The sequence below is a fragment of the Natator depressus genome, chromosome 15, assembly GCF_965152275.1.
Source record: "Natator depressus isolate rNatDep1 chromosome 15, rNatDep2.hap1, whole genome shotgun sequence".
Classification (NCBI taxonomy): Eukaryota; Metazoa; Chordata; order Testudines; family Cheloniidae; genus Natator; species Natator depressus.
The window spans coordinates 28,495,798-28,566,508 of NC_134248.1; the positions used below are offsets into that span (position 1 = coordinate 28,495,798).

The following is a 70,711-nucleotide window of genomic DNA, read 5'->3' on the forward strand; positions in this document are numbered from 1 at the left end:
CTTGTCCAGGCTGTGCTCTGTACATGCCTGTGATTATTCACGGCACTCAGATAGATACACTCTCGGTCCATCGCCGGGGTCTGGGTTTGCACTGGAAATGGATCCAAATGCACCTTCCTTGGGGGAACTGGGGGTGGAACATTCCAGCTCAGGTAGTTACCTTAACAGGTCGTCCAAGTCTTGCCTTTGGCCACTCAGTTTTGCGCTGGGGTGCAGACCTGCCTATTTCGCACCAATACGAGAAAACATATGCAAGATCCAGACCTTCCACCTTTGAAAAGCCATATTCCCTTCAGACACCCCACTTGAAAGCAGTAAGGAAGCTCAGTGCTTGTTTGACACCAGAACACAGGTGCAGTAGTCCGGAAGGAAGCACTTTCCAAAGCAATAAGGAAAGGCAGCACTAGAATTTGAACTGCTGGGACACAAATGAGCACAGATTCCACAGAGCCGGCTGGGAGGTCTATGCCAGCAGCTCTGATTTACTGTTTGTCAGGAAGTGGAAGTGCTCCATGCCAACAGATCATTGCACCCTTCACTGACCCAGTTATCCATCAGAGAGCAGCTCACTTTCAGAGCGGCAGTCCCCTGTCACTCGCGAAATATAGATCTGCTCAGCAGAGTCACGGGAAATCATTGGTGGTTTGCTGCTTGGGCCTCAGCAATTCAAAACCCAAAATGAGGTCGGTTGGTTTGCTTTAGATCATGGATTTTTCCTCCTTGCTGAAGAGGGGAGGAAAATTTTGAGTTCCTCAACCCACCCACATCCCCGGGCTGTAGAGGAAGAAGAAACAATAGGTTTCCATGCCTGTGCTGGTGTTAAAGGGAGTAAACTCGGGTTTTGATGGAAGAATTATAACCCCAAGCAGCCTGGCTGCAGTATAGGCTCAGTGTAAGGAAAAGATTGGATAGGACTTTAACCTGGGACACGAGCCTCATGTAGGGCCAAAATGTAGGGATTTTTTTTGTTCAAAAGGAGGTGGATTTACAGATTCTAATGAGTAAAATTAATCCCTGCGGGACTTCAATGATACCTAGATCTGTCAGGGGCGCTGGAAGGGGTGAGTCCGGGGGTCCATGCCCCCCTCACTTTTAAAAGAGAGAGGGCTATGCCTTCCACTTTTTATCCACCCTAAGGATGAGCAGGGGGGTGGGGTCTTGGGGGGAAGGGGCAGTGCAGGGGCAGGGGATCAGGGAGAAGGGGCAGTGTGAGGGTAGGGGCTCGAGGGCAAAGGGCAATGCAGAGTGTGGGGCCACGGTTCGGGCTCCAGGGCTCCCCCCAAAACACACACACACACACACACACACACACACACACACACTGTTAGGAAGCTTCCGCCAATCCGAGATCTGCTGTCCCTTTGCACAAGGTGCGAATTTCACTCTGGATTAAATGGTTCCTTGAATGTATCAAATACAATTAAACCACGATGTTTGTTTAATTCAATCATTCCTTCGCAGCCTTGGGAACCCAAATGCACCAGCATGGGAACCAGAAAGTGAAACTGACGGCAAAGAAAAGTATCCCTCTCCAAGGGGCAGAAAAAGACAGGAAGTAAATGAGCACGCAGCAGAAATGGTGCAAATATAAGGGAGCTCCTCTCCGATCATTTCTCATGCCAAGGAGCAGTTAGAAGCAGCAGTGAGGAAAAGACATTGCAATCAGCTGGCAAGAGTGTATGTAGCTGCTTCCCTCTTTGCTACGGTGGAATGAGAACATCTCGTGTGTGTGTGTCAGAGATGCTGCACTGCTAGACATTTAGGAAGATTCTCCTTTCGTTCCAGTGACAGGGGCCTATGAGTTTTGGAGCAGAAGGACGTGACTTCTATCTGTAGTGTCACTGCGGCATGAAGCAGAGTGACAGGAAGGAGGTTCCCAGGAGGTCACAGATTTGTTGCCATGTGAGATTTGCCTTGGCACTCTCTTTTTCAGTAAGAGAGGGGAGAATTGGAGAAGGGGTAGAAGAGGGTGATGAGCAGAAGCAAAGGGAAAGGAAGAGAAAGGATGCATCTGTGTTTGGATGCTTCCCTTCTCAGCAGAGGAGTGGGAGGGCAGGGAGAGAAATGTGGGACACGTTACGACTCTTTAGACACCGAGATTTACGGTGCCGTGCAAATGCCTTTGCTTTTTGCTCCCATATTGCACCTCAATTTAATTAAATTTAATTGAATTGATTTCTTGGAAGAAGATGCAGCCAAGCAGAGAGTTTATTTACAGGAGAGTATTTCAAACAGCTGCACTAATAAAAGCCAGCAAAAAGAACACGAACGTGATCTAGACAGCACCTGGTGCAGGGAAAGAATGGCCCGGTTTGGGTTGGAACTGACACCACTTGCTTGCCTTCCATGCCCAGGATTTACCTTCCTCTGAAACACCCCCAGTCATATCCACCAGCCATTGCTAGCACCAGCCCACACTCACTGGCATTATTGTGCACTGCTGATTTGCTGCAAGCCCAGATGCGTCTGTCTGGTGCAGAATTGAGCCCTGCCCAGCTTTAAGTGTCTGGCACGACAAGCTTTGGCCCTTGCCCAGCACTGGGGCCTGGGGAGCTACACCGCCATGGTGAAGCGAAGTGCATTTCGTGCTGGCGACAGGAGTCGCATTGAATTGGATCGTTAGGGAGCAGAGTTCTCTTTTCCCCCCGAAAAGGCACAGCATGCACGCAGTCCGCGCAAGTGTCCCCTGCTCTGCCCCCCTCTGTGCATCATCCCTGACCGGCAGGGGCTGCCCTTGAGGGAGTTCAGCCGCGGAGTCCTTGGCTTCTCTGCGGAGACGGACAGCCCGGGAAGGGCCATGCTGTGTTTGTGCAACGCAGGCCCCTGGGCTGAGATCAACAATTCCAGCACACAGCAACCAGAGGGCACAAACCCTTTGGTCCTTCCAGGCCCTTTCCTGCAGCGTGCTGAGAGTAACCCCTGGGAGTGCAGAGCTCCTTCCTCTGCCTTTGATTTCAGTTGCAGCTGAGGATATCAGCACCATGCAGGTTGAGCCCAAGCTCAGGTCCTGACCCTACTCCCCATGCAGACAAAGCAACGCTGCCATGGACATAGCAAAACTGAGCCCCACGGGGAGCACCATGCAAAAGGCCAGATCCCCAGCAGGTGTAAACCAGCGCAGCTCCTGAAAGCTCATAATCCACTGCAAAGCTTTCTTCTGCTTCTCAGATGGGCAGCTAGTGTATTCCTAGTCTAGTCTCGAAATGTCCTTCCTGCTAAACGGAACGAAGACAGTAGGCTTAAAGCAGAAAATCACCCTGTATTCCAGATGGTCTGAAAACCCCTGTCGTTTGGCAGCTAATCATGGATTTTGCTTTCACCGAACTGAGTTTCAAACGCCGAGAGGTCAGGCTCGGTTTAGAGAAAGCAGCAATGTGTTCTAGGTTTTTATCTCTGCTAGACTGACAGCAGAGATGTGCCAGGCTCAGGATTCCAAAGCATTGGATAGATGCAAGAATGTTGTGCGGTTTGTGTCAAGAATAACAGTCTTTGTGCTGAGACGTGTCTCATTTCCACCCTCTTGCCCCTCAAATCAGTGCTCCCCAGTTCTGGTTTCTTGCTATAATCAGACACAAATCAGACACGGGCAACGTTTACGTTTTTAGGCTCACTTCCATTCTGCAAAAGCAGGGCAGTACAGTCATGCAGTGGTTAGAGCAGGGTGATCAAGACGGCTGGAGTCTATCCCTGGCTCTGCCACTGGCTTTGCTGGGAGACCTTGGGCAAGTCATGGCACCACTCTATGCCTCAGTTTCCCCATCTGTAAAATAGGCAAAATCTGTACTTACCTCACTGAGAGGTTTGTGGGGTTTTGTTAATCAAGGTCTGTACAGCCCTTTAAGATCCTTGGTGAAAGATGCCAGAAAAGGACAGCTTCTTAGTATTTAGTATTTATTACAATCATGCCATTAAATATTCATGTTGCCGGAAAAAATCTGCTGGGTAACATCTAACCCCTCCCACTCCAGCAGCACTGAAGTGTCCTCTGCATTAGGTCCCCCATTGTTCAGATCTGCCCTGACACACAGCTTCAAAATATTGGTGGATTTTGTGTGTAATCAGGGCACTGGTCATTTGTGGTGGATTCCACCCTTTCGTCTTCATGGACCTGTACGTGAGGAAGGGGGACTCCAGATCTGCACTTCTCTACAGGTCCATACAAGGCCATGCCCATGTTTCTGATGGAGGAACTTCAACATGTTCAGGAGTTTGACTGGGTAAGTTTAGATACTCACAGGAGCGCTTCGGTCTGAAGACAGAGTTGGATGCCCCAGGAGCATGGGCTTCCTGGTGAGATTTGGGGTGTTTCTTGGTTCCATTGTGACAGAAATATTGTAAGAACCTCCTTTCCTGTGCTCTTTTGATATTTGCACTCCTTGATGGAGTGAGGAAGTAAAATGTCTGTGAAAATGGGAGAAACAACAAAAAGTCACTGAGCTTTTTAGACACTTGAAGAAGATTCAAGGTTTGGGTGAAGATTCTGACCGGCTGCCCCATTCTTTATACTTCCCCTCCCACCATCTTGTCCCTGGAACGGGACTTGTTTGGTCTTCTGGACACCAAAGGTAAAAGCTGCAATGTGTGACCTCCAGTGGTGCATATGCTACACGGCAAGTGTGAGCAAACTGGCACACTCAAACCCCTCTTGTGTGAAGAACTGGATTTTCACACATCAGACCTACCATTTGTACTCACAGGGAGGAAGCACAGGAAAGCTGCCTAGAAGAGATTGCACACTCAGAACCATGCCCGTGCAATTGAGGGCCCTTTGAAAACACCATGCAGAATGGAAGCCCTGAGCTCTTCTTCCCTAATGTCAAATAAACCAACATGTGACCTGGGCACTGCCACGTCTGAAGCTCATCCACATGGATTCGGATACTGGTTAGCCAGGGAGGCACCAGGGTTTGCGTATGGTGTGAGATGTTCTGCACCGGAATGACAGAGCATCCTGCAGCTTGCAAGCTTTACTGAGACTGAAAGTTGTCTGGACAGAGACAGTGGTTTTATTGTATGGCAGTACAGCACCTACCACAGCAGAGCCTGGAGCCCTGATTGGGGCCGCTACACGTTACAGCAAACAAAATAATAATAATTCCATAAAGTATCCTGTAGTTTGATTAAGACTGTGGTAAAAATGCTGGAAGCTGCGGGAACCTTACCACTCTAGGGTTCCCTGCACTTCACCATTAGGAATGTCTGCCCCTTGCCGCTGCCCATTCTGTCCCCAGTCTGCGGATAAAATATGTGGTTGCTGTCCCCGGCGCGGTTCACAAGCAGCGAATGGGAGGAGGAAGTAAATCAAAATAACGTAACCCACTTCTGAAGCCAGCTTTCTCCTTTGAGGGCAAAGACAGGCTTAGAAATACCTGGTGCACACTTGAGGGAAGCTGACCAAAGAGGAGTTCTCTGAAAGGAGCCAGTTTGCTGCTGGTGTTGTATAATCCCAGCACGCAACGCTGCACGTGCTGTCATAACGAGGCCTAAAGAGGGTTTCACGGCAGAACGCTCCTCCGACGGGCCCAGCACAAAGGGAGACAAGCACTGAGAACCAGCCGACAACGTCCTGTAGGCAAAACGCTTCCTACAAACGCCACAGACTCCCAAGTGCTGGCATTAAAGCACTTAAGAGGCACGGCAAAGATCTCCTGCACTGATTGCTCACGCCAGAGAAAAATGGGGGAAATCAACTTTTAGAAATGAGAGGCTAAGGCGAGAAGCAGATGTGCCGGCAACGCTGAGGCAAAACGAGGCTTTTAGAAACCAAACTTGAGCTTTGTGCAGATTAGACATTAAAATGAACTCAGTTTCATGCCCCATGCAAATCTTTGCCAGCTGTCAGCTCTGTAATTGCTGGAGACTAGGTGCAATAACTAAACAAGAACAGAAACGCAGCAAGTCCATTTACTAGGAGTTTATTGTTCTGGGGCGTTAGCAAGCATGCCTAGCCTCTACCATAGACATCCAATGCCAGCAAAACCCTTTTCAATACAACATCTGCAAACAAAGGAAATACGGGACTAGGCCATTATTTATTCCTGACATTCAAGGAATCCCAGTTCAGCCACAGTCACTAGGTTTCTGTATGGCCCCACCTTCCTTAATCTCCCAGCTGGCTGAGCAGGTCTCAGGGAGGTCACATTTCCCCAGAACAGAGCATGAGCTAGGTGGTCATGATGGACTCTCTTGGCCCACTAGCTGATGTTCCCAACACTACACCAACCCACTGCCTCCGTCCACAACCTGTCCGCTTCCTTTCCCATCTTCACCCCAACCTCTGGGGTGTACAACGAGGAGCGAGACACTCAGTGGCTTCATTCCCGAGTGAAACACATGGAGAAGAACACTAGACCTGACCGAGATCAAGAATCCTTCCGCTTTCCATTGCCATCGGTAACCAGGCTGCGTCAGGTGGCACGTTAGAGCTATATGAGGCCCCAATCCCTGATGTAAGCAGCGGAGCTGTGCTGAATTGTGCAACAACGTTGGCTGTTTATGAACTCGTTTGTCAAGCCTCCGGTTTACCAGAATGACTCTATAAATGTCGCACAGAGTAAAAATCTGTAACTCCTGCCTGCAATCATTTGCTCTGCACCAGGGGACTGGCACTCAACATCTTCCAACATTTCCACAGCGTTTCTTCTGGTCCTCCAAGGAAAACAAAATCCCTGTCTGAGAAAAGCATTCTCTCAATCTGCAGCACGGCTAGGGTGCTTGTCCACACAGCAAAATGCCATGTGGGCCTAACTGGTTTCAGGAACCAAGCCAGGTGCAGGGCTAAGCAGTCAGCACCGCGTAGAACATGGTGAAGATTCACGTGGTTGAGTGGATCGTTAGCCAGGAACAGTACAGAGGCAAACTGTGTTTTTAGCCGACCAGCGAGAGCGTGGGAAAAAGCGGCCGTATGGGAAGGAGCAGACAGCAGCAGCAGTCCACCTGCCACAGGCTGCAAGCCATTTCACAACTGAAGAGACTCACAGAGAGAGACACACGCAAACAGCATGGTGAGAAGATGCTCAGAACACGTTTGCTAGGAAGGAGCAGGTGATAATAATAACGCTCCATCAGAGTCGCTTCTTAGAGGTAAGACATCAAAGCAGGCGTTGGCAATCCCTTTGGCTTCCAGGCTTGACGTGTGTGTATGAGCACAGGTGCGTCCCTCTGCTCTGCTGTGTAACTGCCTATATCTCTGTGGTGTTTGCTTTAAATCCCTGGGTAAAATACCTCATTGTGGACAGAACGTGAATGTGGAGGAGGCTTGGATTTACTTTAAGTCAAAGTTGCAGAAACTTGTCTGCATCCCAAGCAAGGGGAAAAACTCATAGGGAAGTGTTGCAGGCCAAATTGGATGAATAAGTATCGCCGACAGGTTATTAAGTGAAAGCAGAAAGCCTACAAGGAAATGGAAGAAGGGCTGAATCAGCAAGGAAAGCTACCTCTTGGAGGTCAGAAAGTGTAGGGATAAAGTGAGAACTGCCAAAAGCCAAGCAGAGTTGGACCTCGCAATGGAAAGTAAATCCAACAGTAAAAGCTTCTTTAGCCATATAAATAAAAAGAAAACAAGGAGGAGGGGATGGAGATTAAACACTGAGGAGGGGATGGAGATTAAAGATAATCTAGGCAGGGCCCAACACCTAAATGAATACTTTGCCTTGGTTTTTAGTAAGAGTAATGAGGAGCTTGGGGACAGTGGGACGGTGGCTAATGGAAGTAGAAATTACCACATCCGAGGTGGAAGCCAAATTCAAACTTATTTATGTCCAGATGTGGCTGCTGAGGAAACAGTGGAAGAGCCTCCTGGGGTACCTGCTCCCATTGGCATGAGGTCAGATCTCCATTTAAATGGGACCAGCTGCTGAGGTGCTTTGCGGCTCATGGGGTCAATGTAAACAGTTTTTAAAACTGTTTAGCAGGGAAGATAAAAGCCAGGTGAATATTCCAGCTTCCCAAACCTGAGCACCTTCCAGGACCTCTTTTACCTTTTGACACTGAAATGGACAGAAGAGTAAAACTGGACTGAATGGACTGGGAGTAAAATGACAGCTGATCAGGTGTTACCCTACAAATGCAACTCGAATCATGCTTTGCCATTAGAGTGAGACTTTCATCAGAAAAGGGCCCCAATTCACTTTACTAACTCCAGCCCAGAACCTGCATTCCCAGGACTGCCACCAACTTCCTCAAGGTTTGGGGTCATGGCAGCAGGGAAGTCAGTCCCATGGAGTTTGCAGACACACAGCTGGATTCTCACCAGGTGCAAATCAGCATCGTTCCATTGACTCTGCCGACCCTCCCTGTGCTGTTGGACTACAATACATCTGGGTATAACGGGATCCTCTGGCCACAAGAGAGTCTTTTCCCAAACACCAGGGCCTATCTTCATCAATGCTTCCTGCGCCCACATCAGAGTGAGAGGCGCTTTATTCAGTTTTAAGCTCCAGAGTGTCAGTTTCACTTCACTGGGATTTTGATGTTTAAATGGCTTTTAAACACCGTGTTTATGGAAGTTTCCCATTATCAAGCAGTGCTCGTGGGGTGCGGGGGCCGGATTAACAAGAGCATTGGCAAGCAGCCCAAGGTGATCAAAAGATTGAGGAGTCAGGATTCTGAAATGTCAGAACTTTAAAAAAATTAAAAACCTCCTGAGTAAGTCCCAGTGCATCCCACTCAAACCAACAATAATCGAGGCCCCGGTGGCTGCTGATGAAAGGGACGGGGGCTGCAGAGCGACTAATAGCATATGCGGTGGGGTATGGCTCTCTGACAGCATGTGCATGATTGTGGTGGGGATATACACCCAGCGGGGTTGGGAAAGGCCTTGTTTGCACTGTGTGTCCCCCCAGATCCCAAGATTGAGAAAGAGGGGAACGAAGTGGCGAGTACTCAGATACAATCCTGATCTGCCCCAAGCATGCAGGCGTGACACAGAAAAAGTGGGCATTGCCATTCCAATGGAGCTGCGCTCCGGCTCGCCCAATATCTTGTCTTGGGCAGGAACCACCGCCAGATACTTCACAGAGAGTCAGGAGCAACCTGGCATTGGGCAGATCCACCTTAGGTCTCCGGCTAATTCCTAATAGCCAGAGATTGTCTTAAACCCTGAGGCCTGGGCTTTCATCGAGCCTCCCAAGTGGGGGTGACCATGAACCATGGTAACTCTGGATATCTGTGCTGTCCAGATGAAGGTGTGGGGCCGTGGGGAATCTTGGGCCTTAGCAACGTCCTGGAGCAAGGATGACCATGTGGCCAACGGCAGGGACTGAAATGGGGAATATCTACAACATGAGCTAAAGAAGCAGGCGTCCCAGGCACGTAATAGACTTGCACCCCTTGTGGATCAGGCCAGGCACCCAAGGGAACACACAACACAGACCAGCTGGTTACGCTGGCACCCACAGTCTAAGGGCTTGAGGCCTTGTCTACACTGGGGGTCCAAGCACCCGTGTAACTGAGCTGATGCAAACCACTCATTGCGCCAGTGTAAACTGTGACATGCACCCTGGGGTGGAGGGACACCAGTGTAAAATGGGAGCAACATGTGGGAATTCAGGCCCCGGGGGATCAGCTGATTGCAATTTGGTATGTCACTCCCCGATTCAGCCTTTCACCTCACAGCCTGGAATGCCCTGAAGGTATCTCTCTGCATATCCCCGGCTGTGCTACGGTCACCATGCTGGAACCTAGAGCCCCAGCACACTAAGAGGTGGCCCTGCCCTGGAGAGCTTAGCCAGGTTCTTTAGCATGGGCCTGTATGTTCCTCCACATTAAACATGTAATGGGTGAGAAGAGAAGCCAGGGTGTTAATAGGCATGACGGAGGAAGGCACGAGACACTGAGGTGAGTGAGGACAGGAGATAGGAAGGCAAGTGGAGTGTAGAACGCAAGGATTGTTCCCATTTATTATCTGGCTGGAGCCTACGGGGTGCTTGGTGCTGGAGTGAATTCCCGCTAGGGCTGGGCCAGACCAGTGCTGTGTTTATCTCTGGGCAGGGCAGACAGGAGCCATGAAACCAGCAGTTTCCCATTTCACCATGAAGCCTTGGGGGTCTTTGATCACAGAGCTCCCAGCCACCCGGGACGCGCCCCAGCCAGAACGGTGACCAGCAGCCGTTGCCGGAGGCTGTTTGGCAGTCTGGAAGGCTGCTCGGGGCTCAGAGTGAAATGATATGGGGCATCTGGCCTGCACCGCAGCAAGCTGCCGTTCAGTGGCCACTTTTCAGCCATCTCAGCAGAGAGGCCAAGGAGAGAATGGGCATGCGGGTGGACCAGCCCTTCACGGGGGGCCCTCCAGAGCTAGGCTGGGGAAAGCCGGCAGGGGGGGAAAGCCTGCAGTGCTACTGAGCGTGCTCACTGGAGAGAGGCCGTTGTGTCCCCGGCTGTCAATCACCAGTCCTAACTGCCTTCTAAGAGTACAGGGGTGCTGGGAGCAACACCCAAAGCCTTTGATCTCCACCATAGTTTTTCTTTAGAGAGTCCCAATGGGCTGAGCCTATGAACTCACCCGCTTGGACTGACATTGGACTGTGTGTTTGCTTATTCCCCCCCCCCCCCCTTAGAACAACAGGGAGAGAACAAGGGTGGGGGGATCTGCTTTTCTCCGCAGCATCCTTGCTCATTTCCATTTTTCACGGTTGCTATGGGGACCAAGGATCATTTCAACAGACACCATTTGTTTTTCTTTTTTTGGTGCTCCAAACGCCTTTCCGATCCAGCCGGCAGCTCTAGACCCCACCTCATTAAGTAGCTGCCTCCGTGCTGCCAGGCCTAACAGGTTCAATCATTTCAGCTCCATCCCTCCCTGTCGCTGGGCCCCCCAGCCTGCCGGAGCGGCAGTGATCTGGACCCCCGCACGCCAGGCTCTGAGTGGAAATCTACAACAACCAGAAAGTCAGAATTTCCAAATGTGGGGGGGAAAACCCTTTGAAATTGACACAAGCTTCCCAGAGGGAAAGGAGAGGGACAGTCCCTGCTGAAGCAGACAAACAGCTCCCTTTGAAACAAAGAGGGCCCCATTCTCCAGACGCCAAAACCGTCACAAATTAATAAAATACAATCCACAGTCTCTGATATTAATCAGAGCTGGGAATAATCCACCCTGAGGAGGGATCAGGGTAGGAGGCAGATTGAATCTGGATTAGAGCCGACTCCTTCAGCTCAGATGTAGAAGGAGCTCTCTGCTCCTGTCCTTGTCACCTGGAGATTGGCCAGCATGGGATGAATCTCATGGGCCCGATTCTGATCTCATGCTGGGTTAAAATTGGGAGCATCTCCCTGGAGCTCCAGGAAGCTCTACTGGTACACATGGCGTGAGAGTGAGAGCTGCTCCATGCCGTACAAATGCAGCATTTGTCCCCCTCCCTCTGGCTGAAACCATGTCCGTGTAAAGGGACTAACTTCAACCATGCAGTAAGTCGAGCCCGCTGTATTGCTGTATGAGTGGGGAAAACTGCCTGTCAAAATCTGTAAAGCCACCACCATGTTGTCCTGGGACTCTCGACTGCTGTGACGCCTGCTAAGCATTGCCAGCTCTCAATGCCTCAGCTAACGGCCAGATGAGCACGCAAACAGTGCTAGTTTTACTCCGATCTTTTCCTCCCGGCTCAATTGCTTCTTTCTTCGCCCTCTTGTCATGAGCCTAGATGGCGTGCATGCTGGGGCAGGGACCCTTTGATTGGTTTGCACTGCACCATGCACAATGAATCTCCAACCCTCAGTGAGAGCCTTTAGTTGCTACTGTAAGACCCATTGTGTAAACACCCTGGGTGCACAGCAAACCATTTGCTGGTATCCGGAGGAGACTGGTCTCTGCCAAGACAGACTGGCAAATCCATGCAGCAAGCAGTGCCAGAGTCTGAAGCTCCTTTGGGTGACAGTCTGCTAGTCTCTTTCACCAGCAGCATCCAAACCTCTTTCTGCCACAGGCTGTCTCTGATCCATGGGCTTCAGAGGGTCTGATGTGGAATCATTGTGAATGAGCATCAGCTCGCTGCATTAACAGCCAAACCCTCCTCACGCGGTCAAACTACCACAGTCAGCAATGGGGGGAAAGTGAGTAAGAGTCTGAGTCTCTATCTCTACGAACCTGCTCATCCCACAAGGTGCTGATCACCTCTTGGACTTGATTAAGTTAATAGGAGCTGTGGGTGTTCAGCTCTTCCCAGGATCAGAGCCCTTAGAAAGGAGATTGGTGAAGGCAATTTCCCTACCTTTACTGACATGCAAATCATCAGCACTAAAGGTAGCTCGCAGGATTAATATATTTCCAAATTGCCTGGCATGGAATCACATTAGTCAAGTATATGTGGCAGTCCGTCCAAAATGTCTAGTTATTATACAGTCAGCAATTCTGCACTAGTTTCAAGGACAGCCCAGAACCAAATGCTCAGGGAAAGTCACTTGGTAGTTCGTTCTGTTAAGGCCCGTTGGATGCAGAGTCCCCAGTGACCTAGTTTTCTGAGCCGCACGAAAGTGACGACGAATGCCGTCGCGAAATGCTGGGCAAAAGCATTTGTCAAACCCAAACATTTCGGGGGAGCCGTGTACCATGTCTGAGAACACCCACTTTCTGACCCTGGGAAGCTAACAGAATTGGGGCACTTCCTGAGCAAAGCAAGTTCTGAAATTTTAACATTTTTTACTTCAAAACAAATTCCTGAGGGTGAAGAGGGTCTTTCACTCAAACACAAGGTCCGGCTGTCAGGCAAAACACTGACATCTCACTGGTGCTTCTCCCCATACAAAGTTCCATCTGTCAAGGGTTTGAATCAGATTAGACTTTTCATGCCCCTTTGGGTAAGTCTACACTGCAGTGTAAACCCAAGTTGGTGGGACCCAGGGTTGTGGACTCATTGATTCTAAGCCTGAACTTGCGTGTCCACACTGCCTTGTAAGCCTGGGTTTACAATTGCAGGCTCCGGGTCTCACGGCCGTACTAATGCCTCCACACTGCACGAGGCAGACCCTGCGACCAGGGTCTGCAACCTGAGCTGTGTCGTGCCAACACTGCGGAATGCCAGGGCGGGGGCCTGAGTCACAGCAGGACTTGGGCTCTGAACCACCCCCCTACCAGGACCCTAAAACCCAGGTTCCAGATGCTTGTTGACCTGAGTCCGACTGATGTGTGGGTGGATGGAAGAGGAGCTTGGGTTCAAACCTGAGTCAGAACCTGGGGTTAGTGTGCAGTGTAGGACATACCCTTTGTGTCTTATTGCTTTTTGAGCACTTGCCAAATCAGCAGCAGCCAACCAGCAAACCGGGCTGACAGCAAGCACAAGAAATAAAGGGAGTCTCTTCCACCCCACCTGGGACTTCCTGTCCCACTCTCTCAAGCTCTGCTGAGCGGGATCTATCCTTAGATGTTCCAGTGTGGCTTGTCACTTGGGACCTGCTATATGAAACAAGCCCAGCTTCCTGATGTTAAAATTAGACGTCACTGAAGGTTCTGTACATGTGTGATGTGATTACACAGCATGCAGCTCCAGCAGGGCTTTTGAAGTTCCCTTTTTGTTCATTTATTCCCAGTGTTACAAACCAATCTGCTACAAAACCTTGCTTTGGGCATTTATTAAGAGAGCCAACAAAGACCTCTGTTTCTGTCTCATCCTCATCAGAGCTTTGTTCCCTAGCCACATATGCATGCATGTTTTTTGCTTTTGTATTTCTTTGGCATTTGTATTTGGAGCAACACACTTTGTCAAAATTGTTGCTTTCATTGCATGCAAAGCACAGCACCCCTGGTACTGGGTGTCTTTGCATTGTGTTGTAAATGTCTCCATGTACAGCCAACAAATCCGGCCTCTGCCTTTTATTTACCTTTGTCCTGTCTTGCATATCAAGGCGCTTCAAATGGTTCACTGCTTGCTAATGCTTTTATCTGGGAAGCACTGTCTTCACTAGCCTGCCAAATATTCACTGTACTTTGTGATATCTACTCCATTTCTCACAATAACTTCCTCTGACCTGGTCATCAGCTACATACCACAGATAATTTGGTCTCTCCTTAGACCATCTTCTAACTGTTCAAAATCACATGACTTAGCTTTGGTATGTAGGTCTCTAGCTGCAGTCAATGGTGTCTCTGGCAGCTGGATTCTTGCCAAGAAAAAGTGTTTTTTCCCAAGTGTTATTCTGGCATGGATCATAGTAATCTGGACAGTTTTGAATGACTTTGCCTGCAAGTTTGAAATCCCCTTCACCCTAACACTGGGCTGCATCCTAGCTCTCCAAAGCCTCCAGGCCTGATTTCACCCTCTGCAACACTGAGAAATTCAAGGGGCATCATTTCCTCTATTTTTGCAAAGATTTAATTTCCTTCAACACCACATAATAAAAGTGTGATGCCCAGGAGAGCCTGTAAGAGATGGCTGCTTTAGTTCCTGATACAGGTTATGAAAGATTAACACCATCACAAAATTGATTCTAGTGGCAAAACCGCACACGCTGCTAACAGATACAATATAACAAGAACGGCTCATCAGGAAGAGATTTCAAATATGCTCATTGCAAACAGCATCAAGGCAACTTTCAGCCAATGCTAACAGTCCCCAAGGCCATTCTGGTGCCCTTCTCAGCCTTAAACTCTGTTTTTCATGCTCACTGCATCTAAATGCAGCAACGCAGACTGAGTCCAAAGGGAAAAAAAATTGCAATATTTTCTTACAGGGAGAAGAAAAGCAGAATGAATTACTGCCATCTAGTGGCTGCAAAGGACATTTTCTCCGTTGGATAAACAGTTGAGCATGGTACTGAGACAGGGATGAAGGAACAAAATGCTCCACCATGTAAAACTCCATTGGTGCCTATGATAATAATGATCAAGCCTTTGCAATTCTGTTAATGGGACCTGGTCTTAATGCTTCTAGTCTACGCATCTGTAATTATATGACCGTCATGACGTGAGCAACAGAGTCATCATGGGAGTCAATGGTGAAACGTTCAGACCCACTTTTGGCTACTTCCTGTCCAGAGAACCTGAGTAAAGGGCACGGCAAGGAAAGTAACCTCTGGGCTACATAAATGTACAAACATACAGCCCTAGACAATGAAGTGTAATGTTATTTTTAATGAACTGGAGAGCGTGCATGGGTATATCATGGGCCTCCGAATCAGAACAGTTCAGAAGCATCTTAGGCCCTATAGTGCTAATGATGATCCTCCTTTAGTTCATGTCACAGTGGCCTGGGCTTCTGGAATTCTTTCTCTGCTACCCCTTGTGAAGCTGTGAATAATGATGGTGTGCAACCTATCAACAACTGCAGTCCTTAAGCTGCCATGGATTTGTCATTATACTTGGCATGTACACAGCACTTTATAAACACTGACTAATTAACCCTTACCACACTCTTGACGGATGGGTCGGTATTTTCATCCCTGTATTACACATATGGCAAGTGAGTCACAAAAGGAGCACTTTTCAAAGAAGTTGATATCAAAGCCAAGAATAGATCCCAAGCATTCCTGGCTACTGGTGTTGTGCCCGTACCATTAGATCAAATCTAACGGGATCACCAATGACAGATTATAAATGTGCTTCTTAGAATGTAGCATGGAACTGTCTGAATTTTAAAAAAAATACAGCATGTACTGAGGTGCAATTGTTTTCTAATCCTCAATCATTAATTCCCCAGTTAGGTTTGAGTGCAACGGCATTAAGGACAACGCATTCAGTGTTTGTATTACAGCTTCTTTGAAGAAATGTTTCACTGATCTCTCAAAGGCTATTTGATTGTTCCAAAACTTGTTCCTCCACATTTTGTCATAAAGGACATTGGCATGTTCAAAATTAATAGACTACATGGTAATTTCCTGCGGTAGGGCTTGCCTTGGGCTCAGTTTGATGCTGAGCGGTCTCCTAGCTGAGATGCTGTCAGGCTACCTTTAGGGATGCAGATCTGATTGAGCTGATCAAGCTTCTTTTGTCAATCCCAATAAGTCAAAAAGCACATGGAGAAGTCCCAGTACTGAGAATGTGGATACTGCGTTTCGTATTTCTGATCTAAAACGAATCAAAAAGAAGTGGGTAGATTTTCTATGAGCACCCACCTCTGGTATAATGTCAACACCAGAGAGCTCTGCCCTCCCTCGAATCCTTAGGAGGACAGCAGTGGCCTAGCTCTGAGCTGCAGCTGAGCAGGGTCAGCGCAGCTCTGGAGCAGTGGAAGACAGGTGAAAAATAGCCCAGAATCCAGGTCATGTGTGTAAATCATTACCTCCTGCTAAGAGTAGATTTCCCTGTTAATAATGCTTTTACTTAAGTGTTTATTGTTTGTTTGGTAACATTCAGGACACAGAAGGCAGCACTGTCTCCCCACTTCCCCCCAGCTTATCACCCAAAGAGAAAACACCCCACAATGTCCTTGAAAAAGGTTGCAAGTATCAGGGGGTAGCCGTGTTAGTCTGTATCAACAAAAACAACAAGGAGTCTGGTGGCACCTTAAAAACTAACAGATTTATTTGAGCATAAGCTTTCATGGGCAAAAACCCCACTTCTGAAGCTGCGTGGGGAAAAAGTGGTGTCTTGGACCATTACTTGGGCTCCAAGCACAATAATGGAGGAACTGGACTTATGCTTCTGGCACTGACAGAAAACTCAGATCTAAATTATCTTCCTGATTCTGCCACCGCACCCCGGGGTGACCCAGGAGTGAAGTCACACTCTGGGCCTCAGTTCCCCAGCTGTAAGAAGGGGAAACAACCCTTCCCTACCACATTGGGTTTGTTGTGAAGGCAAATGCTTTAATGTCTGTGAGGCACTGTGATGGGGGAAGGGAGTTCCAGCCATAAGGGGCAGCAAGGAAAACAGTGAATGAGACAAGTAGGGAAGTTTTTCAAATGAGACTTGCAGCCTGTGCATTGCCAGCAGTCCAAGGCTTTTCTTCTGCTTTGCTAGGATACTTCGCTCTTGTAAAGAGCATTAAAAAACACTTGAGATGCACGTAATTAACCCCATTTTACAGCTCAGGAGACTCCAACAGTTCTGTTGTGGCCCATAACCTTTCTGTGGCAGAGATGGTAACAGGGACCGAGCCTAGCACTTCCTCGTTCCCTCACCTGTGGTGTATCACACCCCTCTGCTGGAGTTTGTTTAGTGGCAGTGGGCTGTGCATTGCAGATACCAAAAAATGCTCTGAAAAAGGTCACTGCAGGACACTGCTGCGAGGCCTTTATAGATTCCAAGGCCAAAAGGGACTATTGATAAGCCAGGCCAGAGACCTGCCCCACAATGATCCCTAGAGCAGATCTTTAAAAATAAAATAAAATCCAGTCTTGATTTTAAAATTGCCAGTGATGAAAATTCCACCACAACCCTTGGTCAATTGTTCCATTAGTTAATTACCCTCCCTGCTAAAACTTCACACCTTATTCCCAGTCTGAATTTGTCTAGCTTCAGCTTGCAGCCCTGAGATCCCACTGTATTTTTCACTGCGAGAGCGGAGAACCCTTCATCAAATTTTTGTTTCCTAAGCAGCCACTCCCGTAATCAAGTCACCTCAGGCCCTTCGGCCAGCCACAGGGCCAGAGAACAGCTCAGGAGACACCCAGGGCTCTGGTAACTCCATCCCCACACAGGTCCAAGCGGCTCCAGCATGCAGCACTACACCCCCTCCCCATCAGCCCTGAGCACCCCAGGAAGGGCTTATCTGAAGCCCCAGCTCCTGGAGTCCCAGGATGAGGGAAGAACCTGGGCATCCATTTCCCTACAGATTTCTAGCCCCAGTGGATGCAGACAGCAGCTTGGAAACAGGCCCCTAAAGGCAGCGGCTGCCTGCCCAACACTGATGGGCTTCCCCCTCCGCACCCAGCCGCTGGGCGGCTAGGTGGCCCCCAGGCTTTTTAAATAGAAGCTCCCGCCCTTCACGATCGAACGGCCTTCTCATTGGCTGCTAGCGCTCAGACTGGCGTGAGCGTCCCGCCTATCGCTGCTCTCCACGAGCCTCTCCGGCGCCGGAGACGTGGAGCTGAAGGGGAAACACGGCCGGAAGAGGGGGCGGGGCGAGGGGAGACGGATAGGCCGGAAGACCAATGAGAAGGAGAGGCCGGGGGCGGACCAGCCAATGGTGGTGATCGGGGGCGGGGCAGGGCGGAGCGCGGAGACCTGTCCGGCCCGGGTGGGGACAGTAGCCGGCAGCCGGCGTCTGTGGGACGGCCGCCAGGTGAGGCCTCGGGAAGCCCTGGGGGGCTCGGGCTGAGCTCTGGGGACAGCGGGCGGGCGGGCGGGCCCCGGGGGGGCCATGAGGCCAGAGGAGCGGGGGGGTCCAGGAGGGGGCGCCCCGAGGGGGACGGGCCCCAGCAGAGGGGCGGCCCGGGGGGGGCCCAGCCAGGGGGCTCCCCGAGGGGGGGGACACGGGCCCCAGGCGGGGGGCGGCCCGAGGCCGGGGGGGCCCCAGCAGGGGGGGCGCTCCGGGGGCCCCAGCCGGGGGGCGCCCCGAGGCCAGGCACCACCCAGCTGCCTGCAGGGAGCCCTGGGGGGAGCCGGCTGCTGGGGCCAGGTGCACCGCAGAGTCGCTGGGTGCTTTGCTGCCCCAGGTCCCCCGTCAGGCCACCCCCTGGGATCTTGCAGCCCGGGGATGGGTGGCGCGCCGTAGATGGCCCATCCCCACCCTGGAGCCCTTCTCTTGATATTTGCGTTGGGGGTCTGGCTGGGGGGCCCTGCCCCCAGGAGCTCACAGTCAGAGCAGATAAGACAGACCCAGGTGGGGTGGGAAACAGCAGCACCCCAGAGGGCTAGTGACTTGCCCAGATCGCCCAGCAGGTTGGTGTTAGAGCCAGGAATAGAGCCCCGTTCTCATGAGTCCCAGACCGCGGCCTTCGCTGCTGCATCATACCGGCATGGCTACAACCCCTGTGCTAACGCAATTCCTGTTCCCAGGTCTGGCCCGGCCCATGAGAGATGCTCCTTGTGCCCACCCCTGGGGCCAGATGAATCTCTTGTCGATGGCTGTGGTGGCGGATCCCGAGCTGAAATGGATGAGTCTGTGGCTCCGTGTCAGATGGGCAGCAGTGCTAATGCTCCTGGTGGGCTCTCTGTTGGTGCTGTTGCTCCCGCTGGCTGCGGTAGAAGAGCAGTGTCAGGCAGTGCTCAAAGGACTCTCCTTCCTGAAAACTAAATTGGGAGTAGGCTATGTAGGGATTACCAGGCACACAGGGCAGACAACTGGACTCAGCGTGACTTCAAGTGGATTAGAGCTGCTGGTGCTGAAATCCAAACCCTCCCCAGGTAAGAAATGGGCTTTCTGCACTTGAGAGACTAGGGAAATGTTGTGGGAGCATGTGCTGCAGACACAGGTTACTGCGTGACTGACTGTATAACTCTCTGCATTTGTAGAGAGTCCTTATCCAAGGATCTCCAAGCACTCTATAAACGTTAATAAACCCCCACGACACCCTTGCAAGTGAGAGAAGTTGTCCCCATTTTACAGAAGAATTAAACCTAGGTCACACAAGTCAGTAGCAAAGCTGAAAATAAAAGCTAAGACTCCTGATGTGTAGTCCATAACTGGGCTACCACGCATTGATTTGAACCACAAAAGGAGTGTGTGCTGGTATTTTACTAGCCCTGTTGGTCCTTTCAGAGGTTCTTCCCACTTTTTCTCTGTTCCAGTGAAGCTTCATTAAAATTTCAGGATCTTGAACACAGTATTTTGGACTGCCATTGTAGTGCACTAGAAAGGTATTAAATATTTCAATAAAGAAACTGCAGAAATGCTTCTTCATACTGATCCCATTACCTACCTTGCATAACTGACTACGTGCATCGTATGAACCATCTGCCATTTCTGAAAACTGGACACTAGGCAAGACCAGTCATCTAATTGTAATAGCAACACCTGTGCTAGTTGTAGTTGGAGCAAGAGGCCTTCTCCACCAGCAAGCTGTGCAGGCAGGGCTGGTCCTGATCTACATACCTTTCTCTTTAGGCTAAGGTCAGGTGTACCCTTGGAAGGCTTTGCTGGTACAGCTGGAGCAGTATACTATAGTTGCAAAGCCCTCCAAGTGTGAATGGAGTTTGTCAGCAAAACTCTGTTTCTTCCAGTATTCCAGCCCACTCACCTTCCTGAGTGAAAGAAGCTATTCCTGCTACAGTGCAGTTTTGCTAGTGTAAGTGCATATACACTGTAGGGTGGACCTGGCCTGAGTTTCTGGTATTTGCAACCCACAGTAAAGTCTGGAACATGAATTCTTTATATCACTCTTGGCTTGATTAATTTCATTTTAATATGTATTAAAGGAACACTCTTAATACCCATCGCTGTGGTGTCTAAGTACTGTTGTTGTGCATTTCAGAAATCAAATTAGAAGCCAAAGCAGCTTTGAATCAAGCCCTTGAAATGAAACGGCAGGGGAAGCGTGAGAAAGCCCATAAACTCTTCATGTATGCCCTCAAAATGAATCCAGATTACGTGGATGCTCTGAATGAGTTTGGCATCTTTTCTGAAGAGGAGAAAGACATCATTCAAGCAGACTACTTGTACTCCAAAGCACTGACCATTTCTCCTTGTCATGAAAAAGCTCTGATCAATCGGGACCGAACTCTGCCCCTGGTTGAAGAGATAGACCAGAGATACTTTAGCATTATTGACAGCAAAGTTAAAAAAGTGATGTCAATCCCCAAAGGCAATTCAGCCCTGCGTCGCGTGATGGAAGAGTCTTATTACCACCATATTTATCACACCGTTGCCATTGAAGGGAATACATTAACACTCTCTGAAATACGGCACATCATTGAGACCAGATATGCTGTTCCTGGGAAAAGTCTCGTGGAGCAGAATGAAGTCATCGGTATGCATGCTGCTATGAAATACGTAAATACCACACTGGTATCCCGAATAGGCACTGTAACCATCAGCGACATTTTGGAGATACACAGGAGAGTGCTGGGCTATGTAGACCCCGTGGAAGCTGGGAGGTTTCGGACTACCCAGGTGTTTGTAGGACATCATATCCCACCCCATCCTCAAGATGTTGAGAAACAGATGCAGGAGTTTGTACAGTGGATCAACTCCGAAGATGCCATGAGCTTACACCCTGTGGAATTTGCTGCCTTAGCCCATTACAAACTGGTATATATACACCCATTTGTAGATGGCAATGGAAGGACCTCACGCCTGTTAATGAATCTCATACTAATGCAGGCAGGCTATCCACCCATCACAATCCGTAAGGAGCAAAGGGCGGAGTATTATCATGTCTTAGAAGCAGCCAATGAAGGAGATGTGAGACCTTTCATACGTTTCATTGCAAAATGTACTGAGACCACGTTAGATATGCTGCTTATTGCCACAACAGAATATTCAGTTGGTTTACCTGAGGCTGATGGCAGCACTGCTAGATACAAGCAAACTATTCCAGTCAAAACTTGAATGTTATGACGATCCAATGACAAAACGAATGTGTGGAGTAACAAAGCTACTCAACATTCCTGTTGAGAAACAACTCCACAAGAGGAGAAAATCACTCTTAGCATTTCATTTATTTAATGTTTAGTAAATTAATATACTTTTTTATATCCATTATCCTTATGCCAAGCTAAACTGTGAAGCATTAGTGTTGAATGTGCACTAGGTCCAGCTTGTGTTACTGGAGGGGAAAGGAGAGAGAAATCCAAAGTGAGGCCAATTTGGAAGTGGGATCCAAGCTGTAGTAAAACTTATTGAATTACTTCCTACAATCCTATATGGGATGGCTTCTTAAAGCCAACACCTTGTAATTGCCTTGATGCCATGTGTATCTTAATTTGTATCGTACAGGGCAGGCACAAGCACCCTTTCTAAAAGTCACAGGTGGGGGCTAATATTGTATTGCTACCATTGCCTTATTTTGCTTTCCAACAAAAACCCCTTCAGCCCGTGTTGTAGCACTTTATTTAAAAGCTCGTTAGTGGGATTATTTTACAATTGTCCAAAGGCTAGAGATCTCCTTTCCGCCCTCGCCCCATTGCTCATGTGCCATACTGCTCTTTTGGTAGCTAATCTACTTTTGTTAAAGGTAACATCTAAAATTAGGGCTTGTTTTGTTTTTTCAAACTTTGTATGTGCAGCCATACTTTGTATGGTGTCAGTTCCCACTATTTGGGTGAGTTTTATGCAGCAACTGGGGGGGGGGGGGGGGGGGGATGGGATTTAAAGTTGGTTTGAGACCACTGTCCAGGGGATTCAGGAGCAACTGAACAACCCATCTGTCCAAATTTAATTCAACTGGATTGCAAGTTGATTTCTTACATTGTGTATAAGGACCCTATACTGCCTCCTGCAGCTTAGTAAGGATAACAGCTTACCTAATTCTGTCAGCAGAAGTTGTCATGCCATAGAAAGCGCCTCTTGCAATGAACACTCCAGTTACATGTTTGAAAAGTTAGCTTCTGCAAAACCATGGGAAGTACGTGTTCCTATACATGATAGGATTCAAGATCCAACCCCACCATTTCAGTAGAGATAGCAAATTTGAATACTAGATACTCTACATCCCAGTTAATGCATTTTCAGCCTCAACTGATACAAGAGGCTACTAGCCCTGACTGATAGCTTTAACAATTTCTAGATTTCCTGACTGCTAATGTGGTTGAGCTATATATGTCATCTCAACAGTGTGGAGAGGGCCTTTCTGATGCTTTAATTTTGCAAGTACTCAGAAGCACATCAGTTTCTTGCATTCTAATACTAGAGTCCAGTTACTGTTTGTGTAAATGCTTAAGTTGGCAATATCTAATGAAACAATGTCAGTAAGCTGCCATGTGCTCTTGCTTTGATAAAAATGCATTTGAAGCTCATGACAGTAGCTCCTCAGACCCCTTCCCTGCTAGTTAGGGGATAGTATGACAAAAAACTGTAGCAAACTGAAAATATAACAGCCCAATGCATCCTAGTTGGATTACAGACAGCAGCATCCTGAATCTGAGAATGCAATAAGATCTTTCCATAGCTCATTAAACTGACCGGTATCAGCCACTCCATTTCTGAAGTCACAAGTAGCAGCTTGTAATTGTTATGCTGCCTTGTTTACTATACACAATAATTTCCCCCACCCTCTGACAAGTATTTCTCACTAGAGGCCTGGCATGAATCCCATTTAATAGCAAGTTTCATAATAAAATCAGGAGACCAATAAAGTATCAAGATATGGTATTGCCTGTTCGTATGTGCTGGCTCATGTTCATGTCATGTATCATGACTCAATGCACTAGACATCACTGCCTGGGACAGTAAACAATGGGAATTGTTTTTAAAAGCATGCTTATTTTAGTACAAGATGTGTATATGGATTCTGCACTTTAGCTATTTGTGGAAAATGTTATTTTAGTAACAGATTAATAAAGTATTTTACTATGTAAATCTTTGTTTTGGGATATCATCACTTAGCACAAGTTTAATACACTAAATTTTTATTTTACATAGTAGAGCCTGGTTCCCCGAAATTTGTGTGCTAGATGTCATTACCAGTTATTGTTACATTTTTTTTTCCCCACTCAGGCAGATGTGGATTATTGTGCTTAGTTACAGCAAGAATTCCTGACCCCACTCATTATGCCCTTGCAGCATGACTGAGCCACTGATAACTACTCTCTGGGAATAGTTTTCCAACCAGTTTTGCACCCACCTTATAGTAGCTCCATCTAGGTTGCATATCCCTAGTTTATTTATGAGGTCATGTGGGACAGTATCAAAAGCTTTACTAAAATGTACAGTAAATGAAGATCTTGTGAGAAAAGCTAGGTATCAATATCATACTGCTACCGTACGCAATTCAGACACCATATCTAAACAAAAGCGACAGTATTTTAAAAAACCTTTGAGAACTTTAGTTTAATAAAGCAATAACTCGCACTTCACATTGTGTACAAAACAAAATCCAAGCAGCAAACCATACAGAAAGCAACTGTCAAGCCATGGAATAGTCGTTTAGCAAACAAAAGGTAAAATGGTCCGCAGTAGCATATACAGCTTTTACATGAAACAAAGGTACCAGCTCTAATATTGTTTATGAAGCTTAAAAATAATAGTTTGAATGTCATTTACAAATACACAATATAAAACCAGAGCAACTCGAGCGGAACATCAATTGAATACATTTTTATAGAATTCCCTCCCCTCTCAATATTAAAATAGGCCATTGTGGTGAAGTTACTAGCATCTGTCATATGAACTTTTTAAATGGAAGGAGGTGTACGGGCCCAGGACTTCTGAAATAAGTCTGTGTGTGTGTAAGATGGGTTGTATGTTGCCACAGAGGCTGTTTACCATCACCAACCAAACCCTTGTGACCAGTGGGGCTCTAAATCACAGCATTAAGCTTTTACTCATCCATCTCATTCTTTAAAAAAGTAAAAAAGAATATTCCATAAAACTTCATCTTGTACCCAATCTGTAAAGTGAAGATTTCCCCCCCATTACCCTCAATATGAGGAATCATTTAAAGCCATTTTACCGGAACAAGAAACATACCTTTTTGCTCTCAGAGAAAAATAAACAACTGGATTTGTACAGCCCCGTTCTGGATCTCGGTGAATGCAACAGTCCAGAGAAGTATTTACACATGAGTGTGACTGGCTGTTTCTCTTGCTAGCATAAATAAGGACACAACATGGCTTCCAAAAAGGCATTTCTCATTTTACTCTTGCTCACTTTTCCAGTAGCATCCTGGCAAAATCAGCATTGGACATCTTTTTAGGCTCCTCAGTGGATGCAGATGAAGTTGCTGGTGAATTCTGGACCATCCCATTCTCGGCCTTTGTCACAAGATTGCTCTGGCGCTGTAATGCACGAGGCACCATTGAGAGCTGAGTTCTGCCCTTCCCCCGTCTAAAAAAAACAAAAGGCATGTTTGAGACTATTAAGTAGTTTTGAGGGGGTGGTTTTGGTACATTAATTTGAATCAAGAGAAAAGAAACAAAGGTTTGTTTGCCACAAGGAACACCCATTTAACTACTGTTCCTTTCTTGTTTATTAACAGGCAATGCAGTGTTTATGTTGCTTTCATTTTGTTGCCCTTTGAAAGAGTGTATTTTAGTGCTGGCAAAAGGCACCAACCCTGACAGCCCTGGAGACCGAAGTCTCCTGTTTATCCATTGAACAGATACACAGCAGCAGAACAACCCTGGTCTACTAGCGTGCCTTAAACCCGTATCTGTGGGAGTACCTTTCCAAGATGAAAGGAGAGCTCTGCCTTCCTACCCATTTCAAACCCTAGCCAATTTGCCAAGACTGCCAATAGCAGATAATTCAGGCCAGTTTTATGCTCAAATGTTCACATCAGAAATCATCATCAAAACAGCCATCAACACCATGGTACCTTTCAGTCACTGCTGCGCTGGGCTGGATTTGAACTAGCAATCTAGAAGTGGGAAGTGTCTACATCCCATTACCAACCCTGTGAATTCGCCACGCCCTAAACCGTAACAATAAGGCACTTCTATAGCACCTTTCAAACATTATCCTCACCTGTCCTTGGTGCGGTTCCTAAGTATCCCTGTGTTGCGGACCTGATGTTTTCTACACATCCCCAAGCAATACATGCCATGAATACTTACGCTCCATAAATCTGTCGTGGTACCATAGACTGCGAGGCTCTCCCTGCCTCAGGTTTGTCTGGGAATTTTCGGAGAGGTGGATTACTGATTGCCACCTTGATGACATTTTCCTTAATTGTCAGGCCATCCATTTTCAATACAGCCTGCGAGGCCTGTGCTTCATTTTCGTACTCTACATAGGCCAGGCCCTGAAGACAAATTAGGTAAGTGTCAGTGTATATTTTCTGCATGACAGCTTCTGCACAGAACTTACTCAACTGAGATGACTGAAGTGACAATGGTAGGTTATAGACATGACATATGCCTGAGATGAAGTCCCACACTTCACGGTGAAACTGCAGGTGTGCTGAAAAATTCAAAGCTTTATGGCTGTTTAGAGACCAGAGTTTGCTACCTGCTCCTCATGAGACCCCTTTTAATTGAAAATGTATTTTGTACATTAGCAAGTAGGTAAACACAGTCACTCAAGCGCTACACCACAGAATGCGGTCTTCGTGGTGAGACCTCACTGCAGCTCTCGAGTATCTGCAACCAGGCTGAGACCATAGGGTTGGAAAGAATCATCAGATTTACAGGTTAGCCCAGTGAAAGTTAGTGAGAGTCTATGCAGCATCATCTAGCAGCTACAAGGGCAAGATCCACCTGGAATCTGCTGCAATTCTTTACTAGGTTAAAACGTCCATTACCCTTTGGCATAAGCAGTTACTTTAGTTTCAAGAGCAGCCAATATATTTTAGGCAACATCATCAACACTGAATGGTAGAAGTGGTCTCTGAAGAAGGATTGGAGAAATTTGTCCCACAAACCACATGGGAATACTTTTAAGTCATCAGCAACAAAGCATTCCCCAAAGGCAATGGTTCTCTGTTCAGGTTTCACTGTACAGCAGCTGCTAACCACACTACTGATGGTCCGCGTGGGTGAGAGTTTCCCCACTCATTTCAAATTAAACATGGATAAGGAGAGGCTGCATGGAGGCACTTCCTCCCACACAACACAGGAGATTTCTAGCAGCTGTCACTGCACAGTAGGCCAGTGGTACTGGCAGCGACTTCACGAAGCGCAAAACTATGCCCTTTTAATTGTGTTACCGTTGCTCTTCGGGCCCCATAGTTTGTATGGACTTTTAAGGTTGGATAATCTCTGAAGACACATCATTCTGGACCATAAAAATATATACAGTTTTAAATGTGACCTTGTTTAAGCTATGAATGATTAAATAAATTCTATGGCTTTTAAGTAGGAATCCCAGCTCAAGCCAAGCTCTGAACATACTATTTCAGGCTAAGTGAAGCATGTGGAGAGCATCGATTACAAGACCCACAGTGGGAACCATTTTTGAAAGGTTATATTGCTTTAAAATGGATCTGCAAGCTCTTAGTACATGCAACTTACACATGATTAGCAGGACGACAGCTGTTAGAGTGACTACCACTTAATCATGTCTATTTGAGTAAAATGTGGAAGGGCAACATTTTCAGGGAACAGCAGCTGACTTAAAATCTCTCATTTAATGAATGTCCTTAATTTTATACAGGTGTAAATGTAACAAAATCTGTCATGAGATGAGGTGGCTAATTCCTTACTGCCACATCCATTGCTGGAAGACATATTGAGATCACTAGAGTCAAAGAATTAAAAAAAACTGAAGTAGTTTTAAAACTAGTTATGATCACAGCTGTATTTCCATATACTTACATCAGAAGGATACTGTCAGGTGAGATCAGTTTAAAAAATACATATTCTTCACAGACTACCAGTGCCTATTACTAAAATTGAAAGTTCTATAGAACATCTTTTTCTCCTATTTATACCCATACTTTTTGCATTTCACTTAATTTGGACAAGACAGACAGACAGACTCAGTTTCGCTTTCTGGTGCTCATGCACTAACACAATGCTGAAAAGTTTGGGTTACAGATACCGCAAAAGAAGATATAAATCTGGTTTTGGATTAAGAATAGCTTGTGAAAACATTCCAACTCCCTTGTTTGATTTTAAACACAAAATCTATCTTTTGGACCCAAAATATCCAAGAGATTCCTTTTGAAGTTTATTTTAATATTTAGATTAATGTTAACATTAGATTAACATGGGTGCTGGACACTTACCTTAGGTTTCCCAGCTCGATTAGTGACTAGCCTAATATCTTTCACATTTCCATGTGCTTTACACATTTCCTCCAGCTCTTCTTTAGTGCAGGAAAATGGCAAACCAGAAATAAATAGTTTATGCTTCTCTAGTGCAGTGCTGTACCTGAACACCTGGGGTAAAAAAGGGACATTAATTCCTGTCCAGTTGCAGACATTCAGAGAACCTATGTCCAATTTACGCCATAATTTCAGACGATTAAATATTAGTATGAGACTGGGGTTGTGTCTTATGTGATTATAACAGCACTTAACACAATAGGGCCTCTGTCCTGCTTGGAGCTCTTAGGCACTACAACAATACCACTAACAGGTACGCACTTCTAAGAATTCAGTCTGAGCTCTAAGCAAGCAAAGGTTTCACCCCAATGAGTCTCTACAATAGTATAGGTCTGCTCCAAGTTCACGAATAGCTTCCCTGTGTCTTCATGCTGTATTTTGAGTGTTAAAATAATACATGATATCTAGCTAGCGTAGCAAGTTGCGTGCGCGCACACACCCCCTCTGCATCTAACACAGAAACATTAGCAAGACTAAGGATAGTGACTATACTTCCACGGCTGTCAACTGAAGTGCTGATGTGCTTCACAAACACTGCACTTTGGGATTATGAGTGGATAAAAGTTCACTATATACACAATACCTGCAAATGGTTACTTCTGCCGTATTTGGCGCAAACCTTTCCCTGTATTACTAGTTATGTACCTAGCACTAGTTGCAGCCTCTTGAAAAGCATATTACAGATTATTTGAAAAATATACAGCTGGGAGCTTTTTGAGAAGTACAGTTACTACACTGAGTACACAAATGATGGAGGGTTTATTCAAATGTAGACAGTCAGAGATACACTGATCACTGCAGAAGTCAGCTCTAGCGTGTGGCTCAGCTACCTGAAAAGATGCAAAAATTCTGAAGGGCTTCAAACGCTTTGGAGGCTCAACCAGTCAAGTGCCTTTCACTTTATCTAGCACCATCCAAAGAGATCACAGTGTGGGTTTCTCAATCAACAAGGCAGCACAATTACCCTCCCTTATTTATGGCTAAATTGCAAAGGGCAGGCGGGGGAGGGGGAAGAGGAGTGATTTTTTTCCTGTAGTAACAGGAGAGTACAGAAAAGGTTGAGAACCACTGCACTAAGGTACCAACCAAGCTATTTATTGATAATCTATTGTGTCAAAAAATGTCACCGACATGCACCAAGCGTATCTAGTGCAGATATTTCTCAACGTAAATTCTGGACTGCTAGTATGAAGAGGTTAGCGCAGGGCCGATCACTTGGAAGATTACTGGAGACTAGACATGCTGCTAGTTTTCCTATACAATCTCATCAATAAGGTTATTTATTGAATGATTAAGAAGTATTGTACCTTAAAATCTGGATTCTTGTTCTTGTCAACACAGGGAGAAACAAACATTGGCCTCCCCTCCACAATCCTGCGATCCAATCCCAGGGCCTGTAGAGCTGATTTTTCATCTATAAATTCTACATAGCAGTAGCCCCGGAAAGTCCCCCTGTTAGAAAATATGGGACGGATTTCCACCACTTCCCCACAGCTCTCAAAGAGCTCTTTCAGTTTCACTTCAGGGTCTGCCATGCTATAAGAAAGATTGCTGACAAAAACGGTGACATTATCTTTAGCACTGTCATGGAGAACTCTGGGAGCTTCTTTTCGGCTTGCAGGTGCCTTTTCCTTTTGTTTAGAGGAAACAGCTGGTCTCGCAGGTGTACTTCTCCCAAACAGGCCAGTTTCTATCTCCATATCTTCCACCTCTTCTTCAGCATGCGTACTGTCACCATCACCCTTGTGTCTCTTGCTGGGCTGCTCTGCTGTTTAGTGAAACAAAAGCTTTAAATGACCTAGATGTTCTAGCAAACAGCAGGGTTTTATTTACATATATATTAAGGGAAAGGCTGCCTTCCTCTAACAGCCTGATCTAGGGAAGTGCTCAGCACCTGGAACTGCAGGTGCAAAATAAGATCCTAACACAAAGAAGAGCAATTCTTTTCGAGTTGGAGAGATAAGGACTGCATGCCTAGGACAGTGAAGGCTTTAAAGGGAAACAAGGTTAGCAGGCAAATTTTTCCACTTCCTATCTCATCGCACACATTGTAACTATATGCGTGATCATGTGTTTTTCCCCTCCCCACAAACAAGTGGGTAATAGCATTCTTTCCAAAAATGAGCAGTCTTCTCAAACCAGCCTGAGTAAGGCTGTGTGCATGTTCCTCCCTCTGGGGGACATTCCACGAGAAACCTTTGTTTCAACCTTCTGAGATGCTGTTATAAATACAGGAAAATGCAAATTGTTTGAATAGCTTGGAGGACATACATAGAGTCAGGGGGAAAATAGGGAGATTTCAGCTAATTGGGGTTTAGATAATACGTAAGAATGGGTCAGACCAAAGGTCCATCCAGCCCAGTATCCTGTCTACCAACAGTGGCCAATGCCAAGTTTCCCAGAGGGAGTGAACCTAACGGGTAATGATCAAGTGATCTCTCTCCTGCCATCCATCTCCACCCCTGACAAACAGAGGCTAGGGACACCATTCCTTTCCCATCCTGGCTAACAGCCATTAATAGACTTAACCTCCAGGAATTTATCCAGTTCTCTTTTAAACCCTGTTATCGTCCTAGCCTTCACAACCTCCTCAGGCAAGGAGTTCCACACGTTGACTGTGCGCTGTGTGAAGAACTTCCTTTTATTTGTTTTAAACCTGTTACCCATTAATTTCATTTGGTGGCCCCAGTTCTTATATTATGGGAACAAGTAAATAACTTTTCCTTATTCACTTTCTCCACACCACTCATGATTTTATAGACCTCTATCATATCCCCCCCTTAGTCTCCTCTTTTCCAAGCTGAAAAGTCCTAGCCTCTTTAATCTCTCCTCATATGGAGAGATTCCAAACCCCTAATCATTTTAGTTACCCTTTTCTGAACCGTTCCAAACCCCTAATCATTTTAGTTGACCTTTTCTGAACCTTTTCTAATGCCAGTATATCTTTTTTTGAGATGAGGGGACCACATCCACACACAGTATTCAAGATGTGGGCGTACCATGGATTTATATAAGGGCAATAAGATATTCTCCATCTTATTCTCTATCCCTTATTTAACGATTCCTAACATCCCGTTTGCTTTTTTGACTGTCACTTCACACTGCATGGATGTCTTCAGAGAACTATCCACAATGACTCCAAGATCTTTCTCCTGATTAACTGTAGCTAAATTTGCCCCCATCACACGGTATGTATAGTTGGGGTTATTTTTTCCAATGTGCATTACTTTACATTTATCCACATTAAATTTCATTTGCCATTTTGTTGCCCAACCACTTAATTTTGTGAGATTTTTTTTGAAGTTCTTCACAGTCTGCTTTGGTCTTAACTATCTTTAGCAGTTTCATATCATCTGGAAACTTTGCAACCTCATTCAATTTGTGTTTACATGCAATGAAATAATTGTGTAAGCCAGGAGACGTATCTAATGAGCATTCTTTTAAACTTATTTCGATTATTAAGGTAATTTAAGTGTTCACTATTTCATTTTATGATCACTGATGACCAAAAAATGCAACAGAGGCAGTTTTGTGATTGACAGGTGGAGATAAGTTAAGATCCCTTTGGAACACACAGCTACAAGGAGACCCCAACAAGACTTCCTTGACCTGTGCTGACTGCAGAAAGGCAACTAAAAGTCCTGCTGTCTTAAGTGGTGAAAAATGTTAAGCTACAGTTTATACCTTCCTCCTCTTGCCCCCACTCTCCATCGTCATCATCTTCTACTTTGCGTTTGTCTCCAGGTTTCATTTTTTTAGCCTTTTTGGAAGCTTTTTTCTCAGCCCGAGCCTGCTTTCGTTGTTCAGCTTTTTCTTCTTCCTGCTTCACAAGAGCAGCTTCCTTCTCAGCAGCCTGGAAACATTGAGGAGTTTTGTCAGTCACTGCAAACTGAAGCAGATTTTTTCTGAGGCACTTCTTTTTAGAAGTATGTTGCTTGTATCTATAGCAATGAGATATAGATTCGTCCCCTAAGCTTTATACACACAGCCCAAGCGGGAGGATCACTTAACACACAGATTTTAGTTGGTCATTTCTATAGTTTTAATTGTCATGTTAATTCTACCTCTTCATAAGGATCAACTAGCCGTCCGCTACAGAAGAAACTCGTTATATCAATACACTAGGAAGTTAGCAATTTTTAGGATAGGTCTACACTAGCAAGTTTCTGCACAACAAGTTATACCACTTTTATTAAAGCACTGGAATTAAACCGCTGCTGCGTGTCCACACTGTGCTCGTGACAGTGGAGTGCATCCACATTAGCAGCTCTTGCAATGGCAGAGAGCAGTGCACTGTGGTAGGTATCCCCCTGTGCAACTGGCCGCAGGGTGCTTTGGGAAGGGTTTGCAATGCCTTATAGGGCAGGCACAGCATCACATGATGATCACAGATTTCCCAATCCCATTGCTCCATGGGCATTCTACTACATTGACAACTGCTTTTCAACTGAAGGGGGAGGGCAGAGTGGAGGGGGGGGGGGGGAGAGACAGTGTGTTTTGGGGGACAGAGACTGTGTCAGCATGCTGTCTTGTAAGTTCAGTCAGTGGCGGGAAGCAACCAGTCCTGAGGGAGCGGGAAACCCCGACATCAACCCCCGCCCCGTCTCCCTCTCCAGCTCTCTGCACAGCAATCTGTCTCTCTCTCTCTCATACACACATCTGCCTCTGTGTTCAACAGCAGGAGCATTCCACATTAAAGGTTTGCTTTGTGTCCCAGAGCAGATCAGCACAGCATGCAAGGGCTGTCAGAAACAGTGCTTTGAAAGGGGAGAGGAGCATGTCTCCAGGGCAGCTGAATTCAAAACAATGATCACAGCGGACATGTGAGGGATTATGGGACACTTCCGGAGGCCAGTTGATTGCTTTCTGTGCTGTAATGTGTTTACACTGCCAATACAGCGCTGGAGCCTCTGCGCTTTAAGGCTTACGACTCTCATCGAAGTGGTTTTTTGTAATACTGCAACTGAGGAGTTTCTGCGCACTAGTGGCTTGGCAGTGTGTACACCTCAGGAGTAACACCGCAGAAAGCTGCTTTTCTGAGCAGTAACTTGCCAGTGTAGACAAGGCCTTAGTCTTGAAGATATTTCAAGATCATCTGTGGGGCCTGACAGAAGAAGCTTAAGTCAAAACACTCCTGTAAAGATGACCTTGGAATAACAGTTTCCTACTGACTTCTCGGATAGTTCATATAAAGAAATTCTGACCTTTACTCTTTGTTCATTAACTCGAGCTAGTCTATTTTCCGTTTTTTGAACAGCTGCATCCCAGTCTTCTAAAGTGCCTATAGGATACAAAAAATGATTTTTACTCTTCCCATAATTTGGGGGGAAAAAAACACATTTACTAAAGAAAAAGAAACTTTTAGAAATATCCCTCAATATTACCTATCATTAGACACAATGCAAAAACAAAGTCCTAATCTACCTAGTGGTCTTTAAAAGGATTAGAATAAAATCAAATTCAATGGAAGCCTTTTATAGAGTGTGATGCAAAGTGCACTGAAGTCAACTGAAAGAATCCCATCGACTTTACTGGGTTCTGGATCAGAACCCAGTAAAGAATTTTTCCTGCCCAGAATTTCCCTGAAAGTAGAGGTTTCTTGAGAAAATGCACTGTGTACCAGAACAATTCAGGACTACCATTCTACTTCACCAGAAGCACAGCCTCACTAGCTTAGAGTTCACAACACAGGAGTTCCGCTGGGCAATAACTTTGGACTTAATAAACCAAGAAAGTGACACGATAGTGGGCTACAGAAGTTACCTTCTATCCTCTCAAGAGATAGCAGCACCTCACAGACATGCTCTGGGTAGTCACTTGTACACTGCACAGCTCGATGCAAGGCCTTCCTACAGTGCTGGGTATCTCCATGGGCCCTGAATTGGGGAAATGTGACAATAAGGAGCAATTATATTTGCTGCTTTCACTCCCAGATAACATGCATAACCCATTATTATAAAACTTAGCGATTCTACAGCAGCTTTCCCTAGAAGATCTCAAAAGCACTTAAACATTAAACAAACATGACCCAGTGAACCACATTGGACCCATCTTGCAAATGGAGAAACTGAGGCAGAAATTAAATCATTGCTTCATTAAGTCAAGTCCTTACCGTTCCAAGTTATAGTATTCTAACCACATATTGGCATATTTGGCATTCCCTTTAGTCATAATGCTGTCCCAGAGCTCTCTGGCCTTCTGCATATTGTTACACAGGCGAGCCTAAAAAGGCAACATTAAAAAAATTCAATATAGGTAAGAATCATCCACACACAGAGGAAACCAGAAAGGCACATTCATCACACTTTGCAAACCTTTTAAGTGACATGCAAGAAATGTCAGAATAAACTATTGCTATTGAAAGCTAACTTCTCCACAGTTAGAGCTCTTCTCATCCCAATGTTGACCTCTGGTTGCCAGACATATTTCAGTTTATACATTACATAAGATCTTATTTAAATATTTCTGAATGTCTTTAATTTCAGATATTATTTGTGACTGAACACCTTTACAAATAATGAGACATTAAAACATCTTTCTTCATATTTATAGATACAACAGATGCCCTATTTAAATAGGAAAGTTTTACAGCCAGTACTACTGAAATGATCTTCATTAGCACCTTTAATCTGAGGAAACCAAAGCATGTTGTGATTATAATATCTGTGCAAGTTAGGCATATATCCCCTCTTATACGTGTAAAAAAATGAAAGAGAGGTGACTTATCCAATATTGAACAAGGTTGTGGCAAAGCAAGGAACAGATACCATGAGTCTTGTTTCTAATCTGAATCAGACTGCTGCCTACTCAAGGGTCTTTGAACTCATGCCTTCAGGTACACCACGAGTGGTTGATCAGTTTGGAGTGGTTGTGGTGGAACAGGGAGAAAGCCTCAGCTATACAGAACACTGACACAAGGGCCCAAGTGGTTCAGAGGAAGGAGTATGTACACCTCTATAAACACAATTTAAATACAACTGACTGATGAAAATATTACCTCAATCCTTGCCCAGTTCTGCATTATAGTGCAGGATGGATCCCCACTTTCACTAAAACCTTCATATTGAAAAAAAAAAAAAAGCAGAGTTGTTTGACACATGTTTAAAAGCAGTGATTCACAAGCAAAGTATTTGTAACACTACAGTAAAAGACTTGCATTACAGATTTACTACATTTGTGGTCCAAGCTTAGAACATTATCAGAAAATGAATATACCTCAGCCTCAACGTAACACACACAGAATAGAAAAGAAGCCATTTTGGAGTGAAAAGAATGAGAATATTTCAAAGCTCTGACTTACGTTCTTCCACTTCTTGTTTTAAATATTCCACTGCACGTGCAAATGCAGACCTCAGCTCTTCTAGTTCTTTACTTGAGTCTTTAGAAAAAGAGAGAAATATATCTGCACCTTAAAATAATGATTTCCGTTTCCTTTAGCCTACTATGGTTTCTTCACGAATGTCCAGCGTAAAGAAGAAATCCACTTTCACCAATCAAAATTTTTTTTTTTTTTTTCAAAAAGCATTTTTCACTTCAGGAGAAGTCATTGCATATGGAGTTTAAAAGGACAAATAGAGCCACATGAGATCAAAAATAGAGAAAGAATTTTGGGACAATCTATTCTCCATCTGAGAACTGATTTAGTGAACTGTACAAGTTGTGTTTTAACAAATACCAAATGACTATTTCCGCCACAATTAACAACATCTTAAACACAATTATTAGAGGCTCTTTAAGAAGAGTATATTGCCATTTCTAAAGGCAAGACAGAGCAGAGAATTTAAACTAAGGAGAGGTTTTAGAGTAGCAGCCGTGTTAGTCTGTATTCGCAAAAAGGAGTACTTGTGGCACCTTAGAGACTAACAAATTTATTTGAGCGTAAGCTTTCGTGAGCTACAGCTCACTTCATCGGATGCATTCAGTGGAAAATACAGTGGGGAGATTTATATACATAGAGAACATGAAACAATGGGTGTTACCATACACGCTGTAAGGAGAGTGATCACTTAAGGTGAGCTATTACCAGCAGGAGAGCAGGGGGAATTTGCAAACTGGATACAATTAACTTAGGCTTGAATAAAGACTGAGCGGATGGGTCATTACACAAAGTAAAACTATTTCCCATGTTTATTCCCCCCCCCACCCCCTCAGACGTTCTTGTCAACTGCTGGAAATGGCCCACCTTGATTATCACTACAAAAGGTTTCTCTTCCCGCTCCCCCCCCCCCCCCCCTTGCTGGTAATAGCTCACCTTACCTGATCACTCTCGCTATAGTGTGTATGGTAACACCCATGTTTCATGTTCTCTATGTATATAAATCTCCCCACTGTATTTTCCACTGAATGCATCCGATGAAGTGAGCTGTAGCTCATGAAAGCTTATGCTCAAATAAATTTGTTAGTCTCTAAACTAAGGAGAGTTATTCTCATAAGTTTATATATAGTTACCTTGTGTAAAATCCACCCTTCTTCTTAGATAATCAAGATATGCCTGCCAGATCTCTACATAATCCGTAGCCTGAATAAAACCAGCATTCAAAGCCTTTTCAAAGTTTTCTAGGGAGAAAAATAAAACCAAACATGTATTTGCTTTTGTTCCCTTTGCCAATAATTGGAGTTAGTAGATTGGGGGATGGGAGGGAGCTATTTCTGTGGTTTTATGAATCAAAAGTGACACTTCAAAAAACTGAATGATGCAGTGAAACCTGTATATAATATATTCTGATTTGGCAAATTAGTATGAAAATTGCAAATTTGTTTCAACTCAGTAATGTGCAATTATGGTTATAATGAAACCTCTGCTTAAACGTGGAATTGTTGCAGGAAAAAGACTTTACTGTAAAATGGTTCCACTGTGTTTCCATTAATCCAACCTAGTTTTAGTGATATTTCAGAATGGGTTCCGATTCCTTGTTCAATACTATGCACATCATCATTCGTCTACAAGAAAACATCCTGGTCCAAACACTTTGGAAGCTAGCTCTGTACAGGGTAAATAACTAATGACAGCAGTATTTCGTTACCAGAAACAATCTGATGATCAACTCTGTGCCTCTCCATTGCTAAAAGATACCGATTCCACAGCCCGACAGTCCAGGGACAATTCCTAACAGCTCGATCATGTGCTGAGAGCACCAATTCTTTCACTTTCAACTGCCGGTCCTAAAATAACCACACGATTAATTAAAGGATGCAAAACAGCCCACTGCTCCTCTCATTAGACAGGCCCCCAACACAGACATATACATTACAAAAAAAAAAAAAAAAAAAAAAAAGGTTTTGATTTCAGATAAATTTTGAGAATTGTAGTTTCAAGTTGACCACCTCAGAAGGGAGAGGAGATGTTACACCCTGTTACAGTGTAGCATATTAGTCCCACTTTCAATGGGCACAAACCACAACCAATTAACCCATTCTGCTATGCTACCAGATGTACTGAGACAGATGTAATAAAAGCACTGAATGAATCCCCAATAACCTCCTAGTCGCTTAGAGCGCAAGAAAGAAAAGATCATTTAGCATCACAGCATAAGACACCCCCTTTAAGGGACCTAGGTATAGCACCTGCGCCTAACTCAATACTTTCCAGGAGGTAAGATAGGAGACTAGGAAGCAGCTCAGTATGGGTATGTCCTCACTGCAGAGTTAACCTGGGCTCTTACTTGGGTGTTGGCTCTAACCGCCTTCCCATCCACACACAAAACACATTGGGATCGACCAGAGGGCAGGACCCAATTTACCTGTTCTGATCAATGTCAAAGTGTGTCTGTGTTTGAACAATAAATGCATCCCTGAGAAAAAGGAGAGAGATGCTGGTGAAAACTTAATTGACACAGTTTAGGATGACTAAATAGCAAGTGTGAAAAATCAGGACCGGGGCGGGGGGGAGAATAGGCACCTATGTAAGACAAAGTCCCAAATATCAGGACTGTCCCTATAAAATCAGGACATCTAGTCACCTGTCGCAGCTGTCTGATTAGTTGGCCTGACGGCTTACATGAAAGTGGGGAAACTGAGGCAGAATCCAACACTGAATCCGAGGAGACACTTATGGCTACAAAATAGGGTAAAGATAATATTCTTTTGCTTTCCTTACCAGATACTGATTATAACGTGCCCACAGATCAGGCACAAGGCAGTTCTCAGCCAGAGCACGCTCATAGATTAACTGAATGCGCGCTGGATCCCCTGCTTTCATCTCAAAGTCAATATAGGCTTGATATTCTGCTAGCTTTGGTGTTTCAGCAACCAACTAGAACACAAATATGAGTACAAAAAGGAAACAGTCAGGAAGATACACAGATCAACCTTGAATCAAAACAGCATTTTACAGGCCAAGAACAATATTCTGAAGAACAAGAGTTTAGCCCCAAAAACATCAGCAGATCTGGGAGAACTCTAAGCAGTGGTACTGGATTATGACCTTTGATTTTCACCAATCTCTGAATACAGGTCAGGCTCTGGGAAGGTTCAAATATACACTTCTATCCCAAGAGGTCAAATGTCTGGAAGGTCTGGAAAACTAACAAGAATTCTAATGGGCACCACAGGGATATTGTAGAATGATTCTTGATGTAGGAGTCACTGTATAGACAGTACTATTTCAAGCTGCTATAAAATTCTCAACAGTGTCTATAATAATAATAATAATTCAGACAACTGGAAAGTTTCCTCTATGTTGCTTACTGCTGAAAAGGGTTTTCAAAGTCACTGGTTTACTTCTGAGGTTGTTTAGAAAAATCAGGTTGCTTAGTCTCACAACACATGGTTAAAATAGTTACCAGTGCCTCTTCATATGGTTTATTCTTTTCCATCTGCTGCAGTGCTTTCTTGTAGTTCTTTATTACTGCTTCGGGTATAGGATCCTCTGACCATTCTTCATATTCAGCATATGTGGTTTCCATGTCTATTAATATATATCAAGAACCGAAGCAACTGAAACAATTATTTTACTAAGTAATCTGAACTCAGCATCATGAGTTTTGATGCTGTCATGTTTGTATACTGAGTTGTATAGCTTGGCCACTTGGTTAAAGGGCTGAGGTAACGGTTCCTACATAGTACAATCTAATTCAAACTCAAGACGAACTGTTTTTAAAACGTCAATGGTTTTGAACAAAAACACAGCAGGGTTACTCTAAGGCTTTAGGGAAGAGAGAGAACAAGCCAAACTGTTTTCATGTGCAAGTCAAAAAAAGTGAGAGAACTGTGTTTATCTGGGTTTGGTTAGACTCTTAAAGGAAGGGGACACAGAGGAAAGTGAAAGCATGATGGAGCCGGCAACCTTATTGGGCATTAGGGGGAAACACCAAAAGCTAAGATAATGGTGTGCGCCCTAACCAGCAGGCTATTGGCTAGTTTGGGGTGTAGGCTCTTCTTTTATATTTTTCCCCGCCTGGAAAAACCTCAGGAGGTCTCAGTTTTATCCTGATGGGGAATGGAAAAAATGGCTGAAATCTCAAAAGCTTTAGTGGGACAAGAAAACCATTTCCCACCCAGATCTACTCTTATACCATGCCTATAGCCATGGCATCTTCATGCCTTACTGTCTTCTGTTTAAAAGTTCCTAGTTTAAATTGTAAGACACATTATACCAAAGTATGTAAAGCACTAAAAGATTTTTGGCAATATCTATTTCCTTAAGAGTTGCAAAATCAAGTTATCAATTAGTAAGCAAAATATTTCCAAACAAAGCAGAGGCACAGAAAGTCTCTGAAGCCCTCAGAATGACACATCCATGACTTATCACTTCAAAAATACACAACCCTTGCAGCAGTATTTTCTGTGGCATGACCAAAAGGAGAACTCAGTGGCATAATCATTGCCCAACTCAAAGGAGGACTTATAGCCTTATTAATGCAGTCTTCTCAAGTTCATAGACTCTTACCTAGCAGTGGGATCCCCAGCTGGCGCCTAAACAACGTGTGGATCTTCTCAAGCTGTGCACAGAGTGTCTGCTGCTGTTCAGGGGAGGGAATACTGCCAGCAGCTGGCTACAAACAAAGACATACTGAGCATTACCCAACTCCCTTGGGTCCTGGGTTGATAAACAATAAACCCAAGTGCAATTTTACATGACAGACCTCAGATCCAAATGACAATCTTTAAAAAGCAGACACGGAAAACAAGCGGCTCATGTGACAGAACTGTACAAGCTCACAACAGGAAAGCTGCTCAGCCTGGAGGTTTAAGGCATGCAAGTAGCATTTCTCACCAAGAACTGAGATGTACATACATTTGTAAATTATGTTTAAGATCACAACAAGCCTATTACAGTTCTTGATGAAGACAGTGACATGTGATAATAGCAATTCACAAGCCCAATATCAGTAACTACAAGACAGTTTCTAACCTAATTTAATAAATCCCTGAAGTTCATACACAAAATGTATCCTCTAAGACTTCCAGGTACCCTAACAACCCTGACTAAAGACTGGATTCCTTAATACCATGATCTCCAATTACCCCTATTTAAATAGTTATTAGCATTCTGAAAGTGGCTCCTTCAATGTCTTATTTTGTAAAATACCAAGAAACAGGAGTTGTAATGTTATCGGCCAGGTTGTGGGACTATTTTTTTAGGCTTTGTGCTTGCATATTTCAAAGAGAAAACATGCTCTGGAAATTTTGTCTGGAATCCAACACTCATTCACACAGAAGAAGAAAATGAAAGAATTCTGAGGAAAGGCAGAAAATCTCCAAAGACAGAAAACAAATATGGGTGAGTTTTGTTGATAAATATTTACTGAGAAAAAAACAAGTGTTTAATAATGAAATATTTGGTTTAATTTAAAGCTATTTTTCTGAGTGCCAAGCCAATGCAAAAGCAGGAAGGAAACTAATATCTGGACTGAGGTTCCTCACTGCGTGCATCACAAATGACACCACTCCACAGCAATGGAACAGATGCATTGATTGTTGAGAAGCCTATTGGAACTGACACCACCAATTGCTCACTCCTGAGATAACAGAAAAATCTGAACATTACCTGTACTGTTTCCAAGATGGCATTTTCAAACTCACGGTAAGCTTCCCAGATTGCTGTTCCTTTTGTCACATGTAAGCCGACTGCAGTCAGCGCTCTTTCGAAAATTGAGCGAACTTTCTCAATCCCACCTTCCTGACCAATGCCACCAATCGAATACTGAGCATACTCCAGCCAGATTTCAGGACCTAAACAAAAGTCATCAGAAACAATGAAGTGAAGTCTTCTCCTAGGGAAAAATGTCTCCCTTCTACTTCCCAAATCATCTAGTGTTTATAGCATATACACAGCATCTAATATATACTAACAATATACTTTCCTTGCACCCTACACTTGAACAAAGAAAAAGAGAAACTAAAATATTATTTCATGATGCACTCTTGCCCCAATACAATTTGACTCGGTTACTGTCCTAGTGGATAGGGGAGCAGCAATAGACAATATCTTTATTTTAGTAAGGCTTTTGACGCAGTCCCACATGACATCCTCGTAAGCAAATCAGGGAAATGTGGTCTAGATGAAATTACTATAAGGCAGGTGCACAACCGATTGAAAAACCGTTCTCAAAGAGTAGTTATCAATGCTTTGCTGTCAAACTGCGAGGGTGTATCTAGTGAGGTCCCACAGGAGTCCGTCCTGGGTTCGTTACTATTCAACAGTTTCATTAATACTTGGATAATGGAGCAGAGAGTATGTTTATAAAATCTTCAGATGACAAAGTTGGGAGGGGTTGCAAGCATTTTGAAGGCCAGGATTAGAATTCAAAACAATCCTGACAAATTAGAGAAATGGTCTGAAATCAACAAGATGAAATTTAATAAAAGACAAGTGAAAATTATTTCGCATAGGAAGAAAAATCAAATGCACAATTACACAACAGGGAATAACGGGATAGGTGGTAGTTCTGCAGAAAAGGATCTGGGGGTCATAGCGGATCATAAATTGAATGAGTCAAAAATGTGATGCAATTGCAAAAAAGGCTAATATCATTCTAGGGTATATTAACAGGATGGTCATATGTAAGACAGGGGAGGTAACAGTCCCACTCAGCACTGCTGAAGCCTCATATTAAGGTCTCTTATAAAGAGGATGATGATCAGTTCTCCCCGTCCAACGAACGTAGGACAAGAAATGACGGGCTTAATCTGCAACAAGGGAGATTTAGGTTAGATATAAGGAAAAACTTTCTAGCTATAAGGGTAGCTGATCTCTGGAACAGGCTTCCAAGGGATGTTGTAGAAACCCCATCACTGGAGATTTATAAAAACAAACTAGACAAACACCCATCAGGGATGGTCTAGTATACCTGGTCCAGCCTCAGCAAAGGAGGCCAGACTTGACTTTTTGAGGTCCCTTCCAGCCCGACACTTCCATTATTCTAATTTCTCTGCCAATTAAGGGCACAGATGCCCTGGCAATGGGCGAGGTATAGAGAGCGAAGGATACGAGACTGAATAACTTTTCATCACATACCCTAAAAAGCAAGTCACTCAAAACCCTAAGTGTAATCCACTCACCAGTTCCCCTGCAACCTCAACTTCTGTACCTCCTCCTTCCCATAGTTAACATATTTCTATCTGACCTACCAACAGGCATCCTTAAATGCCAGCCATGTTAACTATCACACTCATGTCTTTCAACGAGTAGTGGGCTTGTTTGGATTTCTTAAGTTCCTCTGTATGTCGTTCCACACGTAGTTCCATACTGATGCGTGTAAGGAAAGTAAAGAATATCAGGCTGAAAATGGTGGATGCAAAGATTTTCTGTAACAGGTGGTCAAAAAAATTCTATCAAAAACAGGTTTCTGTCAGAAAATGCAGTTTTGGCAAAACCAATTATTTTGCAAAATTGGATAGATTGGCAAATTTTGTTTCTTAAAAAAATTGGAAAAACACGTTTAGAATGGAATGTTTTGATTTTGTCTCTAAATTTACTTTATTCATATTAAAATATATATAAAGTATGGATGAAATCAAAATAAAACATTCCAAATGTCCCAAAACAAAGCTTTTTTTAGAACTTCATTTAGCCAAAAAAAAAAAAATTGGCTTTTTGTCCCGAATCAAGACAAAGACACTTTAGACATCTCAAAAAATTTTCATGGAATGGAAAATCCATTTTCCAACCGGCTCTATTCCGTAATCTTTATGACAACTCCAAACTCTTAATGCCTTCAGGGAAGGGTGGGAAGGAAGATGAGCTGGACATTGATAGGGACAGCAGAGACGAGCAAGAAAGGACAAAGAATTTGGCAGAAGAGCTGCAAAGTAGAGCCAGACAGCAGGGCGGAGCACCAGAGCTCCCATGTGACTCTACAGCCCTCCACTATGTTCCCAGCTCCACAACAAAACTCGATGGGCCATTCATCTCCCAAGTCCCATACATCCCACTCCCCCACATGCCATTGCAAATTAGAAAACTAGCACACTCTCTTTCCCTTTAGCTTTGAGTGTTTATTTTTATTGCTCTAATCAAACTATCATAAAAGATAGTGTAAAAAAAATAAAGAAAAACAAAAAGTAATGGTCTGTTGGAAATGGAGATAAGAAGTGCTGGGTAAGCAATTCCGTCACTTTTCTTGGAGATCAATTCAATTATGACAGGTGAGGGAATAATTCCTTTTTACATGGTTTTTAGACGTTCAAGAGTGGCTTTGCCTGCAGATCTGAAGAATTAACTATGAAGCCACTACTGATACCTCCATAATATCTGCCAATTCATTTCACAGCTAGCTCCACCACCATAATACATTAAGCGAACCTGTTTGTTCAGCGCAATAATTAGGTATTTAGCAGCAGCCATCGCCTGGTGAACAGGTGTAGACAAGTACCAGATATTTGTCTCTCTTTAATGAGAGTCCCCATGGTCCAGCGCTGTAAAGTGTAGGCTGGCTGAGGTACTTAGCAGGTTGGTTAATAAAGGATGGTGTCTTTGTGGTAATAATGGCAACCCACTCTGAAAAAGCTTTCATGGACAGTGGGCACAATGAAATACATTAAAGACAGCAAGAACTAACAAAATAAGGGCTACAGAAAAAATGCAAGGCACTGAAAATAAGCCTTTTAAAAACACTTTCTAAACACAAGAATAGAAGAATTCACTATGGGATACAGGATTCAATAGCTTTAGGGAAATACTCCTCATCAGGTAACAGCATGATACAAAACCAGAAAATGTAGCGTTCACCATCTGCTGCCTGCTGAAATAAATGAAATGATACAATCGATCTGAATCATTCAATGACTTCTCTCCAATTTGCACAAACTTGAAATCTCCAACTATATGTCACCAACAGATTGTGAGTTATTACTTTTAAACAAAAAGAACAGGAATACTTGTGGCACCTTAGAGACTAACAAATTTATTTGAGCATAAGCTTTCGTGAGCTACAGCGATGAAGTGAGCTGTAGCTCACGAAAGCTTATGCTCAAATAAATTTGTTAGTCTCTAAGGTGCCACAAGTATTCCTGTTCCTTTTGCGGATACACACTAACACGGCTGCTACTCTGAAACCTACTTTTAAGCAGCTATTCTTTTCCTCACAGATCCAAAAAAAGCTTTGGGGGAGTATTTTTCATACTAATACTTCTGATCCAGTTTCAGTATTAACCATAAGAAAACACCTTCTTAGGAAAAAAGAAAGCAATTATTTGAATGCAAAGCTACAAATGTTTATTTTGTAGGATGTGTTTGCAACTTACAGATATAGTCTTTCACAGCTCTCTCAAACAGCTCATAAACCTTCTCGCGATCGGTACTTTCAGAAGCCATTCTTATCTCATCCTTCAACCAGTCAAGCCAAATTTCTGTAAAACAGCAGGAACTTTAGAGGTACATTACCAAGAATATTCAAGAGAGTCCAAAAGATAAGAAATTAGTTTAACCTGGAATCACTAAACAGAATTGTTTGAAAATGTGATTTTTTTTTGTTACACTTTTTTTTAACCTTTACAGTTAGCTACAGTTAATTTCACTAAAGCTTTGGCCAATTTTTACCACCCTGGCACCAAATATATAGGCAAATTTCTATTTGTGAAGGCAGAATGTTACCATGATGCCTACTTGAAAAGGGTATATTTGGTGTCAGGTTCAATTCGCGGTGAACAATGGTCCACAGCACAAGGGATCACCAGCACAAACGATACCCTTCTGAACACACTGCCGATACCAATCACTGAATAGCCACAGAGACTGTTCTCCCCCTCTCTTCTGGAACAGATCCTTCCATGTCAGGGCCAAGGCACATCAGCCAGGCAGTGTAGGGAAGCTTACTCAGCTGCTGTCTGTACCATCAATAAATAAATAAAAAACTTCTGGCTCAAGGGCTATCTGCAACTTTCAACAGCATCATTTTCAGACGATTACAAAATATTAACCTTTTGGCAGGAGTTTGTACGCTCAACACTGGACATTATAGCCAGAATCATCCACATAACAGTAATCCCCAAAGATGTCTGATTTGGTCTCATGGACTTCATGTTAAAATTCAATGCAAATATTTTACAAAATGTCCAGTTTAGCTGCTAAAAACAGGGGAGGGGATTCACAAGGATAACACTGAAATTATCCTGTACCTTCAGTAAGTGGAAAGAGTTCACTCATCTTCTGGCGGGCTCTTCTAAGCTTTACCAGCTCTCCTTCCTGGCGGAGCAGTTTTATCAAGTCCAAGTGACAGTTATAGTCAAATGCATTGATGGAAAGCTTTAAAAATGAGATTTAAAGAAATGTAAGACAGAGTACATCTAGCAGCTGGGGCAGGAAACTAGAATACAGAACTCCAGAGTTCTATTTTGGACTGTGCCATCGACTCCATGAACTTCAGCGTCTCAGGTTATGGCTACACTAGAGAGCTTACAGCAACGCAGCCACTCTCGGCCAACAGAAGAGAGCTCTCCATCGATTTAATTAATCCACTTCCAACGAGCAGCAGCAGCTGGTGCTTAGGTCTTTGCTCAGGGGATGGTTTATTCACATCCCTGAGCAACATACGTTATACCGACCTAAATGGTAGTGTAGACATAGCCTCAGTTTGTTCATGTGAGATGAATACAATACATACCTCCCACTGTCCCTCATGGGGTCGTGCATTCGTTATCATTTGTAAAAAGCATTCAGGGCACAAAATGAAATATATACATAAAACAGAAGTATTCAGATGTCAGAAAATGTCAGAAGTATTCTTTATAAACCTGATACAGATGACTGAATTAGGCTCTCAGAGCAAGAAACCACTGTTTAATAGTGTGGATCCTCAGGTGATAAGCATAATAAACGAATGCCTGCAAGCCTGCAAGCAGTGTCTACAAGTGAAATCCTGAATGCCTGCAAGCGAATGCCTGCAAGTCAACATGCAAGTTGTGCATATTGACCAAGTCATCATTTCAATGGTAAAAATGATAGTATGTATCCAAACTGGGTTAATCTCCACTTTTCAATAACATTGTTTAAAAAAAACTAAGAATTTGCTCTAGTAAACTAATATAAAAACCTAAAGAGTTTCAGCTTCCGCTACAGTAACTGGAAATAGCCAACAAAACGCAGTTCTCATCTACAAGATACAGTAGTTCTGAGCTGTCAGAAGACTGAAGTTCTCTTCTCATTAAGGTTCTGCCTCCCTTTTCTCAGTGCATGTCAAGCTCAGAAAAATCCCTAGACTTGTTACTGTAGGGTCCACCTTGCAGTCCATTTCAGCACCAGACAGTCATGCTCTCAAACTATACCAGTCCTCAAAAATTGCTGCTCCTGGCCGCAACCATCAACTATTTCAGTAATCAGTGCATAAAGAAAACCCTCTGAAGTTAGCAGCTATTCCATAGCTTGCCATAGCAATTAAATTGCTGAAGGATTACACAAGAGTAGGTCTCCTTTACACAGGTATAACATTTTCATAATTACCACTCTGAAACTGAGAGCAATTAGCACACTTTTGTAGAAATACTGAGTGTCTCTCCAACTGAAAGGGCTCTGTAGCAAGATGCCCAAAGAAGGTACACAATTCTCAAATTAATAGACAAGATTAGGAACAATGTAATTTACATACATTTCATGATTATATAACTTGGAATTTGATAGTTGGTTTTTTGAAAGCAGTTCCAGGGTGTGATTAAAGAATTTGAAACTATATGTAAACTGAAAGGATTTCTTAATCCTTTGCAACAGACAGCAGAGTTATACAATCCTGGACTAACCCTACAAAATGGATATACATGAAAGAATTCCCCACGCCTAAAAGTGTAATCCAGTACACTCACTTTCTTCCGCAAATTCATCCATCAATAGTATCACATTCCTAGTCCACTGGTTCACAAAAATCCCGCACTGTCTTCACATGCTAACTAAGCCCCAATATTTAATGAGGGACTATAATAAAGACTCCCTCACATATTTATTCATTTGCTCTATAGAAAAGGAGTACTTGTGGCACCTTAGAGACTAATTTATTTGAGCATAAGCTTTCGTGAGTAACAGCTCACTTCATCGGATGCATACTGTAGAAAGTGTAGAAGATCTTATTATATACACACAAAGCATGAAAAAATACCTCCTCCCACAGCAGGAGAGTGGGGGGTGTGTGTGTGTGTGTGTATATATATACACACACACACACACACACACACACACAAAGACAGTCCCTGCCCTAAAGATCCTTACAGATGAAGACAACTAGAGCGACAAATGATACTACCAGTTTAAGTACATTACAGAAAGTGTCTTTTCTCGTTCACAATACTGACGAGCCCCCCGCCTGGACACCACGGCGATGGGGGCCGCAGAGTGGCGGGCGAGGTGGAAGCCGGCCCTCGGGAGCCAGGCTCTCTCCCCCCGTCCGAGAGGGGCTGAAAGCCTGGCAGCAACGGCGCAGCCCTGGACCGCCTGCTCAGAGAGCACGTGGCACGGAGACCTGGAGCTGCGGACGCTGTTTCCACCTAAACCCTTCCAAGCCCCGGAGCGGCCGCGCAGCGCCACTGGTCCTCCGGGGGAGCCGGGAGCAGATGCCAGAGGGGCAGGCGCAGCTCCCGCCCCGGGCAAGGGGAGAAGGGGGGAACCCCCCGGCCCGAGTCGCAGTGCCCAGACCCGCACCCGGGCACGATGTTACACGCGCCAGGCCCCCCGGGCGGCGGGCCGGGAACGAGGGGCTCCCTCCCGCGCACCCCGAACCTGGCCCCGCCGCCTCCTCAGCGCCTCAGCCGCGGAACAGAGACCCCCGCCCCCGCCACCCCGACGGCCGCGGCAAGCCTCTGTGCGCGGGGCCCTGGGGGCCCGACCGGGAGACCCGGGACGGGACCCGCTGAGGGAGGCTCCGCGCGGGGCTGGAGGGACACACGCTGCTCCCCGCCCCCTACCTGCTCCTCCAGCCGCTGGATCTCGGCCTCGTTCTCCTTCTCCTCATCCTCGCCGTCCGCCGAGGAGTCCGAGTCGCCCTCGTCCCCGCACTCCCCCTCCGACTCGCGAGCCCCCTCCCGCCGCCGCTCTTCCTCCGCCGCTGCCGCCGCCGCTGCCTCCTCCTCGGCCCCGGCCGCCGCCGCCATCTTGTGCAGCTACCTCAGTTGCGCAGCCTGCCGAGCTCGGCCAAGCAGTGGGGCTGCCGCTGGCGCGCCTGACCGAACCGCCCCCGCAGACCAGAGCGAACACTTGCCAGGAGCTCGCGCCACACAGCTCCGTGGCAACGGCCGTTTCCGCGTAGCCATTCACGGCCTCCTCATGCACGTGCTCCTACAGGCACCTGTGTAGCCGCCTCGGGCCCTGAGCACGTTGGGACCTTAGGGAAGGTCCCCTTGGCTTGGCGATAGGGGAAGGACCCAGGCTCGGCCGCCATGTTGTGTGTGGCAACAGGCGCCAGAGCTTGGTTGGGCTTTCTGAACAGCTCGGTCCATAGCAAATGGGTCGGGTCCTGCTGCTGCGTCCGCGCTCATCTTCCCCCCACCGCTGCAGAGTTCATTGTAATAACTGAAAATGCAGTAAACCCTGTACGTGTACCATGGCGCGGGGGCCACTGCACAGGGAATTAAATACTCATTACTGTATTTATAAAGACAGGTCTCAGAGTAGCAGCCCTGTTAGTCTGTATTCGCTGAAAGAAAAGGAGGACTTGTGGCACCTTAGAGACTAACACATTTTTTTGAGCATGCTCCAGAAAATGTGTTAGTCTCTAAGGTGCCACAAGTCCTCCTTTTTTTTTTTTTTTTTGGTATTTATGAAGTTCCCTCAGCTGCAACACTGGAGATACGGACGCTGGAGATCGGGATGCTGCACAAGAAAGTAAAATAATAACTATTTGCGAAGCTCTCCCCATCCTGTCCAACCACGGGTGTTCAGGATGCTGTCTAAAAAACGGATACAATAGTAATGCATCATATGATAGCAAGGTCCTAGAGATGTTGGGAATGGGAACATTAATTCGTCAAAAAGCTTGAGCCCGCTGTTTGCACTCACTCCCACCGAAGCCAAATGAGAGAGACAGCAAGTAACGGTCAAAACAGACCAACAAGCGAGCTATTGCATTTAGCTTTCTGCTCCTCGGACGTTCCTGTCAACTGCTGGAAATGGCCCACCTTGATTATCACTACAAAAGGTTTTCTCCCCCCTCCCCCCCCCAGCTCTCCTGCTGGTAATAGCTCATCTTAAGTGATCGCTTTCCTTACAGTGTGCATGATAACACCCATTTTTTCATGTTCTGTGTGTATATAAATCTCCCCACTGTATTTTCCACTGAATGCAGCCAATGAAGTGAGCTGTAGCTCAGGAGAGCTTACGCTCAAATAAATTGGTTAGTCTCTAAGGTGCCACTAGTCCGCCTTTTCTTTTTGCGAATACAGACTAACACGGCTGCTACTCTGAAAGCTTTCTGACAGTGAATCATCACTAGCTAGGTGTCAAACTGCAACCCTTTCAAGCAAATTCAGGGGGGACAAATTCAGTCTTGGGCTAAACAGCACGAGAGGCAATCCTCTGTCAGGCAGTTAGGGTGAGTCCTGTAGAGGGCTCTGAACAGTAGGACAGAGGCTGAATTGAGCTCTGAAGTCACCGGGGAGGCAGTGCCAAAAACAGGCACCGGATAAATGTTAGCACTTGCACCAACTGGAGCTTTTGCAGGGTTTGTGGCCTCAGTCCTAAATATAGTCCTCTGCCCACCAAACACAGCCCTAATTTACATGCATCTAGGGTGACCAGGCAGCAAGTGTGAAAAGTCGGGACAGGGGGCGGAGGGCAATAGGCACCCATATAAGACACAGCCCCCCCCCCCCCCCAAAACCGGGACCGTCTCCAGGTTTATCTCCTCCAGGCTTGGGGGGGGGGTCGCGCACGGCTCGAACCCCCCCCGGGGGCAGCCAGGCCCTGAGCCGAGGTGGAGGGGCCACGTCCCCAGCTCCAGGCTGCAAACCCCGGTCCCGCGCGGCACAACAAGGCGGCGCCGCCGGCCCGGGACGCGCCCCCTTCGCCAGGGGGCGGAGCCAGCGCACGTGTCGGGTCACGTGGGGGCAGGGGCGTGATGTAACGCTTCGCCTAACAGTGCGCGGGAGGGGGGGCGTCTCGCGCTGCCCTGTGACGAGAAGATGGCGGCGCTGTGGGCGACGGGGGGCCGGGCCGCTGCCGCCGCTTCTCTGCTGAGACCCGGGCCCATGGGGCTGGCGGGCCCCACCGCGGGGTATCACAAGAAGGTTGGGCAGGGGGGGCAGCATGGGGGCGGGAGTGGGCGGAGGGAGTGGGAGCAGCATCGGGAGGGAGGGGGGGCGGGACTGGGGGGAAGGGAGTGGGAGCAGCATCGGGGGGGCGGGACTGGGGGGGAGGGAGTGGGAGCAGCATCGGGAGGGAGGGTGGGACTGGGGGGGAGGGAGTGGGAGCAGCATCGGGAGGGAGGGAGGGAGGGAGGGGGGGTGGGACTGGGGGGAAGGGAGTGGGAGCAGCATCGGGTGGGACTGGGGGGAAGGGAGTGGGAGCAGCATCGGGAGGGGGGGGTGGGACTGGGGGGAAGGGAGTGGGAGCAGCATCGGGAGGAGGGAGTGGGACTGGGGGGAAGGGAGTGGGAGCAGCATCGGGAGGGAGGGGGGGTGGGACTGGGGGGAAGGGAGTGGGAGCAGCATCGGGAGGGAGGGGGGGTGGGACTGGGGGGAAGGGAGTGGGAGCAGCATCGGGAGGGAGGGGGGGTGGGACTGGGGGGAAGGGAGTGGGAGCAGCATCGGGAGGGAGGGCGGGACTGGGGGGAAGGGAGTGGGAGCAGCATCGGGAGGGAGGGAGGGAGGGGGGGGGTGGGACTGGGGGGAAGGGAGTGGGAGCAGCATCGGGAGGGGGGGTGGGACTGGGGGGAAGGGAGTGGGAGCAGCATCGGGAGGGGGGGCGGGACTGGGGGGAAGGGAGTGGGAGCAGCATCGGGAGGGGGGGCGGGACTGGGGGGAAGGGAGTGGGAGCAGCATGGGGGGGGTGGGACTGGGGGGAAGGGAGTGGGAGCAGCATCGGGGGGGCGGGACTGGGGGGAAGGGAGTGGGAGCAGCATCGGGGGGGAGGGAGGGAGGGGGGGTGGGACTGGGGGGGAAGGGAGTGGGAGCAGCATCGGGAGGGAGGGAGGGTGGGACTGGGGGGAAGGGAGTGGGAGTAGCATCGGGAGGGAGGGAGGGAGGGACTGGGGGAAGGGAGTGGGAGCAGCATCGGGCGGGGGGGGGTGGGACTGGGGGGAAGGGAGTGGGAGCAGCATCGGGAGGGAGGGGGGGTGGGACTGGGGGGAAGGGAGTGGGAGCAGCATCGGGAGGGAGGGGGGGTGGGACTGGGGGGAAGGGAGTGGGAGCAGCATCGGGAGGGGGGGCGGGACTGGGGGGAAGGGAGTGGGAGCAGCATCGGGAGGGAGGGGGGGTGGGACTGGGGGGAAGGGAGTGGGAGCAGCATCGGGAGGGAGGGGGGGCGGGACTGGGGGGAAGGGAATGGGAGCAGCATCGGGAGGGAGGGAGGGGGGGTGGGACTGGGGGGAAGGGAGTGGGAGCAGCATCGGGAGGGAGGGAGGGGGGGTGGGACTGGGGGGAAGGGAGTGGGAGCAGCATGGGGGGGGCGGGACTGGGGGGAAGGGAGTGGGAGCAGCATCGGGGGGGCGGGACTGGGGGGAAGGGAGTGGGAGCAGCATTGGGTGGGAGGAAGGGGGGGCGGGACTGGGGGGGAGGGAGTGGGAGCAGCATTGGGAGGGAGTGGGAGCAGCATTGGGAGAGAGGAAGGGGGGGCGGGACTGGGGGGGAGGGAGTGGGAGCAGCATTGGGAGGGAGGAAGGGGGGGCGGGACTGGGGGGGAGGGAGTGGGAGCAGCATTGGGTGGGAGGAAGGTGGGGCGGGACTGGGGGGAGGGAGTGGGAGCAGCATTGGGTGGGAGGAAGGGGGGGCGGGATTTGGGGGTGGGATCCTGGGAGTTGTATGGGGACCATGGGGGTGGGAGGCAAGAAGAGGGTCTGGCTGTTGGAGGACAAGGGTGCTTACGAACCCCCCATGCACTGGCTGAGAGCCCCTGTCCTTGAGCCTGGGTCAGCTGTGGGGGTTATCAGCTGCATATTTGGTCATGTGCCGGGCTTTGACTGATGCATGTTTTAAACCACGCGGGCTGTAGGAGTACTTTCCCAGCCGGGGACCTTAGATACCATAGTCATTGCAGATAAAATTCCCTTGTAGGTGGTGGATCACTATGAGAATCCTAGAAACGTGGGCTCTCTTGATAAGAGTGCAAAGAATGTTGGCACTGGATTAGTGGGCGCTCCTGCCTGTGGAGATGTGATGAAACTACAGGTGAGCTTTCAAATACATAACAATGTCCTGCTTATTTCTGTGTGGCTAAAAAATAAAATGCTTATTTTGCTATCGAGTGACTTGAAGTTAAGCTGTATATATTTATAGCTCTAGTCACTGAGAGAGAATTCTAGTATAATTAATATTATGAATTGACCACACTGATTATGTTGATAGTCATAAGTTGTTTGCAAGAAAGAATAGCTGATGAGATAAAGTAACATTACAAAATGGAAAGCTATGGAATATGAGCTTGTTAGTCTCAAATGGAATCCACCTAAACATGACACTTCTGTCAGAGAATTCTTATCTAATGGTATTACAAGTGGTACCTTCTGCTAAAGAGAGGTTTCTGTCTTGTTTATGCATCTGATAGCACTTCGTGAATGTTCACTGTTTCCCCTGTATTGTCGTTTTTCCCCATTGTTGTTTTTGTGGGTTCTTCACACAACATAAGGCGGGGCGGAAAAATTAAAAAAGGAAAATGTTCTGGTAAAACCACAAAGAATAAAAGAAGGGTTCAGGGGCAGGTGTCAGACCTGCAGACTGCTTTTAACTCGCCTTTTGCAATTAAGTAGATTTTAAGTGGATTATGTTATCTGAAGACTACCAGTAATGGCAGGCTTAAACCATTAGTAAAATGACTTCCTATTTCTAGAACTAAAATGTAAATGTTTTACAATATTCCTTGCCTCAGTCATAGGCCCTATCTATCCTGCTTCACTGGACAGAAATGAGAAGGGAATCTTGCCCCTGACTTCTACATGACTAGGCTCAAATTAAACCATTATCCAGTTGAGTCCTCTTCAATGTTATGAGTACAAGAATGTGATATAAACAGAACTGACATCATTGAAACTCTTGCAGGTTGAAGTGGATAAAAATGGAAAAATTATTGATGCAAGATTCAAAACATTTGGCTGTGGATCAGCAATTGCCTCAAGCTCATTGGCCACAGAATGGATTAAAGGAAAAACGGTAAAACTGACTTCACACCTATGAAAGAGCATATTACACAGGAGCTGGCAGCAGTCTCTAGAGGTTGCTATTAATGCTACACCATCCATTATCAGAGACCATATGTGGAACAGTAGTCTGAAAAGCATAGTATGGAGTTTACATTTTACCTAGTGTGAATTTTTTTTCTAGAATGAGGGAGATTAAGTTCCATTTCTGGAAAGGCAGATCTTACTTGGGTAGCTTGGGTACTTGGGTAGCTTCAGAATGGCTATGGCTTACATTTATGTATATTCTCTTCCGCACGAGCACCATGACTTCTTCCAACAAATAAGAAGCTCTTGTGAGATTTAGGTTTCTACCTATCCTTTTCCCATCAGTCTAAAACATAAGTTGTCAGTTTATACACACAGTGCCGTACAGATGTAAATGCACAAACTGCCAGTGTAGGTTCCTTGTAGGGTCACAGCCTAGAACACTGTGTGTGCCTTGACTTCGGTCATCTGCGACTGTTCATTTGAAAACCTTTTCCCTAAATCTGGTATTTTGGGATGGAAGGAGAATGGGAAAGATGTTGACAGGAATGGTTGTGTCAATTTGTTTATACACCATCCTTTAAAATACTTCTGCACTATCATGGAGTATAACGAAATAATTCTTCCTACATTTCTCTGAACCCCCATCCTGAAGGCTAGTCCTCAAAACACCCCTTTCACAAATCTGTGGAGTATGTACATTACCTCAGATGGTTGGGTGTTTGGTGACAAGCAGTCAATCGTATATTAACAGGTTTATAAATTTCAGGTTGATGAAGCCATGAAGATCAGAAATACTGATATTGCTAAAGAACTCTGCCTTCCTCCAGTTAAACTACACTGTTCTAGTAAGTCACAAGTTAAATACAGGTTGTTTAAACACTGAAGTATTCTAAAAATCTATGTTGTCTGACAAAGCCCGGAAACATGGTACAACTTACTGCAATTTGACTCTAGCTCTTATTATTGAGGTTTCTAGGTATTTGCAGAGGACTTACATGGGTGCATCAGGATGTACATAGTGTTACCTGTCTGTTGAGTCTGCCATAAGTTCTCCCAAGTCAAGTGCCCAGTTCTAATGATCTCTTTTTAAAGGTGACCTGCAAAAGAAACAAATCAGAGTTTGGCTGCTTTAGGATGTTCCATGAAGGCCTAGAAGACATTCTGCTCTTATTTTTACATTAGAAACCAGCTCTTTCATCTAGCGGAGTCTCTGGTGACTAGAGAACTAGTGAAATAATATCAAAGAGCCAAAATTGAAACCTGAGCCTTTAATCAGAAGGAGTCTTGTCTGACCAGTTTTCCTTTCTCCAAAATATTAGTCATGGACTTGAAACATTCAGTACCACTTCCCCCTCAATGTAAGTGTAAGTTCAGAAACAAATGACTACCAGAGTTGACATTTCTGATGCTGGTATGGCAAAGCAGAAAAGATGGCATAGGCTCTGTTTAAAAAAAAAAAAAAAAAAACCTCCTTTTGTTGGCTCCCTTGAAAGGAACATAACACAGATTAAGGATGTTGAATGAGATACATGTGCAGTTGGTTGGCAAATGGGGGAATGTCTGTCTAAAACTTCAGTTAATTCCTCAGAAAATGAAGAGCATTTCCTCAACTAGGGAATAGTGCAGGCAGGAGCCAGGGCAAGCTTCGCTGTAGAAACACTTCTCATGTATCTCAGTTGTGACCTGCAAGAAGATCTAGCCTTCTCTATTGTACTAGTGTCCCTGCTGTATAGTCTTACAGTGTATCTGACACCCCCCCCCCCCCAAAATTCTTTTTAAGAAAGTGGATCATTCCACCCCTCCTCTTCCCCCCCCCCCTTACAAACAGGTTTCAAAGTGCTTGTTCTCTCTTTTGCTTTTCAGTGCTAGCTGAAGATGCAATCAAGGCTGCTCTGGCAGATTACAAGTTGAAACAGAATCCTAAGAAAGAGCCAGAGAAGAAAGCAGCCAAAGCCTAAAACTGTGTGAGACTGTAAAGCTTGCTTTCATTCCACTTAAATTTACAGTGCAATTAGTTGAGATGTTAGAGATGAGAACCAGTGCAGTACTAAATGAAGCTGTAAGATACGCACATAAGAGACGCACAACGTTCACTGTTCCACGTGTATTAAGCCACCGTTGTGGTGCTCTAATTACTGGAATTTTGAGCTTAATATGAAGTCATCTCTGCTGAAATAAGTGTACAGGTGAGGGAGACAGAGTTCTGAGTGTGACAGTTGAGTTTTCAGCAGTGAAAATCCTGGGATTTCAAATGTTGGAAGGGCTAAAATGCATAAACTAAATGTATAGTTTTGCTTAAAGTTTTGTATAGAGATGGGTTATATTGGAAAGCGTTTTGCCTTGATCTAAATATTTAATATACTATGTACCGCATATGCAATAAAACTGATCTGCAATTTCCTGCATAAACAATCTATGACAATTCCTGTGGGGTACAGTTGTGTTGGAAGTCCATTTCACTCTGACTCTTCGGGGCATTCATATGCATCCACCTTGCAGTTTGGTTCCTAGCATTTCAAAACTTGGAACATATCTGTTTAGAGGCTACTTTAAAAACACCCCTGTTTCATCCTATGGCATTTAACAACCGAAAACTAAATTGAAAGAGCAGGTAATGGCCACTAGAAGGCAGTATGTTCATGAGCTGTTAAGAATAGGCAGGCACAATATACTGATTTTTCCAGCTCAAGTACCACTTTCACCATCAGCCTATGCAGTAGTTTAAATAAGGGGTACCAAATGTGACAGAGGTGGACCTTTCAACACTAGGTCACTACCAAGTTTGGGTCCCTCCTATTAATGTGGATTCATGTCTGAGTTTGTGAGACATTCTTGTTTGGGATCATAGGGCTGTTGCTTCTAGCCTATAATGTGTCCTGATCTAAACGTAGGGAATAAACAGAACTCTCCATATAGTTCCCATTTCCTATCATTAAAGTTCTCAAAGGGCTTGATAAAGTCCAATTGAAACCGATAGGTTTCAGAAACAGGGTACTACAACTGACTTCAAGAAAACACTTAACTATCTAGGTTTCAGAGTAGCAGCCGTGTTAGTCTGTATCCACAAAAAGAAAAGGAGTACTTGTGGCATCTTAGAGACTAACATTTGTTAGTCTCTAAACAAATGTTAGTCTCTAAGGTGCCACAAGTACTCCTTTTCTTTTTGCAGATACAGACTATCTAGGACTTTCATAGCTTCTGACTCTCAAGTGGAAAGCTAGCCACCCTGCCCCTTTGCACCTTCCTTCTTGGATGAAAATCTGATGGAGGAAAAGCAGTCTAGTTTGTAAAGGCTTGACTTTGCTATATATACGAGTGTCTCCTGCTGGTATCAGTGGCCACAGTACAATGTCCGTTTGTGTAAAACTGGCTTGCATGCGGTGAGTTCCTTAATGCTGCCTTTCATACTGGATACAGGAAGGGATTCTACATTAACTATTTGTTTATTACGATGGGACCCAGGACCCCATTTTGCTAGGCTCTGTACAAACTTCAGCTTTGCCCCCAAAGTATTGGATGGACAACAAAGGGATATAGTTAGGGGGAAACAAGCAAACAGTGAGACAGTAGTGGTCAACATGATTTGCAGTGGTACCAGTGAGTTGAGCTTTTTTTTTTTTATAGGCATTATGGCTAAGGAGGGAGTTGAAGAATGAAGTACTTGTATGGAGGTTTACAGGGAGTTGTTCCCACACACAAGGGCCAGTATGGAAGAAAGCATGAAGGTGCTTGTTTGGAAAACTTAACAAGTGGGCAATGGGGACAGGAGTTGACATTTTGATAGCAAATGAGAGAGAGTAGCTGGGAGCAGGAGGAGAGACTATAATAGAGCAAGGGGAGAGCAGTATTCTGAAAGGCTTAGCAATGGGCTGGGAGAATGATCTTATGCAGTGTACAACATATAGCTATATTATACAAGCTCTACAAAATGGGAACATCTTTCCTCTTCTAAAACAAACTCACTGGCAAAGATGCACTTTTTGATATGCTTTTAACTTGCATTAGATAGCACTGTTCATCTTGTAGGATACCATAGAGCTTCAGCGTAACTAGTCCAGAAACTTACAGAAGGTGCTGTTTCATCACCTGCAAGTCTTCATTTTCAGAGTGACACCTAATTATAGAATTCCTGCTCACTGGTATTAGAGATCTGCTCAGCTAGATCTTGTATTGTTTTAAAACCCCAACTCCTAGAAATCTATTACATATAAAACAACTACATTAATGTTGCAAAGTCCACCAACCAAAAGATAGGAAATGCCAGAGTTAAAGTTGCCTATAGAATCTTAATTCATCCCCCACAGGTGTTACAGCCTAATTACATTATCACTCAAGTCCTAGGTAACTCACACTGGACACTCAAAATTAGCAGATACTTTTAACTTTATTCTTTTTGCCTCTGTTCCCCTACTGTAAAATTGGGACAACGTCCCCTCTTACAGAGTGTTGTGACAATAAATTTGTATTTGCAAAGCACTCAACTACTAGAGTGATGAGGCTGTAGGAAAGCCCATAAGAAAGTTGATTCTCTCTTCAGAGCAGGGTGGGAACAGTGAGCAGTAAGTAAAGCATGAGGCCAACAAAATATTGAATAGATGCTCATTAAGTGAGCACCATCCATCCCATGCACCAAATGAGGCAAGGGGCTTCTAGGGGAAAAAAGTCTGTGATCGTGTAGTAAAATGTATCATCATGCATCAGCACAAGGAGGCTGAATTAAGGTTGCAGAGGCTCTGCAGCAGCCCACCTGGTTGGGAGCTTGGGAATGGGGACTCCCAGGCTTCTCAGCCTCTGGGTGGTGGGCTGCTGGTTACCTAGGACTCTCCCACCTGGTGGGAAAGTGGGCAGACCAGTTCCCCAGCTGCCTCCCTCTGCAGGCTGCCCTGCACCCTGGGCCGACAGATGGGGCCGTGAAACTGGCCAGCCCAGCCCTGGGCTCTCGGGTTTGCTGGCTGGCTGTTGACGTGGCACCTGACATTTTTCCAGAAATGTCCTTTGGGGTTGTTTGTTAGTTTTTTTAAAAAGTTTCCTTCCCTCAGAAGATGTTGAGTTTCTAACTTTTCATTCAGATTTAGAAATGCAAAATTTTTCACAGGAAGAAAGTTCTGGTTCCCTCCCATCTGAAAAAGGCAAATTAAAAACACATTAATAACTCCTTGTTTGGTGGGGCCTTGTCTCATGAGTTTTGAGTACTGGAAGCTGGCGTTACTCCATCCGCTTTGTAAGCCTGTGTTAGGAGGGGAACAATATGTTTGCCTATAGCAGTAGTTCCCAAACTTTAACAGCCTGCTAACCCCTTTCGCTAAATTGTGAAATCTCATGAACCCCCTCCTAAAATGAATATTTCCAGGGATTTAAGTTTAAATTCACTCCGCACTCTGTGGGGCTCCTGCTGCTGGACCCCATTGACCGCTCCGGTCAACTGAGCTCGGGCTGCAGGTCCCGCTGACCGTCTGGGCTCAGGCTGTCCAACTGTCCAGCCCCGCTCTCCCTGGGGCTCGGGCTGCCAGCCCCGCGCAGAGCCCCAGGGTTCGGGCGGGCAGCTCCCCCGCTGACGGTAGGGCTCAGGCTGCTAGTCCCAACTCCCCTGCCCCGCTCTCCCTGGGGCTCGGGCTGTCTGCCCTGCAACCAGGTCCCACCTGCTGTCTCCAATGCCCGGGGTCCTCTGGCCATCAGTGAATTTTTTCTGGCAAATCCCAGTTTGGGAACCACTGGTCTATCGGCAGCGTTACATCAAGAAAAAGGTGGACTTTAGTATCAAATATTACACATCCCCTCCTTTCCGTAGGAAGGGAGCGGGGCACTGGGCCGTTCCTTCTCCGGTCTAATGCAGAAGAAGGTGCTGGCCCTTTAGTCCTGCAGGGGCTGAGGCTTTTCACGGGGGAAAACGGGAGAGAAAGCCCCTTAGAGGGAGGGTGGGGGGGAGGACCCTAGGAGGTGAGATCCACCCAACCCACCCCAGCTCCAGTAGGCTGGTGTTGACTAGGTCAGAGCCTGCACTACTGGTCCTACCCACATGAGAGAGGCATGTGCAGGATTCCAGCATGTGGGGGCTCCACACCGAGCCCACCTATGGCTCCGGCATGGAAGGGGTGTGGCCTGCCTCTGCTAGCCTGGATATCAGTGATGCTGGAACAATTTTTATAGGGTCCTGAAGGGTGGAAACCATGTATTTGGGTTATTACTGCTTCAAGCCAGGAGGTGCAGCACCACCCTCAGCATCTCTAGTTCCAGCACTTATACTGGCTGTGCCCCTGGCTGGGCTGTGTTAGTGCTGGCAGGGTGTGCATTGGGGTCCCTCCCACCCACACACAGTCGGTTGTACATCTGCGTGGCACAGCCAGTGCCTGGCTACAGACAGCTCTCCCAGGGCCTGTTCCTTTGAGGGGGCAGGGACCTCCAGAGTCTCTCAAGCTGCAAATGCACCGCACACACTATTTAAACAACCTGGCCTCCTGGCTTCCCCCTCTGCCTTCCGCTTGGTGCAGTGGTTTGCAGAGGCGTGGCTGAAGAAAGCTGTAACCAATGGGGTATCATAGCAAACACTGCCACATGGCTTCCCTGAGCCCTTCTGTTGATTCATTTTTCCCGACCTCCCTATGAAATAAGCACATGGGAATTATTTGGCAGGTTTTTGGGGGTGGGTGTGCAGTATTGGCAGCCCCAGCTGTTCAGAAATCATGCGTCATCCCCAAATTCATAAAATTGGCTCCAAAAAAATCAAATGTTTAAATGTTCTGTTGAGTTTTTCAGCCTGCCTTTTGATTATTTAAACTCCCCCTGCCATCCACCACCCCCACTATGTGTGTGACTGACAATCTGCATCGTCAACTCTCCCAAATGTACGGGGAACGGGGATTTTGGCCCCTGCTTCGGGAGCTCCTAGTGCTGCCTGACGGCATAGAGCATCCATCTTACCCCAAAATTCCAATTAATTTTATGCCTCCTACCCCCACATCTGCCCATCCCCCAGACCAGCAAATAATTCTGCTGCCCTCACACCCCTAATATTGGTTCTTCCTCTGCCTCAGTTCTCCACATCATTCTGCCCTCAGCCCTCATTCTCCCACTCATCACTTCTCCCCCCAACATCAATTCTGCCCCCTAGCCCCTTACCCGCCCTTCACCCACATCAGTTCTCACCCCAGTGTCAATTCTGGTCCCCAGCCCCCCACATCAGTTCTCCCAATAGGATTGGCAAACCTCCAGGATTGGCCTGGAGCCTCCCAGAATCAGCATCGATCTCCTGGTGATTGACTAGTGAAAGCAATCCAAGAGATTTTAATAGGAGATTTTAAGAAAATAACATTATGTCATGTGAGGGGGGGGGGGAAGAGTCTCCCAGAATAGCTTCAGTCAGAGTTGGCAACCCTATCCCCTACACACACCCAGCCCACTACATCAATTCTGCCTCCCCGCACCGAGCCCAACAGGTCAATTCGTCTCCTATACATCAATACCATCCCCGCAGGCACCATTTAAATTTGCCCCCATGCCCCACATCTGACTCTCCTACAGGCCCCAAGGTCAATTCTGCCCCACATCAAGTCGCCTCTCCCCCAGATCTGCCATCTGCCTGTCCCTCGAACCCCCAACGTTAGTCCTGCCCTCTCCTCCCAGTCTCCCAAGTGCAACCGGCTCTGGTGAGTGCCCTAAGCCGGCCCAGGGGCAGTACTTTCCTCAGCTCAGTTGAGCAACACCTTAAAGCTGAACGGGGCTGATGTCCAAGGTTTGAATACCGAGGATCCCAACCTACGCTCTGGGAGGGAAGAGCTGTCTTCACCCCACACACAGGGGCAGGCCAGACCCATGAGGATAATCCCCAAATCAGCTCCAATTAATTCTGTGGGGCGCCATCCGTTGGCAGCACAACTGGGTCAATCCCATTTATACCGGCTGGCTGAGGTGCTCCAGCAGGTGCGTCCACGGCTCCCCCTCGGCATGGCAGCACACGCAGGGACCGCACTGCAGGAGACTGGAATAGCAACATGCAGGCTTCACCCTCGAACCCGTGTAAGGGAAGCTTGGAGCCAGCATACAGACATTTTCAAGCACCTTCATGCTATCGACTGAGGCTGCCCTGGGGATAGGGGAAAACTCTGAAGCAGGTTCAGCAAATCCCCCATCCCCCTGTTGCATTCACAGTACAGACAGCCCAAAGGTGTTTCCCCTACCATCAATCCCTGCGCGAGTTTCCCTGTGACCTTAGCAAGTCAGTTCGGTGCAGGTTTGGGGACGGGAACGGGCTGGGGACGATGGAGCACTTTCAGGCCCAGTGCCGTAGCTACAGGTCCCCTCACTTCCCCTCCCCAGGACCAGCTGGCCCCTTCCCCCCTTGTTTGTAACAACACTCCCCAATGTATCATGGTGATTCTGGCCCCTGTTGCAGGCGCTCTCAGCCCCAACTGACCATGCCCCATTCTGCTCCCAGTTTCCCATCGAGTCTGCCCCTTTCCCTCCACCTCTGCTCCCCTTCCAGCTCTTGGGGCTCTTTATCCCCCTCCCCACCTTCCCAGGCTGGGTGTTGCAGGGAGGCAGGGGAAGGGCCAGAGGAAATGTCCTGTCCACATTGCTCACAGGCGGGGTAGAGACTGGCAGCAGCTATGATTGGTTGCTCTTTCCAAGGAGGCGGGGACTTGGGAAAAGGAGCCAGAGGAGACTGAATTACCAGCCTGCATCGCATGACTGGCATAGAAATCGCAAGAGCTGACAGCACTGCACCTGTGTTGTATTTTGCAAAGACCGGTTGCAGGTGTGAGATGCGCATTGGCCTTGCAGCGCTTGAAATAATTCATTGCTAGCTCCGGTTTCCAATAGAAAAGTCTTTACAGATACTACAGAGCAGGTCACTTCTCAGGGTCTAGTGACAGGATCAGCTGTAAGTCAAAACGTAGTTCCCATTGCAAGCGGATCTGGCACTGCCACCGCCACCTCGCACGGTTTTATCTCCAGCTATGTAATAATTGGTGTTTTGCTTAAATCCCCAGTTACTGGAATCATGAGAATCTCAGTTTCAATTTTTTCAAAGTCAAGATTCTAGCCTGCGAGGTTGCAGAGAAGAGCTTTATAATCATGAAGCAAGTGCACCATAAAGGTTTGAAAACCAGAAGGCAATTTAAAAAGCCCAGTTAGTATTGGGTGCTTTTAGGGTGCCTGACTCATGATATTTGAATGGTTGGGGTTTGCAGTATTATAAAACCCTCCTGACAATAATAAAATAATAATTATAAATGTAAATCCCTTCTAAGAAACAAACGCACAAAAGCAAAGAGATTCTGAGCTAAAAGTCTCTGTAGCCTGCAGAACTTGGGCCTAGTGAAGGAAGCATGATGTGTGTCTAGAGATCCTGCATTTGTGCATGCTCCCCTTCACTCTCCTGCCAATGCCCTGCAAAGTCCTGGGACAGGCCAAGCCTCCTCTAACTGAGCATACGCAAGCTTTGGCCAGAGGGAGTCACTCACTGCTCCCTGCACCTCCTTCCTTCAGCATTCAACGAGCTGCCTCCACAGTGCTCCTAGCCCGTGGTGACTCGCAGAAGGGACTGGGCTTAGAATCGAACTCAGTTCTGGTCAGGGGCAGGTGTCCCATTACCACGACTCTGCTGTGGTGTCTGTCATACGCAACATTTGCCCCTTATCATTGGAGATTTCTTGTGGGCAGTGTAGCAGTGATGCAGCTAGCCGTGTAGATGTGACGTATTAGCAGTGCTGGGACTTCTTCCTCCGGAGTCTCTGTCCTGACAGTTTCCTAAAGCTCTGGCAGATGGTTTAAAACACCCTGCTGAGAGCTCCTTTACCCACCGTGAAGGGGCCTGTCCTTCCTCTGGTTCAGTTGTTATGTAGGCACAGCATTATTCTGATCGTGACTCCATAGTTTGGGTTGTGTTCTAAAATGGAGCATAAATGCCTGCTTCTCTCTGACAGCAGGAGGACACTGGTGTGGAATTTCACATAGGGTTAGTTTTTATCCCCTTTGGCGTTTCTGAGGAGTTTTCAGTTTGGTTTCTCTTCATACCTTTTTTAAAAGAAAGTCTTTGAAATTGGTCCCTGGCTCAGATTTTTGCTTTGCAGCCCCACTTTTCATTGTTGACTGCTATCCCTTTAAAAAACTTCCTCTCTCCAAACAAAATTTAGCAGAAAGGTGGATCCTGAGTAGTTTTGTTTGTATGTTTGCACTGTGGGATTTAGGGTCATTTTTAGCCACTATCCATATTATAACCGAAAGCATATGCCCTGTGCTTGTTAGGAACCAGGTATGCATGAACTTGAGTGACTGGTGCTGGATTCATCAAACCTGACTGTGACTGATGGGGGCTCTCTATTCATTTCTGTGCATCATGGAGAGGGCTGTTTATCTTGCCCCACACCTACAAGGTCCAGGAATTTGGGGGTCACCAACCCATCTAGTGGACCCCTCTAGCCACTGAAAGGGACAGTAGGTCCATCCAGCAAAGACGATGGAGAGGGAAACCACCAGGTGGGAATGGAGAAGGATTTTGTGAGGACAGAGCCCTGTGAAACCTGGTGGATCCTCTGAAGGTTCGGATAATCATCTAAGCTCTGAATCTCCTGGGATTCTTCCACTACTGGAATTATATGGAATCTGGTTCTGAAGAAGGAGTTTGGGTTGCTAGTTTTACACGTAGTGTGCCGGCGCTGACACTGGGATTTGCGTGGCTTTTTATATTAGTCCCCTTGATGCCTCTGGTCAAAAGAGTCAGCTGTGCTTTGGGTGTGTATACAGTTACAATACAAGCGGTCTTACCTGCTAACACACCCATTAGGCCCTCACTCCCACTGCCCCAACTCCTGGGTTAGAATTTTGCCATTTACTTTAGTAGGAGAAGGAGCAGGCCCTTACTGAAGACGGGTGCTGTATGAATTGCAGAGAGGTGCAAGATGCAAAGGCACTAGCCGGGGTTACAGTGAAACTAAGCCTTGTCTCAATGCATTTATCAAAGCCCTCCAGTTCCAAGGCAGGGGGAAACCACACATAAATATCGAGCAATGGCCGTTAATCCGTATCCCAGAGCACATAAAACTTACCAAAAAGCTGAGTGCAGCTCCGTTGCCTTTTGCCAGACCTTGTTTATATGCTGCGTCCATTAGCAAACGTTTCATCTTTCACTTCCACTCTGTGTCATCAAAGCAGTGAGCTGATATATGGAACTGAACTGCATTCTGTACTGCCAGATTTCCTCAAGGTAACTGGTTAATTAAAACAAAAAACAAACAAAAAAAAAACGAGGCACTTTATGTGCAAAGGGCTGCTGGGTTTCTTTGCAGTTTATCTGGTCCCCCTTGATGTGTCATCAGCCTTTGATCATTTCTACAAGATCGAACACCGTGCCCTGGGCACAGGTTCCAATCCTTTCCTTCTCTCGTGCTCAAGTATTGCCTCATAGCATTTGATGCTGGGGTGTGCTTTATATTGTGAAGGGTTCAAATTGCTTAAAGCCAGCTTTTCCCTCTCTTGTCTAGGTCACCAGCATCCAGGGGGTCACAGCCCAAATCCCCCCTGGACAAAAAAATAAATAAATCAGCTAGTGGCTTATAACACCCAAGACCCACATCTAACCCTCCCTCAATCCTAACTCCCAGCATTCTGCCAGCCTCACCCAAAATCCATCTCCCACTCATTCCTCACACATTCAGAACCAAGCAGGTGAAAAGGATTGTAGGTTATAGGTGCAAATTGTTGTGGGATCTGACCACAAAGAATTGTGGGAGTGGGGTAATCAGGTCACTAAACCGAGACCAGGTTTAGAGTCACTGGAGGGGAGAGTCTGAGAGCTCCCATATTAGAGGAGAAGCGACTGTAAACTAATGATAGAAATGCACTGAAAGGAGCGAGGCCTATGGCAGAACTGAGCGTTGAACGGTGGGGGAGAACTCCGAGTTGTAGCAAAGGCCTTGGAATAAAACACAGAGAATATAAAGAGGCAGGGAAGGTGGGTCAGCGGAGGGTGCGTGTGGAAGTGGCCCTGTTCTGGTTCCGTTGGCCGGGCACACAGGAGGTGTATTAACAGCATTTTGACTATTAATTTTATTGTGTTGCAGCTGTTTATTAAAGTGACCACAATTGCTTCAGAATGGCTCTATTTAAACCACAGGTGTGACAGGGAATGTTTAAAACCAAGGGAACGCTTCAGAAAGCCATGTCATCCCAGCTGGGAGAGAGGTTCTGATGCGATGGTTCAATCCAGCAAGGAGGAACAAAGGGAAAGGTTTGCGCGTGCCCCCGCAAACGTGCCTAGCCACATGCATGTGCCCCTAGCCTCACACACAGGCATGTACACATGGCCCACGTGCCAGCATGCACTTCCCCCGTACCTACACACATTCACAGATGTGGCCACCCCTCATACGCTGCCCCCACCCCACACTCTCCTAGTGAGGGGCCAACCAGGGGAGCTTCTGAGTTTTGCAACAGCTTGGTTAAGACTCCAGGGTCTAGTAAGGAGCTACTTCTTTGCAGAGCTAAAAGGACTTTAAAAAACTCCCCTGTATTTATAACACCTTAGTTGACTCATGAACATCCCCTACCTCTTTTGTGCTTTTCCATGTGACAAAGACTGCAGTTGCCATCCAGCTACACACACATGCTTTGGATAGAGCAGGAACTGCTGGGCTCAGGTGTGGATTATGTTCTTGTTTTTCCCCCTTGACCAGCTCCGCTGAGGTCTTATTTGCATTCATTATTGTCCACAGCTGAAGACTATAGTAATTAGAGGTGGAAGAGGCTTATTACATCCCATCTAGCCCACCTCCTGGAGAGAGGGTGGGAACTCGGGATGTCCCTTACTCTCCAGGGATCTGTGCAGTCTAGTTCAGACATTCAAAGCATCGGGACTCCCCCTCTTCTTCACTTGAGAGATGATCCCACTTTCCATGGAGTTCATCCTGATCTTTCCATCCAAGGTTTTATTCATTTCATCCACTACACTTAGGGGTACAACCCTCAATAAATTTCCCCTTCCCTTATCCTTCCGCTGAGATTTACACTATACTCCAGCTGACAGGGTACTCCAAGACACTCCAAACTCTGTATGTTTTGAATCCAGCTCCAGACATCTTTGCTGATTTCCATCTCTGCAGTGAGGCCAAAGAAAGCCCCAGCTCCAGATACTCCTGCAAGCCACAAAGGGAGGTGTTTGGACCCAGCTCTGAACGTTTGTCATCAGCTGGTGGAATGCTTGGCCCTGGGGTAGAGCCTGAGGCCCAGATCCCCTAACCTATGGAAGCCAGGCACCTAAATACCTCTGAGGATCTGGGCCTGAGCCCTTAAGGTCCAGTCCTGCCACGCTCTCCCCATTCATAGCTCACTGTAGGATCAGGGAGTTGGATCATCAGGTCAGGAGTGGTTGCAGCAAAACTGCAGGTGGAGGAGGCTGTACGTGTGGGCTGAGAGGGGGCCCTGACCGCAGGCGTCCCCCAGGAACACAATAAACGTGCTGAGGGCCAATCTCTGCTGTTCTACCGCTGTGAATCCCTCATACCAGCGAAGCCAGTGGGGGATTCACACAGGTGAAATGGAGAGCAGAACATTGCCCAAAATCGGGAGAGTAGAAAAAGTGCTGATTTGCTTGTACCATTTATCTCAGCTTTGCTGGCTCACTCTTTAATTGGGCAGCTGCTGCAGCGCCACCGGGACTGAAATAGAGAGAAATCCATTTGAAAATCTCTCTAAGGTGCCAGAAGTCCTCCTGTTCTTTTTGCGAATACAGACTAACACGGCTGCTCCTCTGAAACCTGTCATCTTCCAGGAACGAGTCCTGTCTTACTGCAGTGACTAATCCCCATTCACGCTCCCCTTGCCCTCCAGCATTACTAGCCTGCAGAGAACCAGGCTAAAAGCAAAGGAAATCAGTCCAAAGGCCTTTCAGCTGTTCCCACTCAGCTCTTTCCTATGGCCAGAGCTATGCCAGCTATTTCCTGTTTTAATCCCAAGGGAGAAACATATTTAAGGCGGCTTTTTCCAGACGTGGCACTGAGACATTCTGAGGTTTAAGCAGAAGTCGCCACTAAAATTGTTTGCTACTATTTAGGATGTCTCAGAGAGCTGGACAGATAATGAATCACAAGGGATGGGTGGGGTGGCAGTTGGTAGGCAGATTGCCTGACGTGGTGTAGCCATGCATATATTTGTATGCAATGTATGCACAAAATCTTGAGCCTGGCTCTTGGTTGGGACTGTGACACTAGTAAACCAAGTGCCAGCTCTGGCCAAGGGCATAGGCATTAGCTAAGAACTGGCAAACTCATAGCTGGAAACCAAACCAGCTCACCTCTAGGTTAGTTTTGTTCAAAATAGGTGTTAGTCTTATGAGAAAGTATTTAGACTCTATGAAATGTGTGTAAATTGCTGCTGCATTAATCTCACTTGTAATGCCTATATTCCACGCTATAAGGAAATATGTTGGTTTTGATTTATAACTTTGAAAATGTTTGCTCTGCACTTGTGAATCCAGGCATGGGAATTGCCCCCTTCCCCCCATCATAAAACAAAAAATTTGTTAATTGCCCCATCCACCCACGGAGAAGTATGTGCAGAAGGCCTTGTCCTATTGATCTGACTGCCGGAAGAGGGACATAAAAATAGTTGACATGAAGATTTTTCCTCTCTATACTGTTTGAACTCTCACAGGGCCAGAGATATTGAATTAAGGCAGAGATCCCCTGGGGTTACCCGTGGGTCTGTCCTGAAAGACATTTTGAATTGACAGATTACCATGTCTCTGTCATCTTTAGGAACCTTAGATGGTAACTCATTTGTGTGTATATGTTTGCTAGCTTTAACCTGTAAAAAACTCATTTCTTTTTCCTAGTTAGTAACCCTTTAGATAGTTTATTACAGGATTGGCTACAGGTGTTGTCTTTGGTGTAAGATCTAGGGTACCAATTGGTCTGGGTAAGTGACTGGTCTCCTGGGACTGGAAGCAATCTGAATATTTAGTGATTTTTGGTGTAAGTGACCAGTTAGGCTTGAATAAAGACTGGGAGTGGATGTGTCATTACACAAAGTAAAACTATTTCCCCATGTTTATCCCCCCCCACCCGTTCCTCACAAATTCTTGTCAACTGCTGGAAATGGCCCACCTTGATTATCACTACAAAAGGTTGTTTGGTTTGTTTTTTTTGGTTTCCTCTCTCCTGCTGGTAATGCTCGCCTTACCCAATCGCTCTCATTACAGTGTGTATGGTAACACCCATTGTTTCATGTTCTCTATGTGTATAAATCTCCCCCCTGTATTTTCCACTGAATGCATCCGATGAAGTGAGCTGTAGCTCACGAAAGCTTATGCTCAAAATAATTTGTTAGTCTCTAAGGTGCCACAAGTCCTCCTTTTCTATTTGTCACTAAGTCCAGCGTGCCTGGGTGGCAAGATAGACAGGAGAGTCCAAGGGAACTGTCTGTGACTCCCTGGTAGGACTGTTATGGGTACTACTGGAGCACTTTACTGGCTTGGTGAAATTTAATTACAGAACATACCACCAGGTGAGGTGTCTGCCCTGAGGTAGGCACTCATGGTTGTGAACTACTCCAGACAGCATGACAGGGGCTCTTAGCAGCCCCATAAAACAAACATACAATTACCAAACTAACAAGTCACCCTCCTCATCTTCAAGGCCACAGAAACAAAACAAATCTGCATAGAAAATTTCTTTATTAATAATGGTAGAAAAGGGAGGTAAGAAAAAACACAAATAAAATTGCAAACAGGAATTTTCTTGTTTAAGAAATCAGTGGAATGTTGGCATAAAAATTAAACGCTAACTTCTTAGCATTAGATTTTGCTTTCTCCACCCTCCATTACCTAGTATCTTTAGTCAAGTTGTTATGATTGTGGTGTTGTTTTTTTAAATGGAAACCCTGAGTAAAATATATTTCTTTGAGTCATATTAACATCTTTATGGAACAGTTAATCAGTGGATATAAAGAAGCTTACTCTTTTTAATCTATTATTATTATTATTATTATTATACACTGCAACAAAATATGGAGGCCAAAGAAAACAACTGTAAAAGTCTATCAGTTGTGGAAGTCTACAAAGAGCTGCAGGTTCCATCTTATAGTCCTTTGAAGATTACGATGTTTGAGGAAAAAAATATCACAGAAGGTCATAAATATCGGTAAAGCCTTTACGATGCCAGACGAAAAGTCTGAAGTTATGTTTGAAAACAAGATTCTTCACACTAGATGGAATTACATGGTCCAGTTGCCCCTTGTATGAAGCACCCCCCTCTTTTCAGACTAGTCGAGAGGGCGAGATCCGAAAATCCCATCTAGAGTCACTCACTCCACACACACAATTTCTTTTTCACCCAAAGTCCTCCATCGAATAGTATAAAAATGAATTAGAAAAATAACATTTGCAAGAAAGCCAGCAACAGCTTATTTTACAGAGAACAAAGAATTGCCTGCAAATTCTTCTGGAACTATATGTTGACCCTAATGGATAAAAGCCCTAGATTTCCCACCAAGTAGAGTTCAAATCCATAGAAGCTCACACAAGGCAAAACTCAGGCAAAACTCCCATTGATTTCCCCTAGATACCTGGGTAAGGACCCGTAGGATTTGCGCCATATAAATGGCTGGTCATACCATCTATAATTAAAGGCCACTATTCAAGACAGGCTTAAGCCCCAACATTTCATTCTGGATCTGTCACTCACCCTGAAAGCTAGGTCATGGATTCTGATCACGCCCACCTCTAACCCCTACATATGTACTTACTGAAAGTGAGAGCTACTGAGCAATTACACAGTAACGGAACGGTCTGTTAATGTAAAACACGGTGTACTAAATCGAATCTGTTTTGATATTAGAGCTGGGCACCATGGCTGGTATAATGACAGGGGTATCTATTGTGCCCACTTAATAGAAAAATAGCCTGTTGCGTGTTGAATCAATTTCCAAATCAATAACGTGGTCTGCTGATGAATGGTGATTGTCCCCTGCTTTAGCATTGTTCAAGAACGAAGGTCCGTTTTTCTAGCGCCTGAGTTCCTGTGTTAGACACCGGCAGCACTGGTATCGGGAGCCGCCGGAACGGACACATCTTGCTTCTCACCTTCAGGGGTTTGCACGATGGGATCGGCAGCCACGGGGCATTCTTTGGGCTCTTCTGGCGAGGACTCATTGGCCTGCTGCACTTCCTCAGTGGAGGGAGGTTCTTCTCCTTTGGCCTCCATTTCTGCTGCGCAACTTGGAGCTGGCATCTCTTTTGCTGGTTCAGCTTT

General features: G+C 46.1%; 4 protein-coding genes across 5 annotated transcripts in view; 2 read left to right on the plus strand and 2 right to left on the minus strand.

Moving 5' to 3' along the window:
* The first annotated feature begins 18,071 nt into the window (after positions 1–18,071).
* FICD (FIC domain protein adenylyltransferase) lies at positions 18,072–22,067 on the plus strand. The gene is made up of 3 exons (XM_074972297.1): positions 18,072–18,152; positions 18,869–19,216; positions 20,284–22,067. Exons 2-3 carry the CDS (start codon positions 18,883–18,885, stop codon positions 21,357–21,359), a joined length of 1,410 nt encoding a protein of 469 aa, XP_074828398.1. The 5' UTR covers positions 18,072–18,152; positions 18,869–18,882; the 3' UTR covers positions 21,360–22,067.
* A 1,746-nt stretch (positions 22,068–23,813) lies between these two features.
* Positions 23,814–48,379, minus strand: SART3 (spliceosome associated factor 3, U4/U6 recycling protein). Its single transcript, XM_074972907.1, has 19 exons — positions 48,061–48,379; positions 45,292–45,418; positions 44,419–44,523; positions 40,721–40,905; positions 39,620–39,725; positions 38,514–38,638; positions 37,829–37,984; positions 36,756–36,894; positions 36,181–36,288; positions 35,033–35,110; positions 34,730–34,788; positions 33,845–33,954; positions 33,496–33,608; positions 32,937–33,013; positions 31,417–31,585; positions 29,040–29,500; positions 27,634–27,786; positions 25,523–25,710; positions 23,814–24,794 (listed from the first exon to the last, which is right to left on the minus strand). Exons 1-19 carry the CDS (start codon positions 48,244–48,246, stop codon positions 24,614–24,616), a joined length of 2,826 nt encoding a protein of 941 aa, XP_074829008.1. The 5' UTR covers positions 48,247–48,379; the 3' UTR covers positions 23,814–24,613.
* Positions 48,380–50,220: 1,841 nt separating this feature from the next.
* ISCU (iron-sulfur cluster assembly enzyme) lies at positions 50,221–55,646 on the plus strand. Its single transcript, XM_074973285.1, has 5 exons — positions 50,221–50,376; positions 52,360–52,473; positions 53,341–53,451; positions 54,235–54,313; positions 55,332–55,646. The coding sequence occupies exons 1-5, from the start codon at positions 50,272–50,274 to the stop codon at positions 55,424–55,426; spliced, it is 504 nt and encodes a 167-aa protein (XP_074829386.1). The 5' UTR covers positions 50,221–50,271; the 3' UTR covers positions 55,427–55,646.
* A 13,581-nt stretch (positions 55,647–69,227) lies between these two features.
* TMEM119 (transmembrane protein 119) overlaps positions 69,228–70,711 on the minus strand; it is a 13,164-nt gene continuing 11,680 nt past the window's right edge. For both annotated transcript variants that reach the window (XM_074972530.1, XM_074972529.1), the window contains exon 2: positions 69,228–70,711. This exon is cut by the window's right edge and continues 687 nt beyond it. In XM_074972530.1, the coding sequence (XP_074828631.1) occupies positions 70,484–70,711 (228 nt within the window). In that variant the 3' untranslated portion in view covers positions 69,228–70,483.

Coding starts and splice junctions, on each gene's coding strand:
- FICD (XM_074972297.1), top strand. CDS start 18,883: ATGAGAGATGCTCCTTGTGCCCACCCCTGGGGCCAGATGAATCTCTTG. Junction 19,217..20,283: donor GAAATCCAAACCCTCCCCAG/GTAAGAAATGGG, acceptor TGTGCATTTCAG/AAATCAAATTAGAAGCCAAA.
- ISCU (XM_074973285.1), top strand. CDS start 50,272: ATGGCGGCGCTGTGGGCGACGGGGGGCCGGGCCGCTGCCGCCGCTTCT. Junction 50,377..52,359: donor CCGCGGGGTATCACAAGAAG/GTTGGGCAGGGG, acceptor ATTCCCTTGTAG/GTGGTGGATCACTATGAGAA. Junction 52,474..53,340: donor GAGATGTGATGAAACTACAG/GTGAGCTTTCAA, acceptor AAACTCTTGCAG/GTTGAAGTGGATAAAAATGG.
- SART3 (XM_074972907.1), bottom strand. CDS start 48,246: ATGGCGGCGGCGGCCGGGGCCGAGGAGGAGGCAGCGGCGGCGGCAGCG. Junction 36,289..36,755: donor TGATCATCAGATTGTTTCTG/GTAACGAAATAC, acceptor TTTTCTCCCTAG/AAAACTTTGAAAAGGCTTTG. Junction 24,795..25,522: donor CCACGACAGATTTATGGAGC/GTAAGTATTCAT, acceptor TGTTTTTTTTAG/ACGGGGGAAGGGCAGAACTC.